Source organism: Lemur catta, chromosome 1 (genome assembly GCF_020740605.2).
Source record: "Lemur catta isolate mLemCat1 chromosome 1, mLemCat1.pri, whole genome shotgun sequence".
NCBI classification, from domain to species: domain Eukaryota; kingdom Metazoa; phylum Chordata; class Mammalia; order Primates; family Lemuridae; genus Lemur; species Lemur catta.
The window spans coordinates 28,850,711-28,911,658 of NC_059128.1; the positions used below are offsets into that span (position 1 = coordinate 28,850,711).

A 60,948-nucleotide genomic window follows, 5' to 3' on the forward strand; every position below is an offset into this window, starting at 1 on the left:
GGGGTGGGAGTTATAAAGTTAGTGGAAGGTAAGAGTTACTTTAATAAGTTGATTTGTACAGGCCTATTGCAGCAAAATTTCAAGTCTCTGGTGATAGGGTTATTTTCTCGTCCTGGTACAGAGAAGGCTTCTGTACCAAAGAAGGAGTTTTTATGGCTTGCGACATGTAAGAAAGGGCAGGTCAGATAGCCCCCTCTGCAATGACAGTTTCTGAAGAGCTTTCAGCTCGAATAATCAATATACCAATTTGGCAGATTTTGGAGCGCATATTTTTAACTCCTTTATTTCCCCAGTCTGAAACTTCCCTAACAGTTTCAAACATTAAAAGCTAGCTGGTATTATGGAGAGAAGAATTGGGGTAGTGCCTGAGCAGTGAGGGATTTGCAAAGGGAGAGAAGAACATAGATTACAGTGAGAATGGGCAAGCAGAAGAGAGCAAATACAAGAACATTTCCCCATACGTCATTAAACCAATCTGCTACCCCTAGGAATAGGTCAGTCCAATTGAATGGTTCAGCCTCATTTATATGATGAAGAGTGTTTACCCTGGCCTTTTAAAAGTGCAGATTAGACCCAATTTGTCCCCAGCAATTTACATAGAGGCAGCATTCCTCACCAAAGATTGCACAAATTCCTGCTTGCACACTGGCTGTCAGTGTATCCAGAACATGGAGATTTTGAAGTACGACAGAGGCTAAACTGTTAACTTCTTCTTGCAGTGTTCTCCATGCTTGCATAATAATGTTGAACTCTTGTTCTATTTCTGTGGAAAGATTGAGAATTGCCTTTTCCATTTCATAAGTTCTAGTCCGGGAAAATGGATCTCAGCACTGAGATCGAACTTAGAATTGGAATACACAAGTGGGTTTTCTATAACATCTCATATAGTACATTTGTGTGGCACTACTTTAAGAATAAAGGAGCCCTCATTTCTGATTTGGCATTTAAGGAGGAGTACTTGATGACAGAGGTGTTAGATATCTAATCCTGTGTAATTCTGACCATCTAGGTGAGAGACCTTCATACACCTTATCTCCACACAAGATAAAAAGACCAGTGTATTTCACAAATAAGGTCAGAGTGAAATTTGTGACCCACCACATTGGGATTTGCTGTGCCTTGTCCTCTGTTATATTGGTATCTGTGCATCTCTATGTGTCCCTGTGAGTCCATAGGAGCAGCACAGGTTGCAAAATATCTGCTATAGGAGATCTTTAGTTTGGTTTTGGCAGATATAGGGCTTGATTTTGTCATCTGGCCAAACTAATCTAGATTTTTGGTCTGTCTACATATAATCTTTGGTGTCTGTTGGTCTCATGAGGGGAGAGTGAGCAATTCGAAGTTGCACAGGGCTGGTTTGTTGTTGAGCCTAAGAAATACTGATCTATAGAAATGCCCCCTGTATTTTTAGAGACAGATATGATTTCAGAAGTCAAGCAAGGGTTTGCCTTAAAGGAAAATGTAAACATGTTAGTTCGCATATCAAAAGCTGCCTTACCTCAGGAGGGCATCTCAATGGTCAGTAGCAGCTGCTTTCCAAGGCGACACTGCAATCTGGGTCCATGGCTCTCACCTGTTCTGAAAGACAAAGCAGGTCTTGCCTAGAGCCATGAGATACCAGAGCTAATCAACAAAGACAGGCCACAGAGATGAGAGCTGATCAAACAGATATGCTAAGAGCTGATCAAACAGTTATGCTGCTGCGCAAGCTGGGCCCAAACCGAACAATGTGGTTAAAGTAAATAACATAAGGCACAGCTCATGTTGACTTCTAAAATCTCTGTTATAATACACAATTACCTGAGCCATGATGTCTCTGTTTTTGCTAAAGTAATAGCCTTATCATAAAACTTAGAAGTTTGCCCTAAGAAGATTTTATAACTCATTGTTCACCTAGATAGAGTTAGTTAAAGAATCTGTAGTAGCCTTTTAGAACACTTTGACTCTAAACCAAACTACCTATTATTATGTAAATCCCGTTACCCTTGGCAACCAAGAATCTGTATCTGCCCTGTAAGTACCTGTGTAAAACTTCAGTCTGGGTTGCATTCCCGGGGGAAGAGATGTAAACCTTCCGGGCACCCTCCTTTGTCTATATTCATAAATCTTTACTTTATAAACTATATCTTTAGCTCTGTGTATTATTTTTTATTTCTGTTTCCTACTGTTTTTTCATCCTTTGCGACGACCCCTGCCTGAGGGACCCGTAACCCTTTGCGGGGAGCGTAGCTAACTCCCCGCAGTTTGTAGGTTATTTGGCAAGTGTTTGTACCACAAGAGTCCATGTTAGGACCATTTATGATCTTCGTGAGAGGCTAAGGGTGCCATCTGTGCAATCAAATCCCAGGGTTGGAGTGTAATACCACCTTGGTATGTTTTCTAAGGAAGGTCCAGCACCGTTTCTGCTTTCAATGTAAAGGGAAAAATTCTAATGACTTTACCTCAGCAAAGGACAGTCCTTGAGCTTTAACAGAGGCTTCTCTGTGTCCAGTAAACTCACCAAAACCAGAAATGGTATGATGTTATTTTCTCAGCCATAGATTCCATACCCTGTCATCCATCCACAATCCAAACTTGGTCCACCAGGCACTTGCATCAGCAGGAATAAAATAAGCTCAGGTTCTTTTGCATAGTCTAGATGTTGACATAACCAGCAAGCAGATCAGTGAGTTAATGTGGCCAGAGTTTGGAAGACATGTGCAAGGTGGTATGAGGTCTGTGTCTAACCCACTGAGAAAACAGTAAGGGTTAATGATAGCAAGACAGAGTTTGAAACTAAGTCCATAGCCGAGGATCAGAAGGAGACTAGGATAGACTGAGACAGTGTCTAGTCAGATTTTTAATAGGTGGTCAAAGAACAGGTAAAGCTTCATTAAAAAGAGAAGAGGTTTTTCTGTTTGTTTGTTTGTTTGTTTTTGGAGATGAAATAGGGAGACCTAAAAAGGGAAGAAGATAGGCACAGTGGAATTCTTTTTTTTTTTTTGAGACAGAGTCTCACTCTGTTGCCCGGGCTAGAGTGAGTGCCGTGGCATCATCCTAGCTCACAGCAACCTCAAACTCCTGGACTCAAGCAATCCTTCTGCCTCAGCCTCCCGAGTAGCTGGGACTACAGGCATGTGCCACCATGCCCGGCTAATTTTTTCTCTATATATTTTTAGCTGTCCATATAATTTCTTTCTATTTTTAGTAGAAATGGGGTCTCGCTCTTGCTCAGGCTGGTCTTGAACTCCTGAGCTCAAACAATCCACCCGCCTCGGCCTCCCAGAGTGCTAGGATTACAGGCGTGAGCCACCACACCCGGCCAACAAGTGAAATTTTGATCCATGATCCTGGGGAAAGCTGTCAACTCTTGGGGTGAAGGGAAAACTTCCCCTTCACCCTCAGAGGTCCACTAAAAAATCAACTCACAAAAAAGAAGATTTAATAGGAGAAAAGTTATCAAATTTATTTTAATGTATATACATGGGAGCCCTCATAATATGGAGATGCAACTCCCCAATGGAGTTCAAAAGTTTATATGCCTTTCTGATAAAATGGGTTATGGGAGGGGGAGGAGAGAAATTCTGTTGAGGGGCAATAAAGGATTACTAGGGAGGATAAGTGGATGGGGAAGGAAGATTAAGTGGTAAATTGTTCCCTTGAAATTTAAAGGAGTCTGAGAGATGGAACATTATCTTCTTAAAAAGTCTGTTCAGGTATGGTCACATTCCCAGTCCAGACCATAACTAAGTTTTCTGACCTATCTTGTTTGTAGATCATAAAACTCCCATTCCAGAAAGGGCTCTGCCCTACATCCAGGAGAAAGGAATGCATGCCCAGAAAGGCCAAGAAGAAACTAGACAGACACAGCTTGCTGGGCATCCTCACTCAGTCTATTAGCACCAGATCATACCCTTTTTGTCCAAACATATTTCTACATGGCTGCCTACACTTTATTGAACCAAAGCATAAAAATGGACAATTTCCCCTGTATCTTTGGATGTTCATTCTAAAGGCTCCCATGTATACACAGTAAATAAGTTTGTATGCTTTTTCTCCTATTAATCAAACTGCCTCATGTAAGTGAACATCTAGGTGGCCAATGGCCTTGGCCCCCGTATTTTTAATACTTCATGAGGGCCTTCCAGGTGAGTTACCTGTGTGCATGCTTTCTTCTAAAACTTTTATATACACACAGTATCTTGGTCAAAAGGGATGACAAGTCTTGTCAGTTGTCAAAGGTCATGCTCTTTTAATGTATTGCGTATATGTTCCAAGTGTTACTGAAAGCTCAGCACTTGTACCCGAGGCTGCATCAGAGAAGGAGGACAAGTAGTTTGAGAAGAAGGAAAGAGAAGTTTATTAATTTGTCGGCAAATAAGGAAGCTGGTAAACTCTTCGTCTTACAGTACCAACGTCCTGCTGTGAGCAGAAATACAGAACTTTTAAAGGGGAGGTTTCACCTTTAGGATATTACTGTTAAACTATAGTTGATGGTTCTGATTTATACCATCTTCCACTAGGAGACCTCCACCCAGACAATTCCTTTGAGCAATCTCCTGCAGTACAAAGAACAAAGGACACTCTCCTGCCCCTTCCGACCACTGGCCTGAAGCAGGGATATAGGTTTTAATTTGCACAAGGGGTGGCGGAGATTTTAGAGAGACAGAAAACATCTGTACCCTTTTTCAGGCCATTCCCCCTCTTACACAAGTACAGTAATTAGTTCCTGTATATAGCTAGTCACAGTATCAAGTTGTTCATTTAAATCTCCATAATGTCCGTTCAACTCAGGAACAAAAGGTTTAGAGATGCCAGGAGGTGAGAGGTGACCAAACACTATTTCAGAAAGGGTAAACTCATGTCTTCTGTTTGGAGTAATTTGGATTTTTATAAGGGCCAGAGGTAATGCTTTTCTCCATTTAAATTCAGTTTCCTAACAGACTTTTCCCAAAGTCCTTATGTCTGCATTTTTACATTCTAGTTGCCCTGAGGATTGGATAGGATGGGACATGAAATTTTAATGAGGACCCCAGACTCTGTGCAAGCAAGTGGTTTATTTCTGCTGGAAATTAGTTCCCTGATCTGATGCAATGCAGAAAGAGAAGCCAAAATGAAGAACAATCTTATTAATTTTTTCACCACTGTTGTGGCGTCAGTACCTCCAATTGGATAGCATTTGGCCAATACACTAAACATACAGACAATAACGAAACAGTGGAAACAGCCTAAATCTGGTGGTAAATCTATGAAATGCATTTGGAGTGCTACAAAGGGCATTGTGGGCCTTGGTGGACTTCCTGAGGTATGTTGGTTTTGTGGGGCTATAATCAGCTCTATGAATAAATTTCAATGACCTCTATATGTTTTTTATAATCCTCTCCCTTGACTAACTGCTTGACATTTTGAGTTGTTTCCCACAAATGGTGGATTTCTGCAAGACAAAGGAGTTGAGATTCTGAAGGCCCCTGAGCAGAGTTCCTGATGCCAAGATTCACCATCCCCCACTACTTACCCCCCATGCAAGTAGCCCCTTATTTATTGCACCACAACCTGCTCCAATGTGTGTACCCCTCCTTAAAAGGCCCATGATCTCAGTTAGCCAGGGAGATGGATTTGAGACAGCTTCTCCCATTCTCCCAACAAGACATCTTTTGTATTAAAAAATTCCTTTCTTCCCTGGCAGTCCTTATCTCAATAATTGGATCTTTGTGGGACAAGCCACTGGACGTAGGCCAAATCCCCCTTGCAGTTTCAATAACAGGGCTAAGAGAAGAAAAATAGCTCAGAGCAGTCTGAGCTATGAAAAATTTATCAGGCCCAGAGGAGACATGAGTATGGGACTTCAGTCATGACCCCCACACACATGTAGAGTGAGGAGGCAACTGTTTAAAGGCATTGTCTTCATGTTCCTGGCATTTGTGATAGAAAGAACAATGTTATTTTAATGTAAATTATTGGGAAACAACTTAGGAACTGCCTCTTCTTTCCCTTTAAATCCCACCTGTAACTGGTATTGATCAGTGTATATTCAGGGCAAGTTGAATCTATACTCCTGGGTTGCAGTCCTCAAACTTGACCCAAATGAACACTTTACTTGTATTAAGTTTGTCTCAGTTTTTCTTTCTTTATGTTGGCAGGGCCAAAGGAATGGCCTCTTCCCTTCACCCTCTAAAGGTTTATTGAAAATCAACCAACGAAAGGCATATCAATAGGAGAAATGGCATTCAAATTTATTAACCATGCACAGGAATCTTATACATGATCACAAAGAAATGGCCAGATGGTTGATGCTTTTATACCTCAGAAAGAATGAGGGCTCAGAGTGTGGTCAAAACCAGGTTTTGGTTGTAAATCAGGTTATCATGGCTAGACAGGTTATGGAAAGAAGAGAAGAGGCCTGGCCAGTAAAGGTGGTCTTATCATATAGATGAAACCTCACAGGCAGCAGCCCTCAAAGAAAATACATGGTAAATGTTTCTTTCACACCTTTAAAGGTGTCAGATGTACTGATACTGCATCTGGGCAATGGGAGGGGAGGTTTGTTTTACTGTTCCCTTTAACTTCACTTATGCATGTTTGAAATATTTCCTAATAAAAATGTAAAAAGCACAATTTAAAAGAAATCTTTCCTAGATCCTGCCAAAGGAGGGCCTCAGAGAAAGACTGGCTACATCAATGCATATTTTCTCTACAGATGCACATTTCCCCTACAAAGGACAGCTTTTCAGCTGTTCTTATTTTTCCAGCCCTTCTGAATAGCCTTGAAATAGGTCAAAGAAGTATATTTTCAGATGAAATATTTTATTTTATTTCAGTTTCTTTCAGAAATTTGGTGAGATTTAAAAGTAGTGCACTGGGGAATAATTTAGTCAGATATTTTGTAGATCCCGGAACAGAATGAATTTTCATTTAGTTCCTTAAGTATTCCCCTTTTCCCCTATTGCAAATGTGTCCCATTTGATAGGAGATAAATGCAAGCTAAAAGGTTAACAAGAAAGGGGCCAGAGGAAGTCTGTTGGACCCAATGTACAATCTATCTGATAATTGTTTGAAATGCTTTTGTATCAATTTCTCTTTTTCTGATTGTGAAGCATTTGCCTGATAATCAAAAATGTCAGTGAGGGATAAAGGCAGATCTATTAATTGATTGGAAAAAGGATGGGGGGGGGGTTATCTTCGTTGTGTACTTGGAAGCCTTCTCTGTCCTGTCATTCGCTGGGGATATGGTATCAGTCTCCTTAGTATGGGCTGGACAATGAATAACAGCAATTTATAATCCTCTAGCAAGGTGAATAACTTGTAATAGGTCAGGAATTATATGACCATTGGCAGACAAAGTACCAGCAGAAGTTAAGAATCCATGGGATATCCAGATTGTGCCAACAGCACAGCAGACTCCAAAAGCATATCTGGAGTCATTGTAAAGAGTGACGGTTTTTCCTCTTGCCAAAGTGCAAGCTCTAGTAAGAGCTACAAGCTCAGGAGCTTGGGCTGGCTTTAAAGTAGGCAAAAAGTACGCCTCAAGTGTTTCATGTGGGGAATCTACAACATAGATGGTTATTATGTTTCCCCTGGGAAGTTTTGCTTACAAGAGGCTTCAGAAAGTAGAAGGAAGTCTAGATTTTTCTAAAGTGGTGTTTGAGAGATACTCTCAGGGCTTTGCAACCGTTTCTGTAGTAGCTAAAAAATAATGTGGAATGGAGTGGAGCTCTCCATCATCAGGGAGGGGTAGGAGAGTAGCCAGATAGAAAGTGTTACCACAATGTAAGATGATGGAGGGATTGGTCGATAGGGCTTGATCATCATAAAGAAGTGGGACCCCTCTTAGGGGTTTGCTGGGCCCCCACAGCATGGAAATAAAGGAAAATCTTGAGTTCCTTCAGAGGATGTTCTGGGCACCTGACTAGCCTTGGAAAGGGAATGAGCAACTTGATGAGAACAATGGCCCTCCAAGTGAGCCAGAGTCACCAGGTGTTTTGGCTCCCAAAGGAAACTAAAAGATGGCAGCTTAACATACTTTTTTCAATTTATTTATTTATTTTCTGTATTTTTTAAAATAAATTTTAGAATATTATGGGGGTACAAACCTTTTGGTTACATATAATGTCTTTGCATCACCCAAGCCAGAGCTACAAGCATGTCCATCCCCCATCCAGTGCTCTCTGAATCCATAAGTTAGGAGTTTACCCATCCCCTCCACCCTGCTCCCACCTGCCTGACACCTGATTAATATTACTTCCATTTGAACACCTAAGTGTTGATCAGTTAGTACCAACTTGATGGTGAGTATATGTGGTGCTTGTGTTTTCATTCTTGTGATACTTCACTTCAAAGAATGGGCTCTAGATGCACCCAGGATAATATAAGAGGTGCTACTTCACTGTTGTTTTTTATGGTTGAGTAGTATTCCATGGTATACATATACCACATTTTATTAATCCATTCACGCATTGATGGGCACTTGGGTGGTTGTTTCCACATCTTTGCAACTGTGAATTGTGCTGGCATAAACACTCAAGTGTAGAAGTATTTATTGTAAAATGTCTTTTTTATCCTTTGGGTAGATGCCTACTGGTGGGATTGCTGGATCAAATGGTATTTCTATTTTTAGTTGTTTGAGATATCTCCAAATTACTTTCCACAGAGGTTGTACTAATTTGCAGTCGCACCAGCAGTGTAAGAGTATTCCTATCTCTCTGCATCCATGTCAGCATTTATTGTTTGGGGAGTTTTTGATAAAAGCCATTCTCACTGGAGTTAGGTGATATCTCATTGTGGTTTTGATTTGCATTTCCCTGATGATTAGAGATGTTGACCACTTTTTTGTATGTTTGCTGGCCATCATTCTGCCTTCTTTTGCAAAGTTTCGTTCATGTCCTTTGCCCACTTTTTTTTTTGCAAATTGAAATGTATTTTATCTGAGAAGGAAATCTGGTGTGCTGGGTTTCAGAAGAGACAGAAAAGCTCTTTTGCTCTCTTAGAAAGTATCATTTCTGGACTTTAAAATTAGTATAGTTTATAGGAATTCTTCTAGCTGGCTGATAATCAGTGGATATTTTCCAACTCTTACTACTTCTTTTTTTTTAATTCTTATTTCAGCATATTGTGGGGGTAAAAAGTTTAGGTTACATATATTGCCCTTGCCCCCCCACCCCCCTGAGTCAGAGCTTCAAACATGTCCATCCCCTAGACAGTGAGCATCGCACTCATTATGTATGTATACACCCATCCCCTCCCCCACCCACATCTGCCCGACACCTGATCAATGTTATTCCTAAATGTGCTCTTAGGTGATGATCAGTGCTTTGCCCACTTTTTAATGTGGTTGTTTGATTTTTTCCCTGTTAATTTTCTTAAGTTCTATACAGATTCTTCTTATTAGCCGTCTATCGGATGTGTAGCACACAAATATTTTTTCCCATTCTGTAGGTTGTCTATTTGCTCTAATGGTAGTTTCCTTGGCTGTGCAGAAGCTTTTTAATTTGAGCAGGTCCCATTTATTTATTTTTGTTGCTGCTGTGATTGCTTTGGGAGTCTTCTTCATAAATTCTTTGCCTAGGCTGATGTCTGTAAGAGTTTTCCCAACATTTCTTCTAGAATTCTTAAGGTTTCACATCTTAGGTTTGAGTCCGTTATCCATCGTGAGTTGATTTTTGTGAGAGGTGAGAGGTGAGGGTCCAGTTTCAATCATCTGCATGTCGTTTTCCAATTTACCCAGAACCATTTATTGAATGGAGATTCTTTTCCCCAGTGTATGTTTTTGTCTGCTTTGTCAAAGATTGGATGACAATATGAGGATGGTTTTATATCTGGGGTCTCAGTCCTGTTCCACAGGTCTATATTTCTGTGTTTGTGCTAGTACCATCCTGTTTTGGTTACTACAGACTTGTAGTAAAGCTTGAAGTCTGGTAGACTGATGCCTCCCAATTTGTTCTTTTTGCTTAAGATTGCTTTGGCTATACGAGGTCTTCTCTGGTTCCATACGAAGCCTAGAATTATTTTTTCTAGATCTGTAAAGAATGATGATGGTATTTCGATAGGGATTGCATTAATTCTGTAAATCACTTTAGGTAGTATGGACATTTTAACAATATCGATTCTGCCAATCCATGAGTGTGGTAGGGTTTTCCATCTGTTTATATCCTCTACAATTTTTCTCAGTGTTTCATAGTTCTCCCTACATAAGTCTCTCACCTCCTTAGTTACATTCCAAAATATTTAATTTTCTTTGATGCTATTGGGAAATGTGTTGCGTTTTTGATTTGATATTTGGCTTGACTGTTATTGGCATATGTGAATGCCACAGATTTGTGTACATTGATTTTGTATCCTGAGACTTTACTGAATTCATTTATCAATTCCAGGAGTCTATTGGCTGAACACTTGGGATTTGCTAGATATAATGTCATATTATCAACAAAGAGTGAGAATTTGACCTCTTCTGCCTCCATTTAACACCTTGAGTCCCTACTCTTGTCTGGTTGCTCTGACAAGGGATTCCAGCACTATGTGGAATAGAAGTGGAGATAGTGGGCAACCTTGATGGCTCCAGTTCTAAGTGGGAATGTTTTCAATTTTTCCCCATGCAGTATGATAGTGGCTGTGGTTTTATCATATGTGGCTTTAATAATTTTGTGGTATGACAAATCTATGCCTATTTTGTTAAGAGTTTTTATCATGAAAGGTGCTGGATTTGTCAAATGCTTTCTCTGCATCTTTTGAGAGAATCATATGGTCTTTGTTGTTGCTTTTATTTATATGGTGTATTACCTTTGTAGATTTGCATATGTGGAACCATCCCTGAATCTCTGGGATAAAGCCCACATGGTTATGATGAACTATTTTTTTGATGTGCTGTTGAGTTAGGTTTGCTAAGATTTGTTTGAGAATTTTTACATCTATATTCATACGGGATATTGGTCTGTAGTTTTCTTTTTTTGTTGTGTCCTTTCCTGGATTTGGTATCAAGATGATATTGGCTTCATAGAATGATTTGGGGAGGATTCCATCCTTCTCAATGTTGTGGAATAATTTCTGCAGTATAGGTATGAGTTCTTCTTCGTAGGTTTGGTAAAATTCAGGTGTGAGCCCATCTGGTCTGGGACCTTTTTTATTGGAAGATGTTTTTATTGATGCTTCAATTTCTGTGCTCGATATTGGTCTGTTCAGGAGTTCTGTCTCTTCCTGACTGAGCCTAGGGAGGTGGTGTATTTGAAAGCCTCCCCATCAACTTCCTGTCTAAATTTCTGCTGGAGGTTGGTTTGGTTTCTCCCACTTGCTTGGCCATCACCAGCTTCAAGTGCATCCCTGATTACCTCAGAAGAATGGATCCTGGATCCTGCACCTGCATCCAGAAAGTGAGTGTCCTTTCAGGGTACTATATAGCAAAGAACACCCTTCTCAATTTGGAGGATGCTGAGGGGATTCCCATTTGATTTGGGGTTGAAAAAGCCACAATACTTTGAGAGAGTTGGAACTGCTCTGTTTCAATTTGGCAGTCCCCAGTCTTATTTTTTGGAACTGCATTCCATTTGTTTGTCTTCTTGTGGGTGCTTAATGTTTGTGTGGGTGTGTGTGTGTGTGAGGCCATAGGAACTAAGAATTCAATCCCTGAATGTAGCCCTTGGGGTTACACTCTTTAACACTGGTCTGAATATATAGTTATGAGCCTCTGAAGAAGAAAATGATAATTTTCTGTAATACTCTTTGGCCTCAGTGTTCTCTCAGGTCTGGGGAAATATGGCCCATTAATAGATCACTAAACTATAATACTATTCTCCAATCAGATGTATTCTGTTGTCATGTTGGGAAATAGGATTAAATCCTTTATGTAAAGTCTTTCATGCTTCTTTATCAAAACAAGCCAGACCAGATTAAATTTAAGATTCACCCTGTGCGGGGACACATGCCTGTAATTCAAGCACTTTGGAGGCCAAGGCGGGAGGATTGCTTGAGCCCAGGAGTTTGAGACCAGGCTGTGAAACATAGACCCCATCTCTACAAAGAAAAGAAAAAAAAAAGTTTAAAAAAATTAGTCAGGTGTAGTGGCATGGGCCTGTAATCCCAGCTATTCAGGAGGCAGATGAAGGAGGATTGCTTGAGCCCAAGAGTTCAAGGCTGCAGTGAGCTATGATTGTGTCAGTGTACTTTAGCCTGGGTGACAGAGAAAGAACTTGTTTCTAAAAACTAAATAAATAAATGTAATATTCTCGTACAGGGGACAGAAGCCTTCCAAAGGTCAGGGAGCAAAAATTCAAACCCAAGAACCCCATTGTGCCACTGGAGGGGAATTCTTACTCTGAAGCCAGTTTCGGGTGACTGCTGCCCTGGCTGCTTCTCTGCCTGCCATCCCAGCTCAGATTCTGGCTGCTGCCCTGGCTCTAGCCCCGAGCACATCAACACCTTCTGGGAATCCCTTTCTTAACTCTCCTGCCCCTCCTTATGAGCCTAGGACTCTTATGTTACTCCCATCAGCTCCTCCAACAATCTATCCTTCACTTCCTTCCTTTTGTGAGGACAGTCCTAGAAAATCTGAGGATATGGTCTCTCTGTCCTGCACCTGTCAGGCGACACAATTTGGCTGGGGTCCTCCCTCCTTCCCAGCAGGATAATTTCCTTTGAGACAGGTTCCTACCGGAGGACTGAATGAAAATAGACAACTGCTGGATTAATGTGGGTTTACAGCCCATTCACCACTTCTGATTTATATAATTGGAAACAAAATACTCCTGCCTACAGGAAGGTCAAAAGCATATAATGGATCTGTTTGAAACTATTTTCAAAATGCATCATCCCACCTAGGTGGATGTCGAGAGCCTGCTTGACATTCTTTTAACCTCTGAGGAATGTCACATCGTATTGGAAAAGACTTGAGAGGAGGCTGACTGATTCCATGCGGAAGACCCAATTAATCAGATGAGGACTGGAGCTAATTTAGCCATCCCAGTTCATGAGCCCAATTGGAATCCAAATGACAGGGATGAAGGTAAGATTTAACACTTCCAAGATTGTATCCTGGTCAGGCTTAGAAAAGGGGTTCCAAAACTAAAAGCCTGAACAAGGTTCAAGAAGTAAGACAGGAGACAAATGAAAATCCATCAGCCTTCTTAGGAAGAATTATGGCAGCATATTGGAAGTGTACTAATGTAGATCCTGAGAACCCTGAAAATTCAAGGTTGCTTAATATGACCTTCCTTCATTGGTCAGAGCATGCCTGATGTCCAGAAAAAGTTACAGAAGCCAGAGGGTGCTCTAACCCTGCCCATATAACATTTGGTTGAAGTGGCTTATGAGGTTTTTATAAACTGAACAGACCAAAGAACAGGAGACGGAAAAGAGAAAAATACATGAACTGAAGCAACAGGCAAAATTTTTGGCAGCAGCTTTGACCAAAAACACTAAGGGGTCCACCAGAATGGGACTGTAGCCCCAAGGAAGAAGGAAAAATAATGAAAGGATTCCCTTAGGGAAAGTCAATGTACCTGCTGCAAGAAGGAAGGGCACTGGAAGAAGGAGTGCCCTAAAGTAAAGCAGACGAGTAGCAGGGAACCCACTCTGCAGTTGGTGGAACGAGATGAAAAAGATATGGAATGACGGGACCCCAGGGCTCCCCAAGATCTGTGGGAATTACAGCCCTTGATTAACATCTCCCATCAGAGGCCCAGGATAACAATGGAGATGGAAGAAAAATTAATAGATTCTCTGATCAATACTGGCGTGACTTACTCAGTATTAAATCTTAATTTGGCCAAGCTTACTAAAAGACTCAATGCTGGTGACTGGAATATCTGCAGAACACTCTCAAAAATATATTTTTCCAGCCATGGGATTATGCTATCAGAAATTCTTTCCTCACACACAGCTTTCTTTACATGCCTAAGTGCCCTCTCCCACTGTTGGGATGAGATGTGCTCTCTAAAGTACAGGCTCAAGTGACCTTTCAGAATAAGCAAGTACATATCAGAGTTCCTCCAGACACCCCTGTGCCTTGCACGTGGCTCTGCTCACTCCCTTGGCCATCTGTGAAGTTCTTCCCTCTGAAGTTCTCAATCAAGTCAACCCTTACATATGGGCTACCAGATGACCTGGAAGGGCACAGGTGGACCCCATTCATATCAAGGTAAAACCAGGAATTCTTCTCTCCCATGTTAGCCAAGTACTGAGTTGTACCATTAAAACTTCCAGCTAAGGAAGTCCTTTAACCCCTAGTTTCAGCCTTTTTGGAATACAGACGTCTTTTACCTTGTCATTCTCCTTATGACATTCCTATTCTGCCAGTTCAAAAACCTATAACCCAGGTTCATTCAAGATCTAAGGGCAATAAAACAAATAGTGGAGGACATTCATCCTGTGATATCTAATCTTTATATGCTTCTCACTACTTTATTTGGAAATTTTGGCTGGTGTTTAGTGATAAATGTAAAACATGCTTTCTTTTTCATTTCCCTTGCTCCTGAATCCCAAGAACTGTTGCTTTTGAATGAGAAGATTTAAGCCAAATGAAATAATGTTGGACTGTCCTTCCCCAGGGGTATAAAAACTTTCCAGCCATCTTTGTAGAAATTCTGGCCAGAAATTTAAGGTACGTAATTTTGGACAAGAGAATAATTTTACAGTATGTAGACAACATCCTGATAGCTAATAAGACTGATGCTGAATCAAGGCACCACAGTGTAACTGTATTAAAATTTGGCCGACAGAGGATATAAAGCATCACACACACACACACACACACACACACACACACACACACACACACACACACACACATGCAAAGGCCAGATCTCACTTCACACTGTCCAATACTTGGGGTTTGAATTATCTCAGGGAACTAAGACCCTCCTCCCAGACTGGAGAAAGGCTATAAACTAGGTAGCAGTCCCTACCACCTATAAGCAGTTGCAAGGATTCTTGGCTATGGCCTCATTTTGCTGGATTTGAATTCCTAACTTTGGGCTAATAGCAAAACTCCTCTATGAATCCTGAAAAGCGGAAGAAAAAGAACTACTTACTTGGACTAGGGAATGCCACAAGGCTTTCTTGACTATTAAAGAAAAATTGGTGACTGTCCCCACATTGGGCCTCCTGAATTTATGCAAGCCTTTTGATTTGTTCACCCAAGAGAGGTAAGAAATTAGGCTCGGGGTATTGACACAAACTTCAGGGGATCATAAGTGACCTATAGCCTATTTCTCTAAGCAATTAGATGTAGTGGCAAAGGATGGCCCACTTCTTTGAGAGCGGCTGCTGCTACTTGTGAAGGTGAAATGTTTACCCTTGGACAGCCTGTGACTGTTTATATCATGCATTATCTATTACCCCTAATAGATCATAAGGGGGGCTATTGGTAATGGCTGGCTGGTTGGGTAAATATTAGGCTACTCTGTCAGATAATCCCAATGTGACTTTGAAAGCAGTGTCCACCTTGTATCTCACCACCTTGCTGCCTAAGGGCTCTCATTCTCCAGTCCATGATTACATTCAAATTATTGACTAAGTATAATCCAGTTTCCAGATTTGAAACAAGGACAGTGCAAAACTGGATATGCCGTGGTTATCAGCGAACAGGTAATTGAGGCACAAGCCCTACCTTCTGGAACGTCTGCTCAGGAGGCTCAATTTGTTATGCTGACTAGAGTCCCATACAATGGGAAAAATAAGCATATCAGTATTTATACTGACTCCAAGTATGCTGTTATGGTGGTGCATGCTCATGGAGCTATTTGGGAGTGAGGGTACCTAACCTCTGGAAGTAAGTAAAATATGGGCCATAGATTCTTAAATTACTACAAGCAGTTTTGCTGCCTAGGGAGGTAACCACCATGCACTGCTGGGGACATTGGAAGATAGACACTCATATCACTAGATGAAAAGCTATGTCAGAATTGATATCCAAGAAACCAGCCCAGGAAATGAATTGCCAATTGATTTTGACTCTCTCACTTCAGTTAGGTAAATATGATCCCCAATATTCTAAAAAAGGATTTACAAAGTGCTAATGAATGGGGATTCTCTAAGTATAATGATCAAAATTGGCTAATGAACCTGGAAGGGAAAGTTTTCCTTCCTGAAGTTCTCATCAGACCAGTGCTTGAGCAGATTCACCAAATTAACCATTTTGGATGAGATGCCACCTTGCAGCAGATACAACCTCATGTGACTGGGCCTAACCTGCAGAGAATCATTCACGTGGCTGTCCAGAGCTGTCCTACATGCTTAAAAAATAACCCACAGCCTGTCGGGCACTCACAGCCACCCCTAAAGGAAAGAACTCAGTGGAGAGGGACTTTTCCTGGGGGAAGACTGGCAGGTAACCTCACCATGATGCCACATGTCCCTGGAAATTTGTGATATTTACTGGTCTTTGTTGACACTTTACAGGATGGGTTGAAGCTTATCTAACCAGGATTGAGAACGCTTCAGAGGTTGCTAAAGACCTTTTAAAGGAAATTATTTCTAAGTCTGGACTTCCTTAAACTCTCCCAGGTGATAATGGAGCAGCCTTTGTTGCCAAAGTTACTCAGGAAACATTGTGAATTCTAGGAACTGACTGGAAGTTGCATTCATCATGGAGACCCCAGTCTTAAGGGAAAACTGAATGGATGAATAAAATTCTGAAAAAGACTCCTTTTAAAATTTGTCAAGAGACTAACTTAACTTGGGACTAAGTGTTATTCCTTGCCTTGCTGAGAATTTGGGTGGTCCTCTGAGGTAGGCTGGTACTTAGCCCCCTTGAAATTTTATATGGGAGACCATTCCTAGGAGCTTCCAATCAGGGCTTGCCCAGTGACCCTTTGGTCCCAGAAAAGGAGGCTCTTTCCTATGTAAAACAGCTTGGTAATATGCTAACTAGTATTTCTGAGTTGGCTTCCAAAAGGCACCAGTTGCTGATGAATGTGCTCCTCCATTTCTTAGAGTCAGAGGACAGGGTACTGCTTAAAACTTGCACAATCAGTATCCCAAAGATCAACTGAAGCCACAGTAAATTGACCCTTTTGAGGTTCTCCTGGCAACTCATTCATCGGTCTAGTAGCAGGACTGAAACCACGGGTTCATCTTACGTGGGGAAACTTTCTCTCCCTGCATTTAAATAGAGGACAGTAAGATTGGTCTTCTGAGCCCCTAAGTGATCCTAGATTATTATTTCTTGCTGATCGCACTAGCAGATGGGATGCATCAGAACCCTGCATTTGGAATTTAAATTATTCTGTCAGTCATGTCCTCCTTTGCTTCAAAGGACAATTCCTTAGCCCGAATCTCTCAGACCCTTGATTCCTCAGATAATCTATCCAAATGTTACATATGCCACCCTAAAGCTCAGTCAGTGCTGGACCATCATGATCTCCTCATTCAATGTATGTACAAAATTTCTGATGTCCCAAAATGTACCTTTGAACGTGTTTGAAATCCTAAAAGAGTTGTATACCACCAAGTAACGCTCCCTTGGTTAATGACTAGGACTCAAAATCCCCCTTGTTTCTTCTTGGCCTCCAGATGGGGACATCAGTTCCCTACAAATCTCTGGAGTCAGACTGATGGTAAATGAGTATAGTCCTCTAATGAGGATCTAGATAAGATACCCTATGACCAAAATGTTAGACTCCTACCAGACTTTTGGGATGGATCTCCCCTAGATGCCTGTGACCTGGCCACCATGGAACCTTGGTTAGAAGAAATAGCCTTGCAAACTTATCAGTCACATGACTTTATAACTTGTGCCCCAGAGGGACATGTTTTTGTATGTCAACACAAAGGAAAGCCTTGGGCCTATACATGCATTAAAGAGGGAGATGATGGTCAGTGTTTATCAGGATACTCTATTATTACTTTCTCTGTACGTGAGAACTCAGATACCAAACACTAGACCAGCTCCCTAAAACTGATTTCACAAGCAACTAGGGGAATTGTGGACAGAGGCTCCATCTAGGGTACATGAGGACGGTATCTCCCAGGAGGGATCCCAGGTGAGGATGAATATTTCTTTGTGTATACCTTACTACCTTGGTGAGAGGTGGCAGCTCAACAGGTGCTTTGTAACCTGTCTATAACCTTGAGGACAACTGCTAATAAAACTGCAGGCGTAAGAGCTGCCCAGCAGAAATCTTTAGACTCTTTAGCTCGAGTGGTTCTTGATAATCACATCACTCTTGATTATATTTTAGCAGAAGAAGGGGGTGTTTGTGTTATAGCTAATTCCTCATGCTGCACATATATAAATACCTCAGTGTAAGTGGAAATGCATATTGATAAAGTCAGACAGCAGGCTTCTTGGTTACAACATGTTAGAGAAGATGGACTGGGGCTGGAAGATTGGTTCTCAAGACTATTCTCTTGGGATCCTCAGGGAATTTGCTCTATTCTCTCTGAGATCCTAAAATTTGGTCTCTCCTTTTTACTAATTATTATTCGAATTTACCTCACACTAAATATGTCAATCAAATGCGGATTGAAATATTGTTCTCAAATATTTAGAATATTGATCTAATAAAGATTTATGCCTATAGCACTCAAGCAATGATGCTGAAGATATCTGATCATCAACTTAACACTCATGAGTACTTTCAGCAGCAGGCCCAGCATTTTCATTCTTCATACTTTAAGAATACCCTATTTCAGCAGGAAGTAGACAGGTGGATTGATGCCCTAGTTCCCCAAGACTAAGGAATAAATGAAAAGAAGCAGGGGAGTTGCAATCAGCTCCATGAACAAATGCAAAATGACCTCTCCCATATATTATTATGTTTTCCCTGTAGCTTTCTTATGCCTTGGACGTCCAGGCCAGTAGGGCTCAAGAACCAGAACATCATAATTTTTCTCTTTGGCTAACATTTTAACCTTTTGAGCTGTCTCCCATAAATGGCTGATTCTTTGCAGGATACCAGTGAAAAGGCCAGGATCGGGGAGGAAGATGGTGGGCCTCAAGCAGCCCATCTGCACACCACTCTCAAGGACAGGATCAAAAGTTGCAGGTGGATGCCTACCTATGGATGGCTTTTCTGAGAAAGAACATTGTAAAACACCAGAGAAATGACATAGGACATTCAAAGTGAAGGGGGTGACAGGGTGATTCATGTGACAAGATCAGATGGATCTGTGGGGAGGTATATACACATGGGGAAGATCAGGAGGATAGAACTCTGGGGTCCAAGCTTACCTTGCGGACACTGTGGCCCGAGTTGTGAGGGGCTCCCTCTACCACTGCAGACCTCTGGACTGATCAGGGAGCTGCCTAGAGTCTGTGCAGAGACATTGCACTGGATAGCAGGTGCAGTAGGGATGTGGTGGCTGCCAATCCCAGCTTCCTGCAGCTGATGCCATCCTGAACTCTCAGGCGCACAGCACCAGGTCTGCTCCGGGCTTGGCTTTGCAGCAGTACCCTTTGCATTGCCCTGCCAGCCTAGAGAGGGAGCGGACAGAGTGGATGCTCACCTGTGCCAATTCCTGTGACTTGGAGCCAAGTGCCCCTCCTCCCCAGGGTGGGATCTCAGCAAAAAGAGATACCTCAGGTGCCACAGGCATCACCTGGGAAGCTTTAGCCAACTGCCTCATTGGGAATCTGCCTGGGACACTGGAACATATCCTCACCCATGTGTGGAAGTTAAATGCTTGGTAGACATGGGCACAAAGCCATATAAAGGACATGAGAAACCAAGAAAGGGGGTAGGTGGGAGGAGAGATATGGGATTAAAACTTACCTGTTGGGTATTATGAACACTATTCTTGTAATGGGGATCCCAAAACCCTAACTTAAGCATTATACAAGGTATCCATGTAACAAAAACACTTGTGTCCCCTTAATTAATATTTTGGAAAAAAAGATTCTTAATTAATAATTTCTCTCACTCCAGAACAGTCTCTCCATGCCTCATTCTCCCATTCCTACACATTAAGAAACTGCTGATTATATTTCCATTCCCACAGATTAGTTTGGAATATTCTAGAACTTCATACAAAGTAAATCATACTTTACTTCATTGGGTCTGGTTTCATTATCTCATAATTTCTGTGAAATTCATCCATCTTCTTTCATGTATTAGTATTTTGTTCATATTATTACTGAGAATTCTTCCATTGAATGAATATAAATTTGTTTACCTATTAAGCTATTAAGCACTAGTTCTTGGTTTCTAGGTTGTAGAATAAACTTATCAATAATGCTGCTATGAACATTCATAGGCACAGCTATGTGACTAAGTGCCTAGGACTGGAATTGCTTTATCATAAGGTAAGCAAAAGTTTAACTTGATAATAAACTATTATAACACACCCTAATTTTTCTATTACTGACATCACTTTACTCTTATATTCCATCAATCACACCCAACTCCACTTAGTTTCTATAAAGTGCAATTCTACGCTCAGATTCCTTTAAGGAGGAGCTTCCCTCTCCTTACCATTGTTTACAATTCTCTCTTTTAATTACATGTTGAATCCTTTCCTCATTTAGGATTAAGAAATAAGTGATTAACTATCCCAAGTCTGCACCAATGCCATTTATTCTTCCCACATTTATGACTTCCTTTATAGAACATGAACTTTTAAGCCCAATTATACAATAGTTTTCTTAATTCCTTCAATTTTTTTCCTCTTCCCTAGGTCCCCTGCCCTAGGGTCCCCAGCTCACTGAGCATAGCCTTCCCTGATGAGCACACCATTGTTACGTAATAGACTAACCCTCCCCATTCACCTCTCAGGAAGTGCCAAGTGTAAGGCCTTCCTCTGCTCTCCTCATGACTATCCAGATTAGAATGTTCATGTTCTAGGCATAGTATACACACACCCCAAAGGCCATTCAGAGTATATCACTAGGCATGTTAAAAGGGAGCCTTTTCCTTCCTGTATGCTTTCAGTTTGTTCTGTCTTAAAAGTTTAGAATTAACCTCCTGCTTGTTTACACAGTTGATGGGCGTGAGATTAGAAAATGACCTTGAGGAAAAACTGATCAAGATTGTGGAACAGGCCAACCACAGACTGCTGATCACAAGATCCACCAGATGATCTATTGTTTTTTGATACCCATTGAACAAGTCATGATAACTTGTAGAAAGCTTGCTTTCTGCCACATACCCCTTTACCTGTTTGGTTTATAAGTTTCTCAGTAGGAGATGTCTAAGATGGCTAACTAGAGACATGTCTTGTTCGACCGACCTGGCAGGAAACCAGGATATCAGATAGAGGAGACGGGAGAAGAGATGTAGCTCAGGTGTGGATCACCAAGAGATATGACAGAGACTGCTGGGACCCCAGAGAAAAAAATTGTAAAGCCGAGACAGAAGAAGATAAAGAGGAGCAAATATCCACAAGGATCAAACTCAGAGAAGCTGGAGCCCAGTGAAAGGAAAACAGGGCATAGCTGATTGGTACTCACAAGTACCACCCACCATATCAGAAATTAACCTGGGGGACCCAATACAATTCATGCTGTTGGGAAGAGGTGAAGATAGCAGGACTTTGGCAACCCAAGAAGATCATCAAATCTGTCTGAAAGCCCCATAGGCAACTGGGACCAGCACTCTTCTCCTTGGGATGGTCAGGCATTAATCTTTGGGGATACAGGGACAGGCCTGCAAGCCAGATCCAGTACCCCCAGGACTCAATCGAGAGGCCACATGAGAAGGAAATCAGTGAAACAGCTCTGAAGTATGAAAAACTGGAGCAACAGGACACCCCCAAAAGGAAACAACAACTCATTACCAATGGATACCACCCAAAACAAAAATAGAGATGACAGGTAAAGAATTTCAAATTTGAATTATAAGGAGGCTCAACAAAATACAAGAGAAATTAGAAAACCAACACAAAGAAACCACAAAAACAATACAGGAAATGAATGAAAAATTCACTGAATATGTCAATAAATCAAATTATTTAGAAAAATCATATAGAACTTCTGGAAATGAAAAATTCATTGAAGGAAATGCAAAACACAGTGGAAAGCTTAGAGAATAGACTAGATCATGCAGAAGAAATAATCTCAGAGCTTGAAGACAAAACCTTCAAATTAAACATGTCAGTCAAAGATAAAGAATAGAGAAATAAGAGGAAGGAACAAAGCCTACAAGAAATATGGGATTATGTAAAGAGACCAAACATAAGAATCATAGGCATCCCTGAGGGTGAAGAAGAAAACACACAGGGGTTGGAAAACCTATTTGAGGGAATAATTGAGGAAAACCTCCCCGGTCTTGATAGAAATTTATATATACAAGTAGAAGCAGCTCAACAAACACCTGGGAAATTAACTGCAAAGAAGCAATTTCTATGACACATAGTCATCAGACTGCCCAAAGTTAAAATGAAGGAGGAACTCCTATGAGCCATTAAGGTGAACACACCAGGTTACTTACAAAGGAAAACCCATCAGAATAACTGCAGACATCTCAACTAAGACCTTACAAACCATAAGGGATTGGGGCCCCCTCCTCAGTCTTCTTAAACACAATAATAGCCAGCCTAGAATTTTGTATTGTGTAAAACTATGTTTCTTATATGAGGGAGAAATAAAGACGTTTTCATACAAGAAACACTGAGGGAATTTGTCAAGATCAGACTAGCCCTGCAGGAAGTACTCAGATTGGCATTATACATCAATCAGCACAATAGACACTCACCAGTGTAAAATCACCCAAAAGGTAAAGCTCAGAGCCCATATAAAATAATAGCTTAGGAGGTAAAACTAAGCAATAAGGTTCTACCCAACAGAATGTACAGAAATGCATCCCGCTTATCAATTCTTTCAATAAACATGAATGGCTTGAATTGCCCAATCAAGAGATGTAGGCTGACTGAATGGATTAAAAAAATACAAGCCAAGTACCTGCTGTCTCCAGGAAATACATCTAACCCACAAGGACTTATTCAGACTCAAGGTGAAGGGATGGAAAACAATATTACATGCAAACAGAAATCAAAAGAAAGCAGGTGTAGCCATTCTCATACCAGATAACATAGACTTCAAATCAACAATAGTAAAGAAAGACAAAGATGGTCATTATATAATAGTAAAGGTAGCAATTCAACAAGAAGACATAATAATCCTAAATATTTATGCACCTAACACATGTGCACTCATATTAATAAGGCAAACCCTACAAGATCTGTAGAAAGTTTTAAACAACAACATCATAATAGCTAGGGACTTCAACACACACTGACAGGACTGGACAGATCCTCCAAGCAGAAAATAAACAAAGAAACACTGGACTTAAATGGGACTCTATAGCAAATGGGCCTAACAGACATTTGCAGAACATTCTACCCAAATACTACTAAATATACATTCTTTTCATCAGCACATGGAATATTCTCTAAAACTGAATATACCTTAAGTCACAAAACATGTCTCAACAAACTCAAAAAAGTAGAAATTATATCATGCATCTTCTCAGACCACAATGGAATAAAATTAGAAATCAACTCCAACAGAAACACTCAATTCTATACAAAGTCATGGAAATTAAACAACCTACTGCTGAATAATTATTGGGTCAAGAAGGAAATTAAGAGGAAATCAAAAGATTCCTCAAACTAAATGACTACGGGAAAACAAGGTATCAAAATCTATTGGATTCAGCAAAAGCAGTCCTAAGGGGAAATTGATAGCCTTGAGTTCCTACATCAAAAAGACAGAAAGATCACAAATCAACAATCTTATGAATCATATCAAGGAACTAGAAAAGGAAGAGCAAACCAAACCCAAACCCAGCAGAAGAAAAGAAACAACTAAGGTCAGAGCAGAACTACATGAAATTGAAAATAAAACAAAACAAAACAATACAGAAGATTAATGAAACAAAAAGTTGGTTCTTTGAAAAGATAAACAAAATTGATAGACCTCTTGCTAGATTAACCAGAAATAGAAAACCAAGGACCCAAATAAACTCAATCAGAAATGAAAAAGGAGATATTACAACTGATTCCACAGAAATACAAAATATCATATGTGAATACTATAAAAATCTCTCTATATATAAACTTGAAAACACTGAGGAAATGAACAAATTCCTAGAAATACACAACATCCTAAGACTCAGTCATAAAGAAATATACATTTAAGAGTATAGGGATTAGGCATTCTGTTTTCATCATGATAATTTAAGATGTCTATTAGACATCTACATTTTGATATGTCAGCAGGCAACTTGGTTACACAAGACTGATACTCTAGAACACCCACTTGCTCCAGAGGGTTAGGAGCAACCACCTAGGACAGGCAACTAGGTTGGCCTTCCAATATACATCCCTGCTTTTTCTAATGGTATTAATAGTTACTTCTCTTTCAGTGGTGATTCCACCTCTAGTTCACCTCCAGAATCAAAACAAAAGCACGACTGCATGATTTGCTTTAAGAGTGAAGTTACTGCCTCCCTAGTTCCATGTGGCCACAACCTCTTCTGCATGGAATGTGCCAACAAGATTTGTGAAAAGAGAATGCCATCATGTCCAGTTTACCAGATAGCTGTTATTTAGGCAATCCAAAATCACTCTTAACTATATACATACATATATATATATATATATATATATATATATATATATATATATATACACACATACTATATATCTATATGGACTCATAAAGGCATGGGTATAATGGTACCCCTCAGTAAACTTCCTAATGAATTCTTATGATTGTTATCAGGCTTTATTGGGGTTAGGCTAAAGTTGTTAGTAAACTTGTAAAAAGATGGCTACAGTAACACTAAACCTAAGCTATCTCTTCTCTATTACTTTGGTTTAAATTATTTATACTATCCTTTAGACCCAGAGACATAGCTTACCTAAGAATTGCTAAAGCTGAAGTTTAATTTGGCTGAGTGAAGATAATTATAGGTTGTGTGAGCCTATGAGAAAGTGTATACATCAAAGATTTCAAAACAGTGGGTTCCAAAGCCTAACCACGTTACGAGTTTATGGAAAGTACTTGGCATTACAGATGATTCAGACAATTCCAGTGCTGCCTTCTTTACACTGCCAGTTCGGACAAAACAGGTTTGTTTTTTTTTTACAACAACTTAGGCCTAATTATGGGGGATTGCAAGTAACTTTTTAATGCATTGTGATTACTTATTGGTAATAATAGGGCTGATAGCAATTTACCAGTTCACTGATTATAATTTCAGACAAAACTGTTACAAATCTGCCTATGTCTCCTCTTGTTTGGTAAACAGTAGTTGCTGGTTTGGCTTTTTAATCTGAATTTGAATATCTTTATATTGGCCCTGCATTTTCCAATCCTCTAACATCCCCACCAATCCCTGCCTTCTAATTCCAGGTTTCTTTGCACATTTAGTTCACCTTCATGGCTCTTAAGGCTTTTGTGGTTTTGACTGTTGCAGTTTTGTTCAAGCTCAGTTTGGAATGTCTGACCCGCACAATCAGAAAGGCTGGGCTAAAGTCATACCTAGGCCATGCACTAATCTTATTGTAAGAGTGAAAAATTAAAAAAGAAAAAAAAAAAAGATTGAATCCTCCGTGTTGCCAAAAGGAAGAGACTTTTTTCCTCTCCCTTTTCTTAAAGGATTTTCTCAAGCAAACTTGTAATTATAATCCCTCCTCTGTGTCTATATCTTTTTAAAAGCTAAATAAGTCTCTTCTCAGATACAGCCCAGAAATCTTTTTCTTAAGGTCCTGGGAGTCAACTCTTTGAAACGTAAATGTTAATAAATATCAAGGAAGACAGTGCCCCCATCTCCCATACAAAGGGAGTTAGCTTAAGTGCCTTGCTCCAAGCTGAAAGGACCTGCTTGTCATAGAGATGAGAAGTTTTATTTTTTCTTTGGATAAACGTAAGAGAAAGAGCAGACACAGACCGCCATCCCAAGGGTGAACTACCAATGAATGAGTAGCAAACAGTGTTGTCAACTCCTCTTACGTGACGCGAGAACATGCCTGTAACGGATTGTAACTGCTTGGCCACATAAAAAGTGAAATTTTTGTCTGTCTTTGCACTCTCATTAGCGGATTGCTTGTGACACCCATCCCAACCTGGTTTGATGCTTACAGAATAATATTTTTTGTTCTTTTCTACATTTGTGGAGATTTTCAGAGATGGCCAGGATATTTTATTTTTAATTTTTTCTCAACAATACCAGTTTATTTGTGTCCCCTGCTTTTACTAGCCCCCCGACCCTCACCTTCCCACCTGCTTTCAAAGGCAAATTTGGTTGGTAACTTGTTGCCTTCTCACCTGCTACTTCGCTTTGAGAACGGCGTGAGAAAGGACGACCCGCGGGCGGCGAAGACCACGACTCCCAGCGCTCCCCGCGCTCGACTTCCTCTTCCGGTCTGGAGGCTGCTGAAACCGAAAGTGCTGTGCTTTGGGCGCCGCGCCGAGATTGATTCACCTTCACCTGTGCGGAGCCCCAACGGACCCCAGCAGGAAGCCGGGCGACCAGTCAAAAATGAACGGAGGAGTGGATTATACGGTCGCTGAGGAAGAGATCAATCTTACCAGAGGACCCTCGGGTATGTGCGAACGGGTCATATCTGGGAGTAAGGGACCTGCGGGTGTAATTGCGGTTATCTCGTCTGCTGAGCCCGATTCACCTGGCCTTGGAGTAGGCAGGCCCCAACCTAGAGGTTTCCTGCAACGCTTTGGGGCACTTAGAATATATTGGCATCCATCGTTAGCCAGGTTCTGAGGAATCCACTTCATAATGCAGTCGGATTACCACACATATTTGTAGGCAGGAAGGGTTTCTTTCTACTAATGGTGCTCGAAAGCCTAGGAAAACAGCCTGCTTTATAAAGCCAGCACACAGTGGACACCACACCCTTCCTTCCGTTGCCTGCTGTATCCCTACTCCTATGAGGGACCGTTTAGTAAAAGTGGGAGCGTAAACGGTGTGGAGTCTGAATGCATAGCCATTTTCCTGGAGCTAAGATCCCTCCCTCTCTCTTTTTATTTCTGGGAAATTCATTTACAGCGTCAGCTAGAATGGTAAAGCAGGAAGAGACCTTAAGAGATCTGTTACAAAAGTTCCCAATTTACAGAAGTTTTACCATAAAATTACCCAAAACTTTTGTTTTTGCTTAAAAAAAAAAACCCAAAAACATTAAAATGTTAATCCCTAGGTCCCATCTCTAGGGATTTGGATTCAATACGGATTTTTTTTTTTTTTTAATGAATGCCCTCTGAGAGTCTGATATAACCAAATCTTCACTTACCCTCCTCGCTTAACCCCCGATATCCTCTTCCTCCTTGACGTTCTTCGCTAGACTGGGCTCTTGACGTTACTACATACTGCCCACTTTGGACTTTGTTGCTTTTCCTTTACAGCTGTTTATTTTATCAATTAAGAGCTTTAGCTGTGGAATTACTCTACCTATGTCCAAATCTTATATCCAACCTCTTACTAGTTCTTTGATATTTATTGGCTTAATAACTTAAGCCTTAGTTCATCATCTATAAAATGGGGATGGTTATACAATACACTTTATAGCGATATGAGAAATGAAATGAGTTAATCTATGTAAAATATTTAGAACATAGCCTGACATATGGTAAGCAGTATATGTTTGCTACTATTGTTATTGTTAATGGATGAATGGCTAGACTGACATAGTAAGTCTTGCTGAATTCTGTATTCCAAGAGTCTCTAGTAAATCAAATACTAGAAGCTCTATCTCTGAAGTGTTTCTGAAATTTTTTCACTCCTTTGTGTTGTCATTGCTACTACATAGAACAGTAGTAGCTTTTGTCATCTGCAACTTTGCAGTAGCTTAATCATCACTGATTATTCTTTGTAAAATATGGCTTTTAGAATTATCCATATACTTTATTTCTTCCTGTTAGAAAAAATTGAAAGTTGCTTTTACTTATGGGAGTATAACTCATTGTTAATCTTCATGGATTAGTGTCATGCTCTCCATATTAGCTCCTAAACTTTGTCAAAGGCCTATTCAGAATGCCCAGGTTTTTTGGATTTATTTTTTCCTATTTTGTGTAAATTTTGCCTTCTCTTGCTCTTAATATTGACTTTTGAGGCTAACATGGAAAGTTATTTTTAAGCCAAAATCTGTTTTCCTATACTTCTCATTCATTGATACTTGTTCTTTTCTTAGGGCCAATTATAACAATGCTACTTCGTTTCCTGATTGCTCTGCAAGTTTTTAAAGGCATCTAGTTGTTCTCCTAATCTGTCTCTTCCTTCTTTAGCCTAAATATCCCCAGTTATTATATTACCTCCTGTGATGTTGTTTGAGGTCTCTTGCTTAAGAATTTAATGTACTTTGACATAGTCCTTTTGCTGTGGCAACCATAGTATTTCCAGAATCTCCTTACTGGAACAGAACAGAATCCTGATACTGTCTTTCTTGTTATAAGCAGTAAATATTTTTAAAATTCAGTATAATATCACTTCATCTTTGTTGCCATTTGCTTAACAGTATAGACTAATGTTCAGCTCACTATTTTAGTATTTACCAAATGCTAAAGGCCTGTTGACCTTGCAGACCTAAAGTTCCTAGTATTAGCATTTTTCCAAAACGTTGGCATTAGGACAAGCTCCGCAGGACTAATTAAAAGGAATGATTATGTCTAGCTAATGTATTTCACCCAACAGTGCTTTAATTTATGTATTGTGTATGTATTTATTCAAAATGGAATGGCTTTATTTACTAAGTGACTTCTTGAATTTTCCTAAGCATTTTCATGTCTTAGGCATATAAGTCAATTAATTTACTGGGAAAGTAGAGCCATAACTTTAGGATTGAATTTTGATAAAAACAGTCATTTGAAATTTGGCTGGTTCATTTAACAAGGAAAGATTTCAAGCTCCTCCTGTTTATCAATCCCCAGAGCTGGTTTCCTGGTATGTGCTATTCTTGGTCTCTGTGTCTAATTCAGCTTTTCTTCATGGTATCATCATGAAGATACACAGGGAAGAAATCAATAGTCACCACTAGAAATTTCTACATAATTTTGTAGGTTCCATAGGAATCTTTCTTTCTATAGAAGAAATATGAAAAGCCTCTGATTCTAAGTATGCATTTCTGTTTGTAGGCAGCATTTTCATTCTTTGCCTTTGTACAGGTTTCCATTCAGGTACCTGATAGTTTAATAAGGTAACTGCAAGAATGTATATACTGTTGCCCTTTGGGGCCAGCATTCTGTCAGGGACAAGAGTCTTGGATATTTCCAGTGTTTGGGCCCATATCATAAGGCAAATGAATCTATTCTCTGTAATTCTGCTTACTGCAAAGGAAATAATACAATCTTGGGGAAATTATGACAATAAAATGAAGGAGCAAAAAAGAAGCTTGATATGTAGCTTGGCATCTCTCCTTTGGCTACTTTTTCAACTGTATAAGGAGAGGATTGGGCTAGATGACTTCAGAGGTATCTTCCACTTACAAGAGTTCGTGATCCTTTGGCCCATTCCACATGTTATTTTATGATTCCTCCCATTTTGAACTAACTAGTTGTCTTAGTCCATTTTGTGTTGCTCTAAAGGATTACCTAAAGATGGGTAATTTATAAAGAAAAGTTTAGTTAATCACGGCTCTCCAGGCTCTACAAGAAGGATGGCATCGGCATCTGCTTCTGGTTAAGCCCTCAGGAAGCTTTTACTCATCGCAGAAGGCAAAGGGGGAGCAGTCATGTCACATGGCAAGAGAGGAGGGAATGCCCATGCTCTTTTAAACTAATAAAACAAAAACTAATAAAGCAAAAATTCACTCATTACTGTGGGGAGGACACCAAGCCATTCATGGAGGATCTGCCCCCATGACCCAAACACCTCTCACCAGACCCCACCTCCAACATTGGGGATCAATTTCAACATAAGATTTGGAAAGGACAAATATCTAAACTATATCACTGAGTTAGCTGAAGAATTTCAAAGGCAGTGGTCAAAATCTCAAATGCCTTCAAGGGTTGAACAGTTCACCTTTTATCCTTTACGGAAAGCTGCCTCTTTTCTTTCTATGAGAGTCTAGCTTGCTTATAGTCCCTAAGGCTCTCACTTTTTCCTGTATCAAATTGAAAGTCTGTTTATGAGTCTTAAGACTCAGTTACTCTAAAAAGTGTGACAGGACTCTAATAATAGTTTTTCTTTGCTGTAAATGGTAGAGATTGGCCATAAAGGCAACTCTACTATACATTGGGTACCATGATTAGGATTCCTGTGTTCAAGCCTAAGACCTCATGGGTTTCAGTAAGTTACTCCTCATATACCATCTTTAAAGAGGGAAGAGAATCTCTGTTTTCTTTTTGTAAAGGCTTTGCAGAGGATGACGGATTTATACAACGTTTTAGCCATGAATCATTAAGGAAGTATTGTCTTTCTGGCAGTATGCTAGTTACTTTATGTAAATATTTACTCATTTAATCTTCACAGCAACCCTGAGTGGTAAGTGTTTAGTCCACATTATTAGAGGAAGAAATTATCTCAGAGAGGTTAAGGACTTGCCCAAGTTCGAATGCCAGTAAGTTTCAAAGGATTTTAACCCAGGTCTCTTCATTCTACTATTCCATATACTACCTCCCACTATAGTAGTCATACTTAAGAAGTTGATTGCCAACCTTTTTCTGACTTTTATTTTGTTATATCATGCCTTACTACCAGAAGGATTTGAGGCATCTTAAAGGACTAACACAATTTACAGTGGAAAGTTTTTATAGTTTGCTTTTGATAGAGTTGAGTACATACCAAGGTGAGAACCTAAAAACAAGAAGCCCGATTAAGTCCAAGCATTTAAGCCTTTACAGACTTGTTGTGTACTTTGGGCTTAACCGCAACTGAAACTGTTGCTAACGGTTTTCTGATCTGTTCCTTCCTTCATGTATCAAATATACCTGAAACTAAAGTGCTATATCCGTACCCTATCCTCTCTTGATTACACAAAGTCTAGCCCTTCATGGAATTTACAATCCAGTGGAGATGTAATGTTCTCATATGAAAGCTAAATCTCAGAGCAAAGGTGCAGATGATTAGGGAGTATGATGAGCATGTATGTAGTGGGAGGGCATGGAAGTTTAAAAGGGAGCATGGTAATCTGACCCTGTGCTGGAAAAGTTCAAGGAATAGAGCCACTGCTAAGGACCGAGTGGTCAGTTAAAAGAAGGTGGAACTTAATGTTTGTCTTGTAGAATGGCCAGGCTTTAGGCTAGGGCCAGGGCCAGGGATCGGTAAAGCCTAAGCAGGAATAGAAGAAAATAAGCAAAGCATATTCTGAGGTCAGTGAGTAAACCAGCCTGAATAGAAGGGAAGTTTCTTTTAGGAGATTCAAGCAAAGAGGTTGCTGAAGTAGGTAGAGATTAGATTATGGAAGGTCTTAAGTGTTAATGTGGAAACCTAACCTTTCTGCAACGTTCCATCTTGATTCCTTCCTCTTCCTATTCATTGGTGAAGACTCAATTCAAGAGTTACCTCCTCCAGGAAGCCTTCCTTACCCAGAATAGATGCTTCCGTATTATCAATATCATATACCATTTATAGATTGCCTATCATGTATCACCAAGCTAAGCACTTTACCTTAGCTCCTCTTTAAAAGGAACAGATGAAATGGTTATTGTTCTCATTTTACAAATGAGAAAACCTTAACTTTTATATAGCACAGCTTTATAAGTCGCAGATTGAAGATTTGGATCCCCTGTGTGACTTAAAAATCCAGGCTGGGAGCCACTATAGATAATTGTTTTTTCTGTTTGCTTTCTCGTTTGTGTTTCCTCCTCCCTCTGCTTCACTCTGAGCTCCTCTGATTCAAAGAATATATATTTCATTTCCTGTTTTCCTAATACTTTGTTTAATGCGTGACAAAGTGGTCAGTAAATGTTCATGAAATGACTGGGCAAACTGATGGATACCAGAATAATATAATGGAATGTTTTGAAATAAAGAGAACCAGTAACATGGTCTGTTTCAGCATCAAAAAGTCATAAACAAGGTTTCCCAGTAAATACAACTTGAGAAAGAGAGAATAGGGTTAGATATAATGTGTTATGTTGGATAGGAAACTGGCTAAAATAGCAGAAATCAGAAGGAATAGATGGAAAACCCATGGTACAAGTCTCTTAAAGATTGCTTCAAGGATCAGTCTAAAGATCTTTTCAAAACAATACTGAAGAATAACTGTAAACTAACATATTTAGGAATTACTTTGAGGAAATAGAAAGGCAAGCTGGTAGATGTTCAACTATAGATACATTTTGCAAAGCCATGTGACTAGGGAGAAAAGTAGCCAGTGACTATATTTGAATAAATGCAAAATTATTTATTGAGGAGAAATATCCAAAATATACTTAGATAAAATCAGAACTGTTGGTTTCGGAAGACTCAACGTGAAACTATTTTTTAAAAATTATTTAGAGTTTCCTATGTCCCTACACTATGATTAGGAATCATGGATACTAGAATAAATAATAAGAAATTATCCCTGTTTTTAAGAATTTTACAGTTCAATAGGAGGGTAATTATGATAGGCATGTGCTAAGTACCCTCAAAAGGTAGTATAACCAAAGAGCTATGGACCTTCATAAGACATATTCTATTTCACGTAGATTCAGACTCAGTGGACCATTATAGACAAAAAACCCAACAAACTATTAAATGCCTTTAGAAAATGTTTTGAAAACAAATTAGATAATGTAATTCTCCTCTTTTAGAAAACTATAGGATATTCCTGTGTCAAACCAAATAAATGACTGAGGCAAAAATTTCAATCAGTGGAGGTTTTTTAAGCCAAGATTTTGAACTTGCATCTGGGAAAACACAGACCAGGACAAGTGTTACTGAAAGTTTAGGACTTGTCCCTGAGGCTGCATCAGAATAATGAGGACAAGTGATTTGAGGAAAAGGAAAGAGAAGTTTCCTAATTTGCCAGCAAATAAAGAGTATGGCAGACTGGCATCTTAAAGTACCATAGTTCTTTCTATAAGCAGAAATACAGAGATTTTAAAAGGAGTTTTCAGCTTGGGGCTATTGCTGTTTAACTATGGGGTCCTGATCGACCCCATCTCCGGTAAAAACAATCTCATGACCTCCACCTAGATAATTCCATCGAGGCATCTCCTGTGGTACAAAGAACAAAGGACACTCCTCTGCCCCTGGCCTTGGGCAGGGATGCAGGTTTTAATTCCCAAAAGAGTGTGTGTGGGGGTGGTGATATGAAAGAGACAACTCTTAAAACATTTTACGATTTTCAGGCGTTCCCTGTGTTACATATTCCCCACTGTCAATTTTATCCTTCCATATCTATGGGAGGAGGGACAAGGTAGTCATTGAGCTACTTCCTACTGAATTGGGGTGATGTTTTAGATGGAAGGTTTATACTTATGTATGCGATTTCAAAGCTTTGGCAGTAGATTTATAAAAATAAAGAATGCAACAGGTGAAAAAAGGCATAAGTAACAACTGCAATTATGAAGATTGACAAGGTGAAGTGGAGGAGGATACCTGGTAAGAGATTTTACCCCACTTGGTATCTAAGACACCAGTAGAACTGTGGGTCTTTACTGTCACCTTGCACACAATGTCTGATACAGGGCCAGGTAAGAAAGAAACATGGGAACTCTGAGTGCAGAGTTATTAGTTGCACCCTGTAGGTGAACCAAGAGACCGGCTTCTGCAAATTCAGAAATCATATACAGGAATATTTACACCGAACGAGGTTTAGGATGGCAAACCCAGCAGCGAGACAGATCAGCAGAAGAGGTGATAGTCTGGGAAATCCTCACTAAGGAGTTGTCTCTCCATCCTATAGACAAAACAAATAACCAAAGAAAGGTTAGCAAAAATATCAACATTTTCATTTTTCCTTCTTCTTAAACAGATACTTTAGATTGCCGAAAGGCAGGCCCATCCACTGGGGGCTTGGGTCCTCTTCTTCCTTGGGACACCTCTTTACTCTGGTATGATGGACCCAAGGTTTTACTCCTGACAATTTCAAAGAGGTGTGAGTTGTTAGAGGCACTTTATAGGGTCCCTTCCACTTCTCTGATAGTGGTTATTTGGGTCCTTGTTCTTTCCAAGCTTTAAGCAACACCTGGTCTCATGGTTTGAAGGGATGGGGAGGGGTGCTTCCAACTGAGGTGGGGACCTGAAAGAGGCAAACCCATGCATAATGGTTAGTATCTTACCCACTCATTTGACATACTGCTTTACTCTGCTTTCCTTACGTTTATATTACCATACTTAGCACAGGGTGCATGGACACCACTGTGGAATAGCCAATCATGGTGATACCTTGTGAAATTCCTATGGCTCCACAGATGCTCAGACGGATTTAGCATGCTCCTGGGTCCTCCTGACAATGGGGCAATTGGTCCAGAGACTGGGCCAATAATTAGAAGCCAAGGCGGCAACATGGTTACACAATAAGAAGAAGATGCTCAGGAAGGAGATGAACAGCCCGATGGCCTTCATGTAGTCCCAGGATACAGACAGCTTGACCTTCCCTATCTGAGTCTCATAGTTTCTGAGGTCTGTTGTCAGTCTTACTCTTTTGTACATTGTGTCCTTTTTTCCTCTAGCTACTTTTAAACTTTTCTCTTTATACCTGGTTTTGAGCAATGTGATTATGATACGCTTTTCTGTTGTTTTCTTTTATATTTATACTGCTTGGAGTTTGTTGAGCTTTTTGGATCTATTTGTTTATAGTTTTCATCAAATGTGAACCAGTTGTTTTTTTAGATGTTTTTTCTGTCTACAATTTTTCTCTCCTTCTGGAACTCTAGAAACATATATTAATATATTAACTCACTTGCTGTTATCCCACATGTTACTGTGATTCCCCCACCCCCGGCCAGTTTTTAATCTGTGATTCATTTTGGATTGATTCTGTTGCTGAGTTTTGAAGTTACTGATCTTCTGTGGTGTCAAATCTGTTGTGTTAATCAAAGAAAGTGCATTTTTTCTTTCAGATACTATATTTTTCAAACCTTTAAGTTCTGTTTTTACAAAATCTTTTATGTTTTCATTATGTTTGTCTTCCTTGAATTACTTACACATAATTTTAGTAGCCTTTTAAACATCCTTGTTTGCTATTTTCATGCTCTCTTATTTCTGGCTCTGTTTTTATTGATTGGTTTTTCTCTTGATTTTGGGTATTTTTTCTTGCTTAGAAGGCTAGCAGTTGTTAATTACGTTCTGGATATTATGAATCTTACATTATCGATTGTCCGCAATTTTTTTCCATTAAATGTTAAACTTTGTTTCAGCAGGAGCTAAATAACTTGCAGGTCAGTCTGACTTCTTTAAGGCTCATTTTAAGCTTTTCTAGGATGGTTCTAAAGTACTATTCAACCCTACAAATGAGGTATGATTTCAGTGGATCTCCACTGAATTGCCAAGTAAATCATTGAGTGTTTCTATTTTGGCTGGTCAGAACTTGTTTTCTCTGCCTTGTGTGAACTCTGAGAATTATTTAGTTTAGAATTTCCTGGTTGTTGCTTGTCTAGCTTTGTGGAGTTTTCTCTACATATGAATGGCCTAGTGCTCAGTAAAGACCCATGGAGAGATCTGGACCTCGTTTCTTCCTAACTTCCTCTTTTCCAGAACTCTGTCCTGCAATTTCCAGCAACCTAACCTTCCCTAAATTCTGATCTCCATTTCATCAACTCAGTGAGGCTGTCCGGCTCTGCTTGGTTTGTCCTCTCTGGCCATGATCCAGAAATTAACCTACACTCAGAAAGTTAGAATGCTTATAGAGCTACATTATTTATCCCCTTTTATTAGATATTTTAGTCCTGCACTGCCTTAGCCTGAAAGTATTTATTCTATATATCTGGTTTAGTTTTCTTGGTTTGTTTTATGGTGAGAGGTTAAGTCCTATCCTTGCTTAGTCATCATGGTTGTCACACATAAATGTTTTAGATATATCTTGCATCTTGTTATTTTATATCATCCCACAGATACCTGAGGCTCTATTCTGTTTCTCTTTGTTTTTCAAATTTGTATTTTTCTACTGATCAGCCTTCAAGTTCTCTGACTTTTTTTCCGTGCTCTCCAATCTGCTGTTAAGCCTATCCAATGAATAGTGTATTTCAGTTACTGTAGTTTTCAGTAAGTCTTGTACCTCCTTGGATAAATTTATTCTTAAGTGTTTTATTTTTATTGATGCTACAGTAAATAAAAGTGCCTTCTTCCTTTTCTAATTATTCATTGCTAGTGTGTATAGAAATACCTGTGAATTTTGTGTGTTGAGCTTACATCTTCAAATTTTCTTAATTTGTTTATTAGCTCTTAGAGATTTTTTTAGGATGTTCTGTATATAAGACCACATCACCTGTGAAGAGAGGGAGTTTTACATCTTCCTTCCCAGTTTGGGTAACATTTATTTCACTTTTTTTTCCTCTAATGTCTAAAACTTCTAGTATAATGTTGATAGAATAGTAAAAGCATGCATTCTTGTCTTATTCCTGCTTTTAGGAGGTAAGTTTTCAGTCTTTCGCTATTGTGTATGATGTTAGCAGTAGATTTTTCATAAATGCCCATTATCATATTGAGGAGGTTCCCTTCTATTACTAGTTTGTTGAAGGTCATTTTTTTATTTTTAAAATCATGAGCAGGTGTTGGATTTTGTGAAATGCTTTTTTTGCATTGAAATCATCATGTTTCTCTTTTCCTTCCTTCTTTTAATGTGCTATTTTACATTGATTTTCTTATGTCGAACTACTTTTGCATTCCTGAGATAAGTCCCACTTGGTCATGATGTGTAAATAACCCTTTCAATGTGCTGTTGAATTCGGTTTGCTAGTATTTTATTGAGGATTTTTACATCAATATTGATAAGGAATATTGGTCTATAGGTTTGTGTGTGTGTGTGTGTGTATGTGGTGTCTTTGGCCCTCATATCAAAGTAATGCTAATCTTATAGAATGAGTTAGGAACTGTTTCTGACTTTTCTATTTTGGGGAAAGTTTGAGAAGCATTGCTGTTCATTTTTTTAAAAATGTTTGGTAGAACTCACCAAATGAAGCCATCTGGTCCAGGGCTTTACTTTGTTAGGAGGCTTTTGGTTACTGATTCAAAAATCTTTGTTACAGGTCTCGGTAGTTTTCTGTTAATTGATGAGTCATTTTGATAGCTTGTATATTTTAAGGATTTTGTCCATTTCACATGGGTTGTTTGTTGATGTACAGTTCATATAGTATTCTCCTATAATCCTTTTTCTCTCTATAGTATTGGGAATATAGTCCCACCTTCATTTTTTATTTTGGTACTGTCAGTCTTCTCTCTTTTTTCTCCGTAGGTAAAGGTTTGTAAGTTTTGTTGATCCTTTAGAAGAATCAAGTTTGGTTTTATTGATTGTATTGTTTTTCTAGACTTTATGTTGTTTATCTCTGCTCTGATATTTATTATTTCCTTTCTTTGACTAACTGTGAGTTTACTTTGCTCTTCTTTTTCTAATTCTAATATTACTATAATTTTCATTTGTAAATTCACTTTTTATTTTCTACAGGATTTAAAGCACAAATACATAAAAAATAATGATAAGTCTATGTTATCAGGCAAATGGTATATGAGCATGTAATTTGTGACATCGACATCGATAACATAAAGGGGGAATGGAGTTGTATAGGAATAGAGTTTTTGTGTGTAATTGAAGTTAAGTTGGTGTCAGTTCAAATTAGCTTATTATCTGGTTTGGATTTTATATGTAATCCCCATGGTAATCTTCAAGAAAATATCTGTAGAATGTACACAAAAGGAAATGAGAAGAGTGTCAAAAAGTGTCATTACAAAAATAGCAATTAAAGACAAAAGAAAGCAGTAATGGATGAAATGAAGGACTAAAAAAACACTGTGAGACATACAGAAAGTAAGAGCCAAATAACAGAAGTAAGTTCTTCCTTAGTAATTACTTTCAGTGTAAGTAGATTAAATTCCCCAATCGAAAGGTAGATATTGGCAGAATGGATTTAAAAAATGATCCCACAATATGCTGTTTATAGCAGACTCACTTTAGAACTAAAGACACAAGTAGGTTGAAGTGCAAGGATGGAAAAAGATATTCCATAGAAACAGTAACCAAAAAAGAGCTAGGGTATCTGTACTAAATATACAAAATAAACTTAAGGTAAAAACCATCACAAGAAACAAAGAGGAATATTATATATTGATATTTCTTAAAAAATTCATTAGGAAGATATAACATTTCTAAACATATATGCACCAAACAGCAGAGCCCCAAAATATTTAAAGAATTGAAGGAACAAATAATAGTTAGACTTCATTTTCGATAATGAATAAGACAACCAACAGAAGATCCATAAGGAAATAAAGAATTTGAACACTATAAACAAATTAGACCTAACAGATGTATACAAAACACATCACCAAATAATGGCAGGATACACATTTCAAAACATGTGGTGTTGGGAAAGCTGGATATCCATATACAGAAGAATGAAGTTGGATTCTTGCCTTATACTATACACAAAAATTAACTAAAAATTCATTAAATACCTAAATTCAAGAGGTAAAACTATAAAACTTTTAGAAGAAAACGTAGGAAAAAGCTTCATGATATTGGATTTGGCTGTGATTTCTTGGATGTGACAGCAAAAACACAGGCAACAAAATAAGAATTAACTAGGTTTTATTAAAATTAAACATTTTTGTGCATTAAGGGACACTATGAGGAGAGTTAAAGATAACCAATAGAATGGGAGAGGATATTTGCAAATTTACGTCTGATAATAAGTTAATATCCAGAATATATAAAGAACTCTTACAACTCAACAACAACAAAAAACGCAACTCAAAAATGAGCAAAGGACTTAAATAGACATTTCTCTAAAGAAGATGGTACAAATGGCCGATAAGCAAATGAAAACATAGTCATTAGGGAAATACAAATCAAGACCACAATGAGTTAACACTCACTATCCATTAGGATGACTATTATAAAAATAAATGACAAGTGTTGGAGAAGATGTGGAGAAATTGGAACCCTGTGCATTGCTTGTGAGAATGCAAAATGGTACAGCCCCTGTGGAAAACAGTTTGGCAGTTCCTCAACTTGTTGAACATAGAATTACCACGTGATCCAGCAATTCCACTCCTGGATGTATACCCAAAAGAATTGAAAGCAGGAAATCAAACAGATACTTGTATGCCGATGTTCACAGCAGCATTATTTACATGAGCCAAAATGTGGAAACAACACAAATGTCCACTGACAGATGAATGGATAAACAAAATGTGGTATATACGTACAATGGACTATTACTCAGCCTTAAGGAATGAAATTCTGATACATACTACAATATAGATGAACCTTGAAGACATGCTAAGTGAAATAAACAAGACACAAAAGAACAAATATTGTATGATTCTACTTATATGAGGTACCTAGAATAGATAAATTCATATAGACAGAAAGAGTAATAGAAGTTACTAGGGGCTAGGGGCAGGGGAGAATGAGGAGTTATTGTCTAATGAGTGGAGTGTTTTTATTTAGTGAAGAAGTTCTGAATATAGACAGTGACGATGGTTACACAATGTTATGAATGTACTTGATGCCACTGAATTATGCACTTAAAAATGGGTGAAATGCTAAATTTTATGTTAAATATATTTTACCACAATACAGATAGACGGGGAGTTGTGTGTCCAATAGAATTTGATCATTGTCTGGGGGGAAATTAGTGGGATTGATCTTGGGATAGAAAAAGCCTCCAGATAATTAGAGGGAAAATGGGGTCTATATAACTCAACAAGCGGCTGTAATCTTTGGTGTTAATGGTCTATTTTGTTTTGTTTTAATTATGTTCAGAATTATTGTTTCCAGAATAACAAGTTAAACACTGGTCTTTTACTTTATAACTTTTAGATTTTATAACAAGAATTTGGATGAAATGAAGGGTTTTCCTTATCTGATCTGAAGGTAAGGAATAGGGATTCTGACTATAGTAATAGAACTCCAGAGTGATGAATTCTTCCTTTGGAATATATTACCCTTGGGCACTGTTCTACAACCATTGCTTATTCATAGCCAGCCCAAAGACCAGTTGGCTCCCAAGATAACCAGCAATGTTTAGAAGATTTTTTTTTCTAAAACATTTTGTTTTCTGCAAAGATGCAGTATACCAAAATGGTTAAAAACTCAAGCTTTGGAATCAAACAACCTGACTTAGAGTCTTGGCTATGCAAAGAGCTAACCATGTGATCTTTTTGTAAAGTTGCTTAATCTCTCCATGCCTTACCTTTTAAGTTTATCTGTGAAAAGTGAGTAATACTTCATGTTTGTTAAAAAGATTAAATGAGATAATGTATGTAAAGTGCATAGCATATTACTTGGTACATATTAAGTACTCAATAAATATTATCTGTTGCAGTTGCTATTGCTCTTACTCACAAACATGCTCAGGGTACAGAACGGTAGTCAGGAGTCCAAAAGAAGATATTTCTCGTTTAACTTCCAAGGCTCTTCTGCTAGGACACTTTTCTTTCCCAATCCTACAGTGGTGTCATTCTTATGCCACCTTTACTTTTTTGCATTTAGATTGCTTATCTAAATTAGATATCAAACAACCCACTTTAATCTTGCTATGTTTTAAAAATTTATTAGGCCCTTATAAGCAGAGTTTACTAAGCAATACTTTTTCATTCACTCGCTTTTTAAAAAAGTTATGTTGAGTCCCAGTGTTTTTTCTTTCTCCCTTTCCCCTTAACTCCTTTTGGACCCTAGATGCTGAAAGCTGAATTAATTCTACCCTTTAGCTCTAAAGCACACTGCTATCATCAGTACCTTCCTCTCTAGTTCTGTTTTTGCCCTTCATACCTAAACCCTAACCAGTATCCTTCCCTCCATAAGTACCCACTGTAATGTGTCTGTACATGTTCTTAAATATGCATGCATTTTTGTATATAGGTAATATTATTTTGTGTATATGTGCTTTTATTTTTAGGAAGTGTTGTGCTATGAATATCAGCATTACATTTTAAAACCTATCTTTGTAACTTCATATATGATTATTAAATGCTTATAACTTTTAACTATATTTTAATCTATTCCCTGAAGGACGGACACCTAAATTACCATTGATTCCATACTACCACAAAATATGCTACAGTGAACATATTCTTGCATTACCCTTTATAGATGGGATGATCACATTTGTCCAAATGGGATGCTTTTGGAATTGAAGAGGGACTGTTACACGCACACTGGGGCAGCAGGTATATACCAAGACTATCAGACAAACCAGGATGTGTGGTTACTCTACTTAGGAAAGATTTTTCTGGGATGCAGCTGATAATTAGCAGATATGTACTGAATAGCTTTTCCCCTTGTTTCCAGCTGGCATCTATTCCAGTTGGTTGGTGCATGTTGGATGACTGTTGCAGATTTTAAATGTCACCCTTGCTAGAAAGTATTCATGAGGGAGATTTCTAGGTCACAGATTATGGATATACTTAACTTCAATAAGTTTGAGTTCTAATCAGTCTTTTCCTATTTGTAGATGAATCGACTTTTTTAATCTGTCTTCCCATTGCTCAGGAGGTTTTGCATTTGTACTGTGTATTTATTCATCCTTTCTCCATCAGATTTTCTAGTTTGGGTCTATAGCAGCCACTAGTTTCTTGACAACCACACCTAGTCCCTTACCCCAATATGGCAATCACTATGTAGTTTATAAAGAATTTTTTTAACTTTTATGTTATTGGCCCCTAAAAATTACCCTTTGAAGTAGAAAGGGCAGAATTTGTAATCCTTATTTTACAGAAAAGGAAGCTGAGGATCAGAGGTAAACTGACTTGCTTCCATCTACGTATCTGGTAAGTTATGGAGTTGAACTTGGAACCAGGTCTTGTTTTGATTTGCTTCTGTAATATCTAAAAGGGACAGGGAAAAGGGTAAACTTCGGTTTGTGGTTAAAGTAGGGACTGCCCAGTTTAGCTTTATGTTTTCCTCAGAACATAACATCATGTCTGACACATAGTAAATGATCGGTAATTTTTAGTGAACAAATGAACAGGGGATTATGTAGGTATCCGCAGGGCCCAGCTTTGAATTGGTATTGCCACTAGTCAGTGTTGTGGTGACTCCCCTTCCCTGCAGCAATGCTTTGAATTATAGATAAGCTCAGTTCTGTAAACATTCTGGCTGAACAAAGGACTTCAGGTCAATCCAGGAGTTCTCATGTTAAGTGTTTTGGTTCATTTACAACAGAAGTAGCAATGGGTTATAAATGTACCTATATAATGTGACTTTACAGGGGTAAGTAGTAGACTGCACTTGTTTGTTCATGGTAAATCTCAGTAAGATTTCTTCCACTCTGCTTTTTTTAGACACTGTTCTGTAGCCTGTTTAAGGCTTCCAGTAGCAAAGCCCCTCTTCTTGCTAACTTCTCTATTGCATTCAGCTGCTTAACACTTGCTTCCCATTCCCAGGATCCCCAGAGGCAGCTGTGGTGTTTGGTGAGAGAGTCCAGTGATAGTGAGGATGGATTTCATTGGAAGATTTTTCTCCACTTGATCTTATCCAAAAGGTCAAGAAGTGATGAAAGATTTTCTCTAAGTAGTTTTTTCCAGCGTTGAGAGAGGTTGGTTGGCCTGAGCCCCCTTGCTCAAACCTCACAGTTTTGAAGTAATTTCAAAGCCTTGCATAATCTTGTTCTATCTACCTTTCTATCTCATCTCAAATTACAGTCCCCTGTCCAAAACTTCCCACCTTTTATGAGACAAATTAAGGGTGCTCTAAGAAAACTGTTTAGTAATTTAAAGCTCCTATTTTTCATACCCTACCCTTCAAGGAAGTTAAAATTGTCATCTTTCAGAAGTACCACTTTCTATCATGTATCTTGTATCCTTTTTATTCTCTAGCTGCAGGAGACTCTATGCACAGTGCGTGGCATTTAAATTAGATGCTTCCTGCTGCTGCTTTCTTTGGTCATGTTTTTCTTTAAATCACAGTTGATTTGCTATCGCTTATGTTAATACTATGAACTTCACGTGTAAGCTTTCCTCCCACCATGGGAAGAACTTTTTAGAAAGACCATATATGTCTCTTTAAGTATCTGTGATTATGGCTTATTCTTTCCAATTGCACCACCAAATTTTTGTTTTTTAATTGTTTCCAAACTATCTCCTTTCTCTTTACACTGTGGCCCTGAATTCTACCATTGGCTGACATTGAAAAAGCCCTAGGGAAATTCAAATTTCTTTTTCTTTTCTTTTCTTTTTTTTAATGCATAGGTAACTGTAACAATGGTTTCTATAAAGTGAAATCTTTTCCACAGCTTAGTTGTTGGTCCATGGAAATAGCACTGCGGTAGTCAGCTTGCTTTCTTGTTTTCTTTCTTTCTTTCTTTTAATATCTTATTTTATTATGATAAGAACATTTAACTTAGATCTACCCTCTTAACAGATTTTTAAGTGTACAATACCATTTAGGCACTATAGGCACAATGTTGTACAGCACATCTCTAGAACTTATTTATCTTGAACAACTGAAATTTTGTACCCATCTAAAATATTCAAACTCATAGAAACAAGGAAGAGAATTGCGGTTGTCAGAGACTTGGGAGAGAGGAAATGAGGAGTTGCTAATCAACAGGTAGTCAGTTTTTTCTACGTGAATAAAACTTGTCTGTCACTGTACCTAGGTATGTTCCTAATCCAAAAATCTGAAATCCAAAATACTTTAAACTCCAAAACTATTTGAGCACCAAAACGACGCTCAAAGGAAATGCTCATTGGATCATTTCAGATTTTGGATTTTGGGATTAGGGATGTTCAACTGGTAAGTATTAATATAATTCAAATATTCCAAAATCTGAAAAAATTCAAAATCCAAAACATATCTGGTCCTAAGCATTTTGGATAAGAGGTGTTCAACCTGTATGTGGTTGTTTGTACCTGAGGTAGAAAAGGAAGGAAGAGTGAATTTGGTGATTTAGTCATACCATGAAGCAGCAGAACCTTTCTGGTTCTGAGGTTTCCTGCCAACACCTATACCACTGCCCCCACCCCCCAAAAAAAATAGAAAAAAGCAATGAAAATCCCAAGACCACATCTTCTAAAACACTACCATCCATAAATTTTGTTAGGAGCTTGGGAGAAGAAAAATATGGAAGAGAAAGTATGGTTAGGAATCTCTTTTCCACTATATCAGGAGTTCATTTGATAATTGGTTAAAAAGCATAGCTTCTTTTCAAGAACACAGCTAACACTGTTACATTCCTGACATCAAGAATGTCAGGAATTGGGTCCTCTGAATGCCATCAACAGAATCGTAATCAATGTGAGTAGAACTTACATCATACAGGAATCATCAATATTCTTTACCTAAGTTCTGTATATATCTTTCTTTATATATTCAGCAAACCATGTTGATCACTGTGTTTGTATTTTTAGTCCTGCCTGATCTAAGTGGGCAACTCTGAGTACTCTTGACCTCTGTTGGTGATATTATTGACCTTGCTCATGGCTATCCACCAGCTACATCACAGTCTGCCTGCCAGCCTCATCTCCCCACTAGGCCTTTCCTCTCTTTCTCTAATCCTTCTCTAATCCCTTTCTTTCTTCTTCACCCCCATCTCTTTTGCTCCTCCATGATTTTCTCAGGGCTGGGCTTCAACATCGTCGGTGGGACAGATCAACAGTATGTCTCCAATGACAGTGGCATCTACGTCAGCCGCATCAAAGAGAATGGGGCTGCGGCCCTGGATGGGCGGCTCCAGGAGGGTGATAAGATCCTCTCGGTGAGAACTGGCTTCGGCCTTCTTCACTGTCTTTTGCTCCCCAGACCCTAGGTCCTACCCCCAACCCCTTCCTTGGGAAGCTTCCTGCCTGACTTTTTGGATCTGGAAATATCCAGATTGTAGAGCTGAATGGGAGGAACCTTGATCAGTCATCCTTTCCAACCCTGTTATTTGGCATGGAGGATATTTTCCTCATTTGAGAATCAAGACAAGTTAAGCAAAGAATGTGAAGTTACTTGCCCAGGTTAAAAAACACAAAGCAGGAAACGGTGAGGGACTGGTATGAGGGAAAGATATTTAAAATTCACAATTTTTATCTTTCTTCCATTATTTATCACCTCTTTTTGTCAATTAAAACACTAATGTGTTTCTTCCTTTGGGGGAATGTCAGCCCTTATAATTGGATTTAACTTAACTTACAAAGACACAAAGAAGGAAGGTTGGAATTAAGTATCCTTTTCAGACTCAGAGCTTTTTTCACTTATTTAGATAAAAAATTGGAATGCATCTTGATTTGATTATCTGTCCACTTGTGTTCCCATTTCATCCTGCTAATGTCTTTACTAAGACATTTACTACATGGTAATCATTAATTTTATTCTTTTCTGGAATTTCTCAAAGGCAGAGATGAGATCTTTGAAATCTTTTTTTTAACTTTTTATACCCTAGCATGAGACTTAAAGGGAAATTTGAACTAGGATAAGGCTTCTCATGGCAAAAGCTCCTACCTTCTTCTCCAGGGGTCCATGGTCTGAAGAGAAGAGAACTATTCCCTCTTTTCTCTTATGAATTGAATAGGGTAGGATAGCTAGATTGAGAAAGGGTTGACATAGATGAATGAAGTGCAGACTAAAAGAAGTCTTGATTATCAGAATTACGTATTAGTCTCAGAGACCTGATTTTGAACCTCCCTCCATAAGACAGATTCATCCCCCCTTTTTTTTTTGTCCCAGAGATAGGATCTCTTTCTGTTGCCTAGACTACTAGAGTGCAGTGGTGTCATCATAGCTCACTGCAACCTCAAATTCCTGGGCTCAGGCAATCCTCCTGCCTCAGCCTCCAGAGTAGCCGGGACTGTAGGCACATGCCACCATGCCCAGCTAATTTTTCTATTTTTTGGTAGAGATGGGATCTTGCTATGCTGCCCAGACTGGTCTTGAACTCCTGGCCTCAAGCAATCCTCCTGCCTTGGTCAGGTGGTGTCCACAGTGCTAGGATTACAGAGGCATGAGTCACCGTGTCCAGCCCAGTTAATCCCTTTAAAAATTTTGTTACTATAGCTTTGTTTTGAATTTTCCGCTTTGAATTATTTCTCATGCAATTTGATTGATCAGTGATTAAAGCCCATATGTGAGAAGTCTCATGGTCCTCTTATTTGCCGGTTTGTTGGACACTTCTTTCCCATCCAGCCCATTTGGTAGCCATACATGAAGGCACAGATACAAAGGAAAGTTCATTTGGCATCTTAATATTTGAGAGATCAAGCTTAGCAGTATGGTTCTGAACACTTCTTCAAGAAGACTTTATGACTCCACTTAGTCCCCAGAAAAGAAAAAAAATCAGAACAAGTAGTTAGTAGAGATACCTAAATTAACTCAAGAATGTTTCTTAAGTAAAATCCTAGCTTATATAATATAAGTATAGTATTTATATATAATATATATATAGTATTGTGGATGGCAGTATTTGAATCCTTCTTTTTTTTTTTTTTTGGGACAGAGTCTCGCTTTGTTGCCCAGGCTAGAGTGAGTGCCGTGGCGTCAGCCTAGCTCACAGCAACCTCAAACTCCTGGGCTCAAGCGATTCTCCTGCCTCAGCCTCCCGAGTAGCTGGGACTACAGGCATGTGCCACCATGCCCGGCTAATTTTTTCTATATATATTTTTAGTTGGCCAGATAATTTCTTTCTATTTTTAGTAGAGACAGGGTCTCGCTCTTGCCCAGGCTGGTCTCGAACTCCTGACCTCGAGCAATCCACCCACCTCGGCCTTCCAGAGTGCTAGGATTACAGGCATGAGCCACCGCGCCCGGCCTGAATCCTTCTTACTGACTGTTGGCTCTCTTCAGTCAATTAACGTTCTTGTAGACCCTATTTATTAATCTGTGAGATGGAGACAATGATAATCTACCTTTCATCCCAGGATAGTGAAAAATTTAGAAGTATTTCCTGTAGCTCCCAGGAGAAAGACATTCTTAAAATATGAATCAACTTGGCAATGGTACAGTAAGGAAAAATTGAGAATGGGTTATTAAAATAAAGGTATAGCATATACCTAGAATCTGTGCAGTTTAATATTTGACACATAGATCACATTCTCTTCACCTGTGCTCCATGGGTGAAGGACTTGAACAATATAGGGGTTAAGAAGAGTGCTGTATTATTTGAAAGCTTTAGTTAAAAGTAGATTATTGCAAAGTGAGGATGGTGAGAAGTCTTTTGAGCACTAACTACCAAGTAGCATGTTAAGAACTTTAAATGTCTGATGTTTAATATTATAGTAACCCTCTGAGGTGAGTGTGATTATTACGCCCGTTTTGCAGCTAAGGAAACTGAGGCTTGGTGAAGTCAAGCAGTTTGTCCAAGATCACACAACTAGTAAGCAGTAGGGAACTAAAACTTTGGTCTGTCTGAATTTGGAGCCTGTGCTCTTAACCAGTATACTTATGCTACCTCCTGAAAGGTAAATGAGAAGCTAGAATTAGTTATCCTAAAGAGAAAACTGCATAGTGAATTAATTGTAGATTGTATTTATGGTTAGATATAAAAACTGCATTTAGTCTTTCCATAAGAGTAGAAAAGGGGTGTAAACCTCAATGTGAAAGAATTTATTAGATATAAGCTGAGATGAGGAATCTCTTATGTGGGCCATTGCCTCACAGAGAAAAGAAATTATTGGAAGGCATCAAGTTTTAAAAAGGCCAGGCAGTAGTGATGGATGGAGAGAAATAAATGTCAATGAAGAGAAAAGTGGCCATCTAAATTGATAGCAAAGAGTTTACTTTATGAAAATATAAGAACTATAAGAAATATTACAAAGGTATGTTTAAGATATTAAATTTTACAAAGTTATATAAGATGCATTACAAAGAATTGTATTTTTATGTTCTAGCCCATTAAGGAAAAGGCATGGAAAAGAAGAGAGGGAAAAATGCCAGGGGAAGGAAAGGCAGAAATAGAAGACATAAGAAGGGAAATTAAGAAGACAAAAAAAAGGATGGAGCATGTACAAGAGTAAAGGCAGCAGCATATCCTCTCCACTCTGTCTAAGCCTACATTTCTTTGACTCCAATTTCCCTTCTAAGAGTTTACTCCAAAATTCTTCTTTCTGGATCCTATTCCTTAAGAAATATTATAAAACAGCTTCTGTTGTTTCACTCACCCATGACATCCGATTCCCTCTCTATCCTTAAGTGAACTGTCAGGACGTAACCATTAAATGTACCTAAGTATTCATTTATTATTGGCTTTGAAGTCTCTGTAAAATGATGCTAAATTATTTATTGGCCTATATTCCCATTTATTTTTTTATGGATTTTCCTATTCTCACATGGGTTATTTTTCCATGTTATAAATAAAACATGCCCCATTTTTTCCTAGTAACTTTTGGATACTGGATAATCAAACTAAAAATGTTTCTCTTCCTTAACACATATTCATTTTAGGTAACTAATAGAAGTATCATTAAATGATCTGTAAAATTCCTGTGAGTTTTTATTGACTATTAATTTAATCTTTCCATTCTCCCTAAATAATGCCCACATAGTATCTTGATTTCAAGTTCTAAAATTAATTAACTACATGAGTATTTTCCTCTTTCTCATCAAAAGTGAAATTTAATTTTTGTGATCACTGTGGATGATTTAAGCTAAAAAAGAAAAAAAATAAATTTTCTTAACTAATGAATGTAAATGATTTTTGAGGCCATGTTGCATCTAACAACCATGAACTAAAAACGTATATTAGCAATGGAAGAACAGACTTGGCGTTGAGATGAGGGCTAGAAATTCCTCACCCGTAGTTCATTTTGTATGTGTTGGTTGGTGAGGAAGGTTTAATACTGGAATAGGTTACTATGGAACCTGGGATGATTTTCTTTTCATTAAAAAAAAAAAAAAATGTAAACTGTCTCGGTTTCTCATTTTCCCTGTAAGTCTGCCACAATGAAGGGAGATGGATAGTCAAGAATAGTCAGTCTAATGAACATTATGTTTTTATGAAGCTTAGGGTGATGCAGCTGGTTATTTTGCTGCACAGTTGAATATTCTGTTTTAACCGAATCTATTATGTAGCAAAATGGCACAACTTGGGCCATTAGCCAGCTGCGTTTCATAATCTATTCAAGTACAATTCTTAATTTGGTGAATGAAATAGTTGGTTAGTCACCAACATTTATCAACTATTGTACTTGATGGCCTTCAGGGCACTATGCCAGGAGCTTTGGAAAGTTGCAAAGAAAATGAAAGATTGGTCTATGCTCTTAGCTCAGGAGTCAATGGGAAAGACTCAGCAGAAACCCCATTCAATCAGCTGCAGAGACATTGAAATACCAGGGCTGTTTGGACAGTATCTAGCCATGTAATATGAAAAATAGAGACATTTATTGAAGAAGATACAAGATACAAGAAACACTGTACATAGGACAATGACACTTCAGTCCCTTCATAGTAGGTACCTTGGGACCTCACACAGATCTCCCAGAGTCTCTAACCTAACCTGTACACATTCAGCATTCTCAGGTGTTCTGCTTATTATAGGCCTTCCAGAATGTGGATCACTTTCAACAAATTCTTGACCGTTTTGAAGCATTTGTGCTACACTTTTATTTGCACTGTACTCATTGCATCGTCTCCAAACGCCTTCTGAATCATCCGAATAGTTTCCGCAGAGAAATGTTCAAGCTTAACACAAAATTGCATGCAGATTTGTTGCTCTACTTGCTCAGTCATTTTGAATGCGATGGCCACACAGTACACATGCTCACTCAGTGGTGTCTAGCACCCCACTGAGTAGTACAGTGAAGGTGTCACTGTTCACGCATACACATTTCCAGTCCACTCTCCTTGGCTGCCAGGTTGCATCCATGTCAGGCAAACTGTTTTCATTATATTAACAATGGCTGGATACTTTCCAGATAGCCCTCGTATATAACAGAATCTGTCAGACAACGTACCTCTAGGGAAGTCTTTGCCTTCTCATCTGTCCATGTGCAGCACCTAGGCGTATGTCTGGCACAGAGTAAACATCTAATAAGTTAATTGTTCAGTGAATTAACCACTTCATTGTTATGCACTGACCTTTTTGTTTGGGCCTGATTAATTGGATCTAGATAATCTATTTTTTTTTTATTCCTTCAACTTTGATGAAAAAAGAGACCAAAAAAAAAAAGTGATTCATTTCAGGATCTTGGTAAAAAACTAAAATATCCAGAATATAATCTGAGGTCAATGCTTATTTAATTGAACCCATTCTTTCTCTATGCTTCTCCATCTGCATTTATATTAGAGCTCTATACTCAGAACTCCTACTTTAGGAGTTATTATTCTGAGACAATTCAAAATTCTTAAAACTAATTTTAACTCAGCTTATTTCATAAGGCAGGAAATAGGAAACACATTTTTAAAGACTGCTAACAACCAGAGTTAAAGCAAAAAAAATTTGTTTCCCTATCAGTTAACTATTAATAGAACAACACCATCTTGATTCTCTGAACATTCAGAGTCATCAAAATTTTCTAGCATGTTGCAAATCTGTATATCTCAGGTTCAGTAAAACTTACTATGCCATGAGTTAAGGAAGTTGAAGTAGCAAGTTAACAATTCTAGGATTACTCACCTGAGTACCTCTTGGTACTAAAAGTGAGGTCCAAGGACCAGCAGTCTGACCATCTCCTGAGAACTTGTTAGAAATGCAGCATCTGGCTGGGCACAGTGGCTCATGCCTGTAATCGCAACACTTTGGGAGGCCAAGGTGGGAGGATTGCTTGAGTCCAAGAGTAAGAGATGAGCCTGGGCAATATAGTGAGACTCCATCTCTGCAAAAAATGAAAAAATTAGCCAGGTGTGGTGGCACATACCTGTAGTCCCAGCTACTCAAGAGGCTGAGGTGGGAGGATTGCTTTAGCCTCGGGGTTCAAGGCTGCAGTGAGCTGTTATCACCCCATTGTACTCTAGCCTGGGCAACAGAGCAAGGCCCTATCTCTTAAAGAAAGAAAAGAAAAGAAAAGAAACACAGACTCTCAGATCTCCCCAGACCTACATAATCAAAATCTGCATTATAATAAGATCCCTTGGTGAGTCCCGTGCACAATGTTTGAGAACCACTGCCGTAGGTGTTTTTCAAACCTTTTAAATTATGACCTTAATAGGAACTATGTACATTTCCTATTCATCAAGTAAGAATGTGTATGTGTGTGTGTGTATATATATTTGAAACAAAAATTTAACAAAACAATGCTTTTCTATAAGTGATACATTCTGTTATTTTGTGTCTTCTTCTAATTTTGCTTTTTAAAAATTAAATACTAGTCCTGACCCACTGGATTGATTTCACAGACCCATATTTGAAAAATTACTACTCTAGTAAAGGGAAAATCACTGATGAAATCTGCAGATGCAAGGGAGGTAGTCTGGGAGTGGCGACCACTTAGAAGACTGTTCAGGCAGTTTAGGTTAAAACTAACTCAGACTTGAGAATCACTTGAAGAGCTTGTTAAAACGAAGGATGAAGCCTAAAAATTTATCTGTTTAATAAGTTCCCAGGTGACACTAATGTTGCTGATCATGGGACCACACTTTGAGAACCACTGGTCTATGTTAGTACTGATGGTGATAAAAAAAAGTGGATTCCATAGATATTTAGAGGTAAAATCTGCAGAAATTGGTGGTTAGTCACTAGGCAACTGGAATATATACAGCTGCTTAGAGGAGGTCAGTGTCGGAGAGCAAATTCAACTTTGGAGTAGACATTGTCAAGGGAGAAGGCCATAATCATGACATGTTTTATGGGGCTGTTTACCTTGGGCAAAGGATGAGAAATGGTTCTTTAAAAAAGAATTCCCTTTGTGTTTCTCAAAGGTCTCTTATTTGGGGTTTTGTTTTTTGAATAGTAATTAGAATAACTTCTCTTGTATTAGAATACCTTTAGGCTTAACTGGGAGGGTTAAAAGGCATAGTTGGTGTAACTGGCCTATACCCTTTGTAGCACCTTCTTTTGCCTATGTCACCAATGTCTTTCTTCCCTGTTAGCAGAAAGACTCAAATGAGGGGCAAGATTACACACTGAATCATTGGCAGGTGAAGCTGCTATCATAGTCCAGGCCTTTCAGCTTTGTATAATACTGAGATTATGTCAGTCAGGCTTTGTGTAGTTATGGCTTTTGCAGGGTGCACCCTGCAGTCATACTTCAGGGAAACGTGTGAAATTTATTATACTTAAATGTACAAAGTGCTCTTCAGGTGTTACAAGGGGTTATAATGATGAGCTGAGATACCACCTCTTCAAGTTACTTACAGTAGAATATAAGGTTATATAAGGCAGTTCAGTTTGAACTTTGAGATACATAGTATGGAGATTCAAGGAAGTATATCACATCTAGTGAAGTTGTCTAGAAAGGCTTTGTCAATCAAATGGCGCTTAACTAAATTGCTTTTTAAATTTTAATGCTACTTCAGTGTATACAAATGAATAAAAATATTAATACATAAATACCATATGTTTTTATACAACTCTAAGATTTTTAAAAATATAACAAAACTGCCAATAATTTACAGCATAAATGTGATAGATAGTGTGATATGTGGCTGAAATAAAATCCTTGTTCACAATGTAAATTTGTATAGGTTAGTGTTTTAAAGCGAAGGCTTTGGGGCCAAGCTACTTAAGTTTGAATTCTGGCTTTGCTACTTGCATTCTGTGTGCTTCTGGACAAGTTGCACAGCCTCTCTATACTTCAGTTTTATCACTTATAAAATGGGGTTCCTAACTTACAGGACCTGGAAGATCATGTTAGCTGTAGGGAATCAAGCTAATAATGCTCATGGAAGACATACAAATACAGTAACAGAATCCCAAGTGTCAAAATAAGACAGGCATAGAAGGTAAGAGAAAGAAGACACCACATTTTATTTTATTTTTACCTAGGTTCTTTTCAAATGGCCTGTGGAATGTCACTTCTAGGAAGACATAGCTTTGAAAATGAAAAAAGTTCTGAGTAACTTTGCCCATGCTCCTCACCCTTGGAATTTGCTCTGAAAGTTTGTTTTTTAAAAATTTGGACTCATGAAAATAAATTGTTGAATTATACCATTCTTACTATTTTTTCCTGCTGTTTTGACAGGTAAATGGCCAAGACCTAAAGAACCTGCTGCACCAGGATGCTGTAGACCTCTTCCGTAATGCAGGCTATGCTGTGTCCCTGAGAGTGCAACACAGGGTAGGTGTCACTTATAGCCAGAGACCTGGCTTCGGACTTTTGCTCCATTCTTGTGAATAACCTGGGGGTGTAATCTTCAGTGTTGTTTTTTTTGTTTGTTTTACTGTCACTCATTTGAAGAGCTTGTCTGACACAGGAAGGGGTCCTCTGGTACTTCTGCTTAATCATTAAGGAAATTCATAACAGTATGCTTGCAACCCAGGTTCTAGCTTCAAAGTAATATGCCTTAAAGGTAAAGCTTGACAACCAAATTAAAATAGACAATGAAAAACACAGAGTCAATTTTACTTTTTGTAGGGAAGAAACCATGTCTACTCTTGAGATCTTATTTATAAAACCAATTTATAGGCCAGCCTGTGGCTCACACCTGTAATCCCAGCACTTTGGGAGGCCAAGGAAGGAGGATCACCTGAGGCCAGGAGTTCCAGACCAGCCTGGGCAACATAGGCAGACCCTGTCTCTGCAAAAAAATTTAAAAACTAGCCAGGTGTACTGGCACTCACCTGTAGTCCTAGCTACTCAGGAGGCTGAGATGGGAGGAGCACTTGAGCCCAAAGGTTCAGGGTTACAATGAGCGGTGATTGGGCCACTGCCTGGGTGATGGAGCAAGGCCCTGTCTCTAAAAAAAAATAATAATTTATAAAACGAAACTCCACCTACAAAGATGATGAGTTTTCTGGTACCTACGATATGCTTTTTCCTATCACTGCCATGAACCCTTCACTTATCAAGTGGATGACCCTCTTGACCAAAGCTCTAGTGTTCCAAGGAGAGCTCCCGGAAAAAAGAAATGGAATTCAGAATTCAGTCAAGGCAGCACTTGTCCCTGTCTCTATTTCTTGTGTTTTATAATTTGGATGATGTGAAGGGAACCCTGGGTAGATACAATTCCTCCTATAGCACTGAGGATTTCTGAGTATATTCACAAGACAGGTTCAATATGCCTTTAAGTTGCTCCTTATTAAATTGGTACGCTGTTTTTCTTACTCAGCAGCTGAGTAAGGCTTCACAGGCTGAAGAAGATAGAGAGGACTCCTAAAAAAGTAGAGAAGGCAAAACATGAAAGATACCTGAGAAAACAACCAGGGTTGCAAGCAGAATCTGGGTGTAATGGATTAGTTAGCAGGTCAGTAAGAGACAGTATTGGTCATCAGCTGCTTCTGCCTTGGCTCTTCTGTGTTTCCAAAGCATGGGAGAACTATTCATTAGATAAAGACAAGTAAATATAGGCATACACTTCAGATACGATTACAGGTCTTTTTGAAGGTATGTGGGAAGTGATTTCCAATGTTCACTTTTTAGGAACCATCCATAAATCATTCTTAATAACGCAGACCCTTCTGCTCAGGAAATTGGCCTAGCCCTAAAAACTATGTCTTCCTTTTGAGCATGCCCTCTCAGGATATCTCTTCAGCAAATCAAAGATGTAGAGGTAAAATAAAGGGTATAATGGTAGTTCATGCAGTCTTCCCTTTCAGACTGAAGGGTCAGAGTTTTATGGATTGTTATGAGGAGCTTAAATCTAACTAGAACAAGATGGCAGCATAATTATTACAAGTTAGCCATTAAAAGTTGGTATTAAGAAGAGCCACCTTGAAAGAAATGACTGAAATGAAGACCATCCAGCCTCAAAAGGAAGGACTTAGGCAATAGAAAATTATAACCACTAGGATATAATTCCTTTTTACTTATTTACCTCAGAGTTTTTTTTTCTTTTACCTCTGTTCCATATAGGTTTCGCCTTTATCTCTGTCTAGTATTACAAACTAGGAGATGAAGGACAAGACCCCATTTTTGGAGGAAGTAGGTGCCTTCTGGGAATTGGAAAGCATTTTCAAGTGATGGCATTGCACTTATGTTGACATTGCCCAGATCTGCTTTTATTGCATTTTGATAGCTGATAATCTTTCTAAGTAAACATTTTCAGAAAGATCCCCATCCCCCCCAGCATTAGGCTTCATTTCATATCTTCATTTTCCTGATACACAAATAGCAAGGTGGGAGGCAGTACAGAAAGAAGTTATCTGACCTGACTTCAGGAGTTCCTTTAGGTCAGTAGCAGTTCGAGGTTAAACACCTCCCCATCAGACCTATTTTCTTTCCAAAGATTCTGTGACACAGATGCATCAGTTCAGGACAAAGAGAGGAATCCTTTTGCTAGGCAGTGCTTGGGATTACAGCTTTGGGTGGTCTACAGACTATAGACCCAAGTGATACATCAACCTGTACATTTCAGTTGTGATAAACACACAATAGTCACTAGAGTTAACATTTTTCTTTCTCTTGCAGTTACAGGTACAGAATGGACCTATAGGACATCGAGGTGAAGGGGACCCGAGTGGTATTCCCATATTTATGGTGCTGGTGCCAGTGTTTGCCCTCACCATGGTAGCAGCCTGGGCCTTCATGAGATACCGGCAATAACTGTGAAGAACTTGCTTTCTTTCAGTGTTCCCAATGAAGATACATTTCTCTTCCCCTCCTCCCCTGCCATTCTCCCATATCTTTTCCTCTCTGCGTAGCCAACACGTGATTTAAAATGACTGCTACCAACCCTGAACCTTGTTGTTCAAAATCTTCAAATCTTCATATTCTAATGGAAAAGTAAAGGTATAGTTTGAAGGAAAGCTGAAGAAAAAACTTGCCTAGAACAAATGAGGAGTTATATATTTTACTAGGACTTTCCATAGAAATTCAGCTACTACCCAAAGAGGGAAAGGTCCAGTCTTCCTGTTAACATGGGTGATACCTTTTTTCTTAGCTGACATGCCTTAAAGGCCAGCTGTGTGATATTAGAGGAAGAGAGGATTTTCCTTTTTAATGATCTTTCTTGGAAAGTTTTTATGGCCTTTATTTAATTTCTAACTACATACCTGGTGCCTATATCAGAGAAAGGAGAATGAGAAGAGCATTTTTACTTTTTTTAGAAAACAAATACATATGTGCACATACACATACATGATGATAGTATAATAGTGATGCCTATGGAGAAGTAAAGAGGTAAGAAAGCTACTCTGTAAAGAGATACTTGTGGAGCATGTATAGTAGGAATGAGGGAGCGAGCCTTAAAAGAGGATGTTCAGTCTGGGTCATTTAAAAAATAATAACTGAAGCGACTCATTAAAAATCTTAGAAAAACAGTATTTCTTATAATAGCAATGGTGAGGTAAGTTGCCATAATCCAGCTCTGCTCATGTCAATCTATTCAAAAAACTTTGAGGGGTAAAGGTAAATATTACCAGTATCAGGGCTATGCTAGTGACTTTTTTGGTACCTCACAGTCCTGTTAAAGAATTAGCTGGAACAATTGTGGTCAGGGCTATGGTGATGGGGCCACTCTAACCCAGCGAGAAAATTCAGAAAGAACAAAAGATAGTACCTCCAAGGCAGCACCTGAACCCTCTCAGGCTGTCAACCAGTCTTTTTGGTTTCTAGTAACAGGCAAAGCTGAGAGAAGGAACTGCCTCCCTGGTAGGGTGGGCATGAACTCAGCTCTGCTTCTGATTTAGTTAAAATGAGAGGGCCTGGATTGGTAGTTGTTTTTTTTTTTTTTTTTTGAAGCTGCTAAACACTGGTTATATCTTTTAATTAATAAGTTGTTTTGCATGAAAAGGGAGGAAAAATGTTTTATTTGCTTTAGGGGAGAGGGAAATTTGGTGGGTGCTTCACAGGGCCTGGAAGGAGGATATGGATGAATGGATACTAGGGAATACCAGGGACATTTGTGAGGCGGGAACCATCTTGTTCATGTTCATTCATTTAAGGTTGGTTTTAAGCACTAAGGATAGCTGAACCAAGAGAATTTTCTAGCTTTAAGAAAGTCATTTCCGTTCTCCAAATATACTGGCCATACTTAGGCCTTATATAATTTTGACAGCAAGATTATGAGGACTTTCCCTCAGGCAATGAATTCTATTCAATTTTTAGCATGGTTGCTCTGGTAACTAAACAAATGTTGATTGGACATCAGCTTTGTCAAAACATTTTACAAACAAGTAAAATGCATATCATCCATCCCAAAGGGCTTTTCAGTTCCAATCAGAAGAGAATGCTTAAAATGGAATTAGCCACACAAGCAGGACAGTGTAAGTTGGTGTCAAGTTCATATTGTAGAAAGCAAAAGAGAAAAGTTCCTGAGAACTGGGGCGTTTGAGAAAGTTCCATGGAGGAAGGAGACAAGTTAAGGACCCTTGAGAAGCTCATAGTCTAGTTCAGAGAATTCATAAACAAGTAAAAAGTTAATAATTGGAAATAATAATAAAAGAAATGGTACCATGCAGAAGACAATGCAGCAACAAAGAAGATACGCAGCCAACTATCATATTTTTTTTAGATATTCAGAAAAAGAAAGCTGTCACATAATGGCATCAGACTAGATTGGAAAGAGAAGGCTTTTAAGACTAAAAGGTCCAGTAAGATCAGGCTGCCTCTTAGTCAACTGTTGGTATTGGGAGAAACTTGCTTTAAACAATCCTGGCATAACTTATGCCTTTTAACCTGAACTGTTCAGTACCTTTGAGACTCACTCAGACAGCTGGACTCATGGTAGGTTCCACGGAGAAACACTGACAGTATTCCAGTTCTCAGTTCAACCAGCCACACTAAGGAGGCACAGCCTCTGGTGCCCGCTCTGTGGCTGAAGGTGCAGCTGCTTCCGTGGTGTGCATGCTTACACCTCCCAGGATTCTTCTCAGGATTGGACATTAACTCCTGAGAGGACTTTCAGACATGCAAAGTGAAACAAATGGCAAGCAGGAAAGAAAAGCTCTTTAGTTTTTTGTTTGTTAGTATATGTAAATAAAAAAACACCTATCCTATCCCATTGTTGGTAGAAGTTTTGCTTTGGTTGATAATAGGGACTCTGATGCACTTTAATAATTTAGATTGTCTCAGAAATCAAGTAGCATTTAAAGATCAATATATTAAAGTTTTAGGCAGGTACACTAATTCTGATTTTTACGGAAAACTAAAATTATCATAGATGAGGTATTAGGATCCATTATAGATTGTCAAAAAAATTCATGTTCTTTATAGATTGAATCTAATATTCCTGCCATTTTATAGATTGTAATAATGTTCCTACTACCTAATTATTATGTTCAAAGTTTTGAAAATAGAACAAAGATATTTTGAAAACCCTATACTTTAAAACATTTCTCTATATTTTTTATTCTGTATTGTATATAATTCCAATAAGATATTGTTTGCTTTGTTTCGATTTTCTTTTCCTGCAAAGTTTTAACTTCTGTGTTATTGATTTAACTTAATTAATTTTGCCATCTAGCCATGTATAATGGAGAAAAGAAGTTAATATTTGTTATTGTGTTCTATGTCAGGGACTGTACCAAACCTGAATTGGTACACTATTTGCTCATGCCTCACAACTCTGAGATTTAAGTATTGTTAGAAAGAGACTAAAGATGAGAGAATAAATTACTTCTTAGTAGAATCAAGACTTAAACTCAGGACTTCTGGTGCCAGCATCAATGATACTTCTTCACTGGTAGTGGTTCTCAAAGCAAGATTTCTGGACAAAAGCAGCAGCATTACTGGGAACTTGTTAGAAAAGCAAGTTCTTGAGCTTCATCCCAGACCTACTGAATCAGAAACTCTTAAGCGTGGCACCCAGAAATCTGTGTTTTAATAATCCCTCCAAGTGACTCTCTTTCATGCTAAAGTTTAAGATTCACTGCTCTGTACCGATAATTAATTGTCCCCTTTTCTCAGGTTAGAATCACCCAGAGAGCTTGGAAAAGTCCTTATGTCCAGGCTGCACCCCAGACCAATTAAGTAGGGATCTCTGGGAGTGAGACTGAGGCAGCAGTAAAATAAAGTTCATCAGGTATTCCCAGTGTCCAGCCTTAGTTGAAAACATTCTATGGCATTTAAACCTAGACACTATTTAAATCATTAAGTTATAGACAGACATTGCTCCAGCCAAAATGAAAAACTTCACTTGGGCCTTTCCAGAGCCCAGCTCTCTGAGCTTCTGTCCCAAGTAAGAAGTGGAACATTCTTTCCCTCCTGATTTGCTAAGTACTGATCAACCTACAGCAAAATGTATGATTAGTGAAAACTATGATCAGACTTACTCTGTTGTAGAGGTGAACTTTCTGTCTCATATTTAGATCTTGAATGTATTTACCACATAAACACATACAAAACTATCCTTTTTATCTCAGTCCACTTTCATCTTCTCTCTTTGGGCCTGAATAAAGACCAGAAAACTGATAGACAGCTAAAACGTATTGTAAGCATCATTACTGGAAGATTCCACAGAACAATCTGAGAAAGACCTAATATCAAATCCAATCAGATGAGTTCTGAGACTAATTCTAATAGTTTTAAACTAGGGACATATGTTTTTCGACAGTAAATAAGCAATTTTTAAAATATATTTAAGGAAGTGAAGCAACATACAGGACTATAAGGCTGTCAAGTACATGGGGAAGTAGATAGAGTTCATGTTGTTTCATGTAGAGCCAATAAAGATTGTATTCTAGTCAATTTTAGTGGAAATTTATCTTTGGACAGAGGGTTTTTTCTCTTCCTTTAACAAATAGCTAAAGAGTGCTTACTGTGTGCTAGGTGCTGAAGATACAAAGATAAAATACAGTCACTCTAAACTGAAATAACTCAGCATATTAGAGTGGGGGGATATTTATGGGTGCTCTTGATGTTAAAAGTATTTTTCTAACATTACCTAGAAGATTGAGTTACGAAGCTCTCTGCCTTTTACCTATAATAGGTTTAGTTTGGTTGCTATCCTGGGTTAATCCCTTTTTACTGTTTCTATTTTAATTGTAAATCTTTACATCCAAAAGGGCAATTATGATCAAAAGGAAGACAGTATTTTAAGGAATTCTCTGATCAGAACCAGATTCTTAACTGCTATAGACTCTCATGTGATGTTGATATTTATGTATAGAATACAAAGCACTTGATCTGCTTACCTGATGCACTTAATGATACTGTATAAAAACATATATCATAAGAAAGCATTGCTGCTTCTAAGGAATCAAATTATAGCAAACACTAGGTCTTGTTTCTAAAAGTTTTCCACAATGTTCATGTTCTTTTTCTTTTCACAGGGGAAAAGGGAAGGGTAGAGGGCTGAAATATGTTTTCTAAATGCAAGTCAATTATCAAGCAACTTTGCATTTGCTGTAATCATTAAATTTATTGACTAATCACAGGAAAATGGGATGATCCTTCTTCCTAGTGTGCAGATTTTCAAGTGGAGACACAGAATTGAATCCCATTTTAATCTTCTATCTGCAATGCTGATTGCATATGAAATTTCTACTGGATACATGTGCATTTTACCTCCAGGCTATGTTCTTCTAAAATTATTTTCCTTATGAAACTTGTTTTGCTGCCTTTGTACTTGATTCTAATGTCACATTACATCCGTGGATGTAAACAGCAGTCAGTTTCTCAGATCTAATAGAGCCCTATGTAGAGCAACTTGGAAGACATGTGGACATAAAACACTAGGGAATATCACTACAGATTAAATATGTTAATGAGCCATCAAAATCTATGATGATCTCTTTTAAGCTTTGCTATTTGATACCAGATAACAGCAAATGAAATAATAGAGTACCTAACTGTGCCTAGCCAGTGCCAGTATTGGCATTCAATAAAAACCTGTTGAATTTGTCACTGAATCTTTACAATCTTTTTTTCACCCTACTTTGGAAACTGTTGGCTAAATATCTATTTTTCTGCTACCTCCTTAGAGCAACATCTCTGACAGAATAAAGAAAAGAGGAAAGAAATCTAAACGATCAATTTAAGTGTTGGTTTTGGCATAGGAGATAAGGAACTGGATATTGCAGATGATAATGGGCTAGCAATTATTGAGTTCTTACCAATA

General features: G+C 38.6%; 1 protein-coding gene across 1 annotated transcript; it reads left to right on the forward strand.

Annotated features, from left to right (window-relative positions):
• The first annotated feature begins 26,147 nt into the window (after positions 1–26,147).
• On the forward strand, positions 26,148–60,734 carry LOC123647360 (synaptojanin 2 binding protein). The gene is made up of 4 exons (XM_045564759.1): positions 26,148–26,448; positions 44,502–44,638; positions 52,974–53,069; positions 55,359–60,734. The coding sequence occupies exons 1-4, from the start codon at positions 26,385–26,387 to the stop codon at positions 55,491–55,493; spliced, it is 432 nt and encodes a 143-aa protein (XP_045420715.1). The 5' UTR covers positions 26,148–26,384; the 3' UTR covers positions 55,494–60,734.
• Positions 60,735–60,948: the final 214 nt, after the last annotated feature.

Bases quoted from the DNA above. Each gene is read 5' to 3' on its own strand.
- LOC123647360 (XM_045564759.1), top strand. From the start codon at position 26,385: ATGAACGGAGGAGTGGATTATACGGTCGCTGAGGAAGAGATCAATCTT. The intron at 26,449-44,501 runs GTATGTGCGAAC...TGATTTTCTCAG, and splicing joins TCTTACCAGAGGACCCTCGG to GGCTGGGCTTCAACATCGTC. The intron at 53,070-55,358 runs GTAGGTGTCACT...TTTCTCTTGCAG, and splicing joins CCCTGAGAGTGCAACACAGG to TTACAGGTACAGAATGGACC.